Here is a 72089-nt window from a genome sequence, read left to right on the forward strand (position 1 = left end):
TTGTGAGTTTCATTTATATTTAAACCATTTCCACAATAAAGTAAAGTAAATGAGTAATTTAAATTTAAATTAAAATGCTGTAAACTGTAGTTAGTAGAAACAACGTAAGACCCACTCCTGCAAATTACCAAATGCTCTGCGTTTCTTACTCTAAGTATATATGAGCATACATACTTAGACTCCAACTGTCAATTTATCTAATTTTCCACTGAGGTAAACTAAAGGAAATAGGCTAAAGCTAAAAGCATTCACCAAGCAGCTTCTAAGCTTCTGCACAGAGTTATACAAAGTACTGTAAATATAAGGGTATATAACTCTGGTGTGGGATTTAATGTTCCTCCAATGCAAACACATCTGTTTGAATCTGAGATGATCTGATCATCTGCACAATGTGACAAAGTGAGAAAGTCCCACAGCTGGATAGATAGATAAGCACGACAAAGGCTCTGTGGCAGGAAGGCTCTGCATGTCAGCCACAGATAGCAGATGCACACGGACATGACAAACTGTCTGTATGTGATGAGCTGGGATGAGAGCGTGTTGGTAAAATGAGACTAATTACTATGTAGCAAGGTAAAGGTTCAATTTCTAAAAGGTAACTGGTGAATCTGCAAGCCGCTTGAGTGCTCCTTAATGGTGTTTTTGTTTTCTTACTTGCCATAATTTTTGCATAAAACACTCAGTGCTCATATTTTAAGTAACAAGGAGGGCAGAGTAAAGCACGCACTGGGGATACCTGAAGACATATACTGTAGCTCGAACTTTAATGTGACTTAATAATGCTTCTATATGATACAAGTCCAAATGATTGCTTCTAAGGCCAATTAATATGAACTCTATATAAGCACACAAACTTATGCCACAGCTTGTTATTTCGCTTAGTTAAACTTGAAAACTGATCAATTTTAATGTTTTTTCAAGAGATACCAGTTCACCGTATGTTCCTTTGACTCACACATTATTTAGGAATGCTGAGGCGACATTTTGCGCTTTAGGGAGTTGATGATGGAATAATTAAGCTTCATGTCAGGCTGTGATATAACAACAATATATCACAGCCTGGAGCAAGCTGCTGCATTTATAAACAGTTCCCAAGCATGGCAGTTATATGGCATGATATTAACGTAAGCTTTCAGATTTAAACTGTCTTATTAACATGTTCACAAAGCATTAAGCGTCGTCCTCCTGGCTGCATGCAGAGAGTGGAAGGCAGCTGCTGTGCACTGTGTTCACAACACTGTGTTCACTACAGAAGCTGAGATAAAACACAGAGAGGCTGTGACTCAGTGTTGTCTGCCGTGCTGAACTGCGCAACAACCGAGACCCTCACAGCCAACACCCACAGGCAGCTGAGAGGTCTCACTTCTCTCTCTCTTATGAACATTCAGTTGTACAAACACATAGACTGAGACAGATGTCATCAGAGGGTCTCACAGCTGATTCAACAGGGCTTACAGCACACTGGCAACACTACATAGTTACATATGGTAAATATATACACTGTGTCTGCAAGAAAAAAAATACACAAAAAAATCATGACAGCCCACTAAGTAGAATTTTTTGGCTTGTTATCCAAAATTGTGAGATTCTTCATGAAAACAAGGCTTCACTTGGAAATAAAATTAAAATCTTCCTCCAGTCAAAATAGTGTTTTGATGTTTGAGCTTCACTGTGTAGAATGATGTATGTGCAGGGCATGACATCATGAGACTTCTGATTCACTGCTGAAAGGTGGTGACGATGAGCATGATTTGTGACGCCACAAATAGTTTGGATGCCAATCCTGATATTCAGCACTAGTAAGATGTGGAACCCTTAAGTCTCCAGCACACATACACTGAGGATGGACTTCACAGTTAATAGGAGACATATTTTGTGTCCAGCAGTTAAAATTAAATAACGAATAAAATATTTTTTTAAAAATAGCATTTTGAGATATTCTTGAATTTTTAATGAGGCAGAAGGAGTGGGTGCCATTGTAAGGACTTAAATGTGGTAATTATACTATATATAATTATATTTTGCACCTCGTAGCAAGAGGGTTCCAGGTTCAAATCCCGGGTCGAATCTTGAATCTGGGCCCTTCTATGTGGAGTTTGCATGTCCTCCCTGTGCCTGTGTGGGTTTTCTGGCTTCCTCCCACAGTCCCAAAGACATGCACATTAGGTTAACTGGCTACTCTGCATTGTCCCTAGGTGTGAGTGTGTGTGGTTGTCTGTCTTTGTGTGTCAGCCCTGCGATTGACTGGCGACCGGTCCAGGGTGAACTGAGCCTCTCGCCCGTAGTCAGCTGGGATAGGCTGCGACCCTGACAGATAAGCAGTATAAACATGTATATGGATGATTTATTGAGCCAGAAGTTTGCCTGTACTATCTCTGAATTCTGATGTAATGTCTCTGAATTTTGTCTAATCTTTGGATGTATTTGTTTTTGTGATGCATTTTTCCTGATGAAAATGGGACCTGGGAATGTGAAACATTTTGGGCTTATTACTATGGTAAGTCATATTGAATTCAGAGCTTATATATTTTAGTTAGAAAGGGAAATGGAAAAAAAATGTAAGTCCTTTTTGGTTCAATTACAGGTACATCAAAAAAAAAAAAAAAAACTAGCTGTGGAAGACAGTGTTTTCCATTTTCCAGGAAGTGAAAAAATATGCTCCCATGCCAGATAAAATAAACAACAACAACAAAAAAAGCATTCTTCCAATCCTGGTATTTTTAGATTACATCTTATATCACTTATACCAATAGTGTTGCCACTAATTGCACTCACTATGTTATCAGTAAGGCTAAAACCATTTTAGCTTGTCACAATTCCAGGTGAAGAGTACAAGCCTGCTGAGAGTTAACAGGCACTTTGAAGATTATCTCATTGATAATTTGACAAGGATGTGGGTGATGCGTGGGTTAGAAGTAATAAAACAGCTAATAGTTTAATATGCAATACTAAGAGATAGAGGTGCTTCAGGAGTTTTATCTGCATAGACTGTATCGTAGGAGGAGGCAACCCTGTGTGTAAAAGACTGTCTTTGGGTTTTGAACCCCTGTCTGGTGTGCACATTCAAACACTGGATCCAAGAGCCATTTCAAAGGTTTTATTAGGACAGAGGGTGAGTGGACAAAGGTTTGGATGATTGGATGATTTTCTAAAATAAAGGAAAAAATATATAAACATACACTGCCATGCATGCCACATCTTCTTAGATAAACAAAGGAAAATAATTTTCTTACTTAATTATGCATCCATCAGAGGATGAGGGGAGTGCTGCTCTATATCACTCCATCTACTTAAAGAAACAATTAATACACAACCAAGTTACTTAATAGCACTGAACTGTGTAAAATAAACTCAAATACAAGCAGCATCATACAGAACACATAGAACATACATAGAACAACTTACTGGTGTGGCAGCATAAGTAAGCAAGCATAAGTATTTCCTGGTCTCCTCCCCTGCCCATGTGAGCACCACCGCCCACTTCCTGTCTCATCTCCACCTGAGATTCTTTAACACTGTGAGTTTTTAACAGAGACTGCGGTCACATTTAAGGCTTTCTGCTGTCTACGTATTGAACAGAGATAGAAATAATGTGACAGAACGGTAACATAATGTCTTCTTTCCATAACACTTTTGTTTGACTTCACTGGAAAATATCAAGAGGTGAAAGGAAGACAGGCTGAAGTCGTAAGCCATTATTAAACCAAGGCTAATGCAGGAGGTAGAAGTGCCATGAAGCGCTGCCTTCCACACCTGGCTCCCAAGCTACAGTGATAAAACAGAGATGGGATGCTAAAATGCGTAAAATGTAAATTTAAACAAACACACAAAAAAAAAAATGCAAATCATGTGCAAATGAACTCTGTTTATGTCAGAGTCCATATCCTTTATACTATCACTTATTTGACAAAGTGGTGAAGCTCGGCACATCCTTGCTTTTGAACGATGAGGCTTTCGAGGATGATACCCCGTCATGATACTATCACCTGTCACCAGTGAACCTGTTTTATCTGGGTTTTTTTTGTTTTTTTTACACCCATCCCAACCTTTTTTTTTTTTTAAATAAACTGGGGTTTTCCATAATCCATTATCCATAGATTTTTCTGTCCCTGTCTCCACTGTTCTTCTGGTTTCAATTTAACTTTCTTCAACACATGTGATGAAATATTAAAATCTGTTTGTGATTGTGCTTTTTAAATCATGTACTTATTCCACATATTCTTCTGTAACGTCTAAACAGAGTGAGGATCAGACGCACAGGCACTGCCAAGGGAGAAGCCCCACCCTGCAGATTGTGCTCCTTTTAACTTGCTTCTTGCAGACAAAGTGATGCTCTGTTTATCTGGGAACACATATAAAGCTTTGCTTATTCATGAGATTATTATCAGCTCAGCGCATGACTAGAAAAGAGCAGAGGAGCACAACTGACCGGCGCAGAGAAATGTGTTTCTGGTGTGAATGGCTATCACTTGTGCAATAACTGACTTATCATAGCACTTCTGCCTCTTGTGTATCCCTGTTGTTCAGGAGCTGCTTATACTAACATGGTGATGTGTGTAAGCTATAATATTTACAATCAAGATCACCATCTTAGTTTAGTGTGTTAGCACGCTGACAGGTGCTAATTTGCACTGAAGACAAGTTAAACTGAGACTGATCGGAATGTCATTCATTTTGAAGATTTTGGTCATAAATCTAAGTACATTACAAGTTCGTGAGCTACCTTTTAACCTTTATAAGAAAAGGATTACCACTAAAAGGATTACCGTATATGTGTCTGAAGTTAAAGGAAACAAGAAGGGAAGGATCAAAAGTCCTGTCCTTAGCTTTCCTAACATACAAATGATATTGATTTCTCTGCTTGGAAACCGAAAGGCATTAATAATATAAATAATTTGTATATTAGGAGAAATTTTGCCTCGTTCACACAGTTACAAGCCAAATATGGAATACCTGCCTCAAGTTTTTTCAGGTATTTATAGTTTAGAGATTTTGTTTAAAAAAAATGTACCAGTCTAGAGCAGCAAAGTTTTGAATTAACATAGTACTCTTGAGACTATTAACAGTTTTGACCTGGGCGCCCATGGGGTAATCTCATTTTTTAACAAATGCTTCAGGATGGAGCTTCGGTGAACATGGAGGGCACAGTACCCAATCCTTTGGTTGCCATCCTGGGAGCCACAAATGTCCTTTATTCCTTTAATAACCTTGAAAGAAGAGCAATTCTATTTGGGATGGTGACTGCAAAAAAGCTGATTTTACATGTGTGGAAAATGGACACTGTGCCTACATATAATTCATGGTTGGGAGAATTGTCAAACACTTTACATCTGGAGAAACTGAGATTCTATAATGAAGATAGAGGAGAAAAATTTGATAAAACTTGGGACCCCGTAATGAATTACCTTAAGAATGTGAGCTCATAGGCACTGGCTATTGTATAAAACCTCATAGTGCAAACGAGTATTTGATTTTGTATATGTCTACCTACTTCACTTTTGTTTTCTGCTTTAATATGTTTTTGTTTATAATACTCATCTTATAATGACCATGGAATACCATAATGTCAGATGTGCTGTGCTCTGCACATCATGTGATGTTTCCTTTTTCTATTTATCTTTTTGTCTTTATTTTATCTTTCTCTTGAAAATCAATAAAAAATATATTAAAAAAAAAAAAAGCTTTGCTAACATAAAGTATTCTGCCAACAGGCCACTGTAAGACTGTATCAGAAAGTGGTGCAATCTTTCAGGGTTTAGTTCAGCCTGAAGAGCCTGTTAGCTAAGCTAATCAGCACACAACTACTTGTCAAAGAAGTTGGCTATGCAATAGTAAATGTGAATTAAACAATTTTTATACAGGCTAAATTAATTTACAGCTTTTCACTTACAAATTGCACAAGCCAATTAGAAATTAAATTAAAGGTTAATGCAGTGCAGTGGTAGGTGAACTTCCTGTAATTGATATGTCATTGTGAGGGACCAGGATGGTCTCCCTGTTTAAAGGGATCTAGGCGAGTTTGGATTCAGGTGAAAGTGGTTGGAAACAGGAGGCAGCAAAGCTTCAGGTGCCAAGGAATTTTTTATTTATTCCAATGAGCTGCAACTCTGGTTGCCTCTCATGCCACTCCTTTAGAAGATTGACATGAAAGGTTTGCCTTGGTTTTCTCTTCCCAGAAAGGTCAATCTTGTAGGTGGCTGGACCCCATCTTCCGCACCACCTCGTAGGGCCCCTGCCACCTGGCAAGCAGCTTGTTCTTGGTGATGGGCAGAAGAAACAGAACCTTCCGACCTGGTTGAAGGCTCCTCTGTCTGGCTGCTTTGTCATACCAAGACTTCTGCTGAGTCTGGGCCTACTCCAGGTTCGTCCATACAGAACAGATCTCACAGTAATTTAGCACGTCACCATAGAGCCCTGGCCAATTAAACCTGGCCTGCAATCCTCTCGTGGCTCTTGGTGTTGCTCAGATGACCTGCCCAAGGAATTTTGTGACCCATAGCTAGCACCTGTTCTCTGAGCTGTTTGGGCACCACTAGCTGCTCAGTCTTGCCTTTCCCTGGCTGATGATATAGCCATCCATCTCTCACTACATAACTCTCCCTAGACAAAGCAGGAGGAACTTCTGTCTGGACATCATCAATGTGGATGACCTTGTCAAAAGCTTTCTGCAGAGTCTTCCTGCACCTCACTCTGGCAGGAGGAGTGATGTCCTCCTTGGCAAATGGCAGCTCTGACAGGCTAGTGAACTCAGGCTCATCAGCAGGTTCTTCAGGCCCCCGTGCTCGGCTCTGGGCCCTTGTTACTACCATGCTGACTGGTTGGCTTGTTTGCACTAGCTCGGGCAGGACAGGGAGGTCCTTGGCCAATGACCACAGAATGGCTCAGTCTCTCGACTACCCCCACCATCATTTGGTCCGGTCTGACCTCTAGGTAGACTTCAGCTACTGGGGATTCATGCTCATCACCATTCACACACAAGACCCTCAGTTTCCCATCTGGTACATAGTCCCTCTTCTCCACTACATGGGGTTGCATGAACATCTGGGTGCTTGCAGTGTCCAGCAGGGCAATAGTCCTCTTCTCATTACCCACAACCAGTCCAGTCTGTAGCCTCCCCACAAACCCTGTGTCATCTTCTTCTAATCTTGGGAAACAGCAATGGCTGGAGTGCTTGGGCTTCCCGTTAGGACACTTGGGCTTAATGTGGCCCTCTCGATGGCAGTAATAACAAACCACAGATGTAATACGTTTCTGTTCGGCATCTCTGGACCTAACTGCTGGCAACAGACTTTGGGCAGGCTGTCTACTGGGCTCACTAGTCTTTGAACCACTCCCATGACCAAACTCCTCAGACCAATCTCAAGCTGCTGGTCTTGGTGGTGCCGTCATCCAGAAGTTCTTGTGGCCCCGCCAAGCTGCCATGAATTTCTCCACCAGCTCTGCCGCCCTCTGGTCATTCTGGGGATTGTGCTCCTTCACCCAGACTCTGATGTCGGGGTTCAGGGTATGCAGGAACTGGTCCAAGATGAGGGTTTCTGTCACCTCGTCGATTGTCTTCGTTGCTGGCCGAATCCACTTGCTGAAGAGATCCTTGAGGCGGGTGTACAGCTCCCGAGGCGTTTCCCCCTGGCCTGACCTCCTCCAGTACACCTCCTTGTTGATCTTTTATTCAGGATGGCCTCTTTCACATGATCATAGTTCATAGCATGATTTATGTCCATTGTCACATATGCAATACATGCTTTGCCAGAGAGGTAGGGCACCAGGATCACTGCCCAGTCCTCCCTTGGTGCTGCTGCTACTGCTGGAGACACTACTGCTACTGGTGCTCCTGCTGCTGGAGATGGTGGTGGTGGTGCTGCTGCTGCTACTGGTGGAGTTACTGCTGGAGATACTGGTGGTGGTGCTGCTGCTGGTACTGTTGATGGAGATGCTGGTGGTGGTGCTGGAGATACTGGTGGTACTGCTGGTGCTGGAGATACTGCTACTCTTGGTGCTGCTGGTGTTACTGGAGCTGCTGCTACTGGAGATACTGCTGCTGCTACTGGAGATACTGCTGCTGCTGGAGAACCGCCCAGTGGGGAATGGAGACCTCCTGGCTGAAGCACAGGCAGTGACAGAGGTGAACGCCTACTGTCAGCATCGACGTCATGCCTGAGTTGATTCAGCTGGAGTTGGACACGCCTCCATCTCTGTTCCTGCTTCAATGCCTCCCTCTCCTGGGCTCACAGGGTCCTGACCAGGAGCTGATGCAGGGTGGCTAGGTCGCACACACTGGGCTGTTCTCCGCCCAATGCCTGGGCTCCGGCCTCACTGTCTGTACCTCCTCTTCCTCCTCTGTTTCATCTGGGGTCTGCCTGGGGCAATCCATTCTCACCCCGGCTCGGCCGTCTTGTGCCCCAAGGCCTCGCATCTCTGCTTGTTCTCTTGTGGTGGTGCTCTTGCTGCTGCTACTGGTGGTGGTGGTGGTGCTGCTGCTGCTGCTGCTTGTGCTGCTGCTGGAGATGCTGCTACTTGTGGTGGTGGTGCTGCTGCTGCTTGTGCTGCTGGAGATGCAGTTGCTAGTGGTGCTGCTGCTGCTTGTGCTGCTGGAGATGCAGTTGCTAGTGGTGCTGCTGCTGCTTGTGCTGCTGGAGATGCAGTTGCTAGTGGTGCTGCTGCTGCTTGTGCTGCTGGAGATGCAGTTGCTAGTGGTGCTGCTGCTGCTTGTGCTGCTGGAGATGCAGTTGCTAGTGGTGCTGCTGCTGCTGCTTGTGCTGCTGGAGATGCAGTTGCTAGTGGTGCTGCTGCTGCTTGTGCTGCTGGAGATGCTGCTGCTAGTGGTGCTGCTGCTGCTTCTTGTGCTGCTGGAGATGCTGCTACTGGTGGTGGTGGTGCTGCTGCTGCTGCTTGTGCTGCTGGAGATGCTGGTGCTGGAGATGCTGCTACTGGTGGTGGTGGTGCTGCTGCTGCTGCTGCTGCTTGTGCTGCTGGAGATGCTGGTGCTGGAGATGCTGCTACTGGTGGTGGTGGTGCTGCTGCTGCTGCTGCTGCTTGTGCTGCTGGAGATGCTGGTGCTGGAGATGCTGCTACTGGTGGTGGTGGTGCTGCTGCTGCTTGTGCTGCTGGAGATGCTGCTGCTGCAGATACTGCTGGTGGAGCTACTGCTGGAGATACTGGTGGTGCTGGTGCTGCTGGTACTTGTGATGGAGATACTGGTGGTGCTGGAGATACTGCTGGTGCTGCTGCTGTTACTGGAGATGCTGCTACTCTTGCTGCTGCTGGAGATACTGCTGCAGGTACTGCTACTGGTGGTGGTGCTGCTACTGCTGCTGGAGATACTGCTGCTGCTGTAGATGCTGGTGCTGGTGCTGGAGATACTGCTGCAGATACTGCTGCTGTTGCTGCTGCTGGAGAACCGCCCAGTGGGGAATGGAGACCTCCTGGCTGAAGCACAGGCAGTGACAGAGGTGAACGCCTACTGTCAGCATCGACGTCATCTCTGAGTTGATTCAGCTGGAGTTGGACACGCCTCCATCTCTGTTCCTGCTTCAATGCCTCCCTCTCCTGGGCTCACAGGGTCCTGACCAGGAGCTGATGCAAGGTGGCTAGGTCGCACACACTGAGCTGTTCTCCGCCCAATGCCTGGGCTCCGGCCTCACTGTCTGTACCTCCTCTTCCTTCTCTGTTTCATCTGGGGTCTGCCTGGGGCAATCCATTCTCACCCCGGCTCGGCAGTCTTGCGCCCCAAGGCCTCGCTTCTCTGCTTGTTCTCTTGTGGTGGTGCTCTTGCTGCTGCTACTGGTGGTGCTGCTGCTGCTACTGGAGATACTGCTGGTGCTGCTGCTGCTGCTGCTACTACTGCTGCCACGAGAGGTGCTGCTGCCGCTACTGGAGATACTGGTGGTGGTGTTGCAGATACTGGTGATGGTGGTGCTGCTGCTTGTGCTGTTAGAGATGCTGGTGCTGGAGATGCTGCCACTGGTGGTGGTGCTGCTGCTGCTGCTTGTGCTGCTGGAGATGCTGGTGCTGGAGATGCTGCTACTGGTGCTGGTGGTGCTGCTGCTGCTTGTGCTGCTGGAGATGCTGCTGCTGCAGATACTGCTGGTGGTGGTGCTGCTGCTGCTACTGCTGGAGATACTGCTGCTGCTACTGGAGCTACTGCTGGAGATACTGGTGGTGCTGCTGGTACTTGTGATGGAGATACTGGTGGTGCTGGAGATACTGGTGGTGCTGCTGCTGTTACTGGAGATGCTGCTACTCTTGCTGCTGCTGGAGATACTGCTGCTGCTGCTGCTGGAGATACTGCTGCAGATACTGCTACTGGTGGTGGTGCTGCTACTGCTGCTGGAGATACTGCTGCTGCTGTAGATGCTGGTGCTGGTGCTGGAGATACTGCTGCTGCTGCTGGAGAACCGCCCAGTGGGGAATGGAGACCTCCTAGCTGAAGCACAGGCAGTGACAGAGGTGAACGCCTACTGTCAGCATCGACGTCATGCCTGAGTTGATTCAGCTGGAGTTGGACACGCCTCCATCTCTGTTCCTGCTTCAATGCCTCCCTCTCCTGGGCTCACAGGGTCCTGACCAGGAGCTGATGCAGGGTGGCTAGGTCGCACACACCAGGCTGTTCTCCGCCCAATGCCTGGGCTCCGGCCTCACTGTCTGTACCTCCTCTGTTTCATCTGGGGTCTGCCTGGGGCAATCCATTCTCACCCCGGCTCGGCCGTCTTGTGCCCCAAGGCCTCGCATCTCTGCTTGTTCTCTTGTGGTGGTGCTCTTGCTGCTGCTACTGGTGGTGGTGGTGCTGCTGCTGCTGCTTGTGCTGCTGGAGATGCTGCTACTGGTGGTGGTGGTGCTGCTGCTGCTTGTGCTGCTGGAGATGCTGCTACTGGTGGTGGTGGTGCTGCTGCTGCTTGTGCTGCTGGAGATGCTGCTGCTAGTGGTGCTGCTGCTGCTGCTTCTTGTGCTGCTGGAGATGCTACTACTGGTGGTGGTGGTGCTGCTGCTGCTGCTTGTGCTGCTGGAGATGCTGGTGCTGGAGATGCTGCTACTGGTGGTGGTGCTGCTGCTGCTGCTGCTTGTGCTGCTGGAGATGCTGCTGCTGCAGATACTGCTGGTGGAGATACTGCTGCTGCTGCTGGAGATACTGGTGGTGCTGGTGCTGCTGATACTTGTGATGGAGATACTGGTGGTGCTGGAGATACTGCTGCTACTGCTGCTGTAGATGCTGGTGCTGGTGCTGGAGATACTGCTGCAGATACTGCTGCTGCTGCTGCTGGAGAACCGCCCAGTGGGGAATGGAGACCTCCTGGCTGAAGCACAGGCAGTGACAGAGGTGAACGCCTACTGTCAGCATCGACGTCATCCCTGAGTTGATTCAGCTGGAGTTGGACACGCCTCCATCTCTGTTCCTGCTTCAATGCCTTCCTCTCCTGGGCTCACAGGGTCCTGACCAGGAGTTGATGCAGGGTGGCTAGGTCGCACACACTGGGCTGTTCTCTGCCTAATGCCTGGGCTCCGGCCTCACTGTCTGTACCTCCTCTTCCTCCTCTGTTTCATCTGGGGTCTGCCTGGGGCAATCCATTCTCACCCCGGCTCGGCAGTCTTGCGCCCCAAGGCCTCGCTTCTCTGCTTGTTCTCTTGTGGTGGTGCTCTTGCTGCTGCTACTGGTGCTGCTGCTACTGGAGATACTGCTGGTGCTGCTGGTGTTACTGGAGATGCTGCTACTCTTGCTGCTGCTGGAGATACTGCTGCTGCTACTGGAGATACTGCTGCAGATACTGCTACTGGTGGTGGTGCTGCTACTGCTGCTGGAGATACTGCTGCTGCTGCTGCTGGAGATGCTGGTGGTGGTACTGGTGGTGGTGCTGGAGATACTGCTGCAGATACTGCTGCTGCTGGAGATACTGCTGCTGCTGCTGGAGAACCGCCCAGTGGGGAATGGAGACCTCCTGGCTGAAGCACAGGCAGTGACAGAGGTGAACGCCTACTGTCAGCATCGACGTCATCCCTGAGTTGATTCAGCTGGAGTTGGACACGCCTCCATCTCTGTTCCTGCTTCAATGCCTCCCTCTCCTGGGCTCACAGGGTCCTGACCAGGAGTTGATGCAGGGTGGCTAGGTCGCACACACCAGGCTGTTCTCCGCCCAATGCCTGGGCTCCGACCTCACTGTCTGTACCTCCTCTGTTTCATCTGGGGTCTGCCTGGGGCAATCCATTCTCACCCCGGCTCGGCCGTCTTGTGCCCCAAGGCCTCGCTTCTCTGCTTGTTCTCTTGTGGTGGTGCTCTTGCTGCTGCTACTGGTGGTGGTGGTGGTGGTGCTGCTGCTGCTGCTTGTGCTGCTGGAGATGCTGGTGCTGCTGGAGATGCTGCTACTGGTGGTGGTGGTGCTGCTGCTGCTGCTTGTGCTGCTGGAGATGCTGCTACTGGTGGTGGTGGTGCTGCTGCTGCAGATACTGCTGGTGGAGATACTGCTGGTGCTGCTACTGGAGCTACTGCTGGAGATACTGGTGGTGCTGGTGCTGCTGGTACTTGTGATGGAGATACTGGTGGTGCTGGAGATACTGCTGGTGCTGCTGCTGTTACTGGAGATGCTGCTACTCTTGCTGCTGCTGGAGATACTGCTGCTGCTACTGGAGATACTGCTGCAGATACTGCTACTGGTGGTGGTGCTGCTACTGCTGCTGGAGATACTGCTGCTGCTGTAGATGCTGGTGCGGTGCTGGAGATACTGCTGCAGATACTGCTGCTGCTGGAGATACTGCTGCTGCTGCTGCTGCTGCTGCTGGAGAACCGCCCAGTGGGGAATGGAGACCTCCTGGCTGAAGCACAGGCAGTGACAGAGGTGAATGCCTACTGTCAGCATCGACGTCATCCCCGAGTTGATTCAGCTGGAGTTGGACACGCCTCCATCTCTGTTCCTGCTTCAATGCCTCCCTCTCCTGGGCTCACAGGGTCCTGACCAGGAGTTGATGCAGGGTGGCTAGGTCGCACACACCAGGCTGTTCTCCGCCCAATGCCTGGGCTCCGGCCTCACTGTCTGTACCTCCTCTTCCTCCTCTGTTTCATCTGGGGTCTGCCTGGGGCAATCCATTCTCACCCCGGCTCGGCAGTCTTGCGCCCCAAGGCCTCGCTTCTCTGCTCGTTCTCTTGTGGTGGTGCTCTTGCTGCTGCTACTGGTGGTGCTGCTGCTGCTACTGTAGATACTGCTGGTGCTGCTGGTGTTACTGCTGCCACTGGAGGTGCTGCTGCCGCTACTGGAGATACTGGTGGTGGTGTTGCAGATACTGGTGATGGTGGTGCTGCTGGTGATGCTGCTGTTGCTTCAGATACTTCTGCTGGAGATACTGCTGCTGCAGCAGATGCTGCTCTTGTTGCTGCTGCTGGAGATACTGCTACTGGTGGTGCTGCTAATGGTGCTCTTGCTGCTCCTGCTGCTACTCTTGCTGCTGCTGGTGGTGCTGCTACTGGAGATACTGCTGCTACTGGAGATGCTGCTACTGGTGGAGATGCTGCTACTGCAGATACTGCTGGTGGTGCTGGTGCTGCTGCCGCTACTGGAGATGCTGGTGCTGGTGATACTGGTGCAGATACTGCTACTGGTAGTGGTGGTGCTGCTGGTGCTACTGCTGATGGTGGTGCTGCTGCTGCTGGAGATACTGGTGGTGGTGCTACTGGTGCTGCTGCTGCTGCTGGAGATACTGCTGCTGCTGCTGCTGCAGATACTGCTGCTGCTGCAGATACTGCTGCTGCTGCTGCTGGAGAACCACCCAGTGGGGAATGGAGACCTCCTGGCTGAAGCACAGGCAGTGACAGAGGTGAACGCCTACTGTCAGCATCGACGTCATCCCTGAGTTGATTCAGCTGGAGTTGGACACACCTCCATCTCTGTTCCTGCTTCAATGCCTCCCTCTCCTGGGCTCACAGGGTCCTGACCAGGAGTTGATGCAGGGTGGCTAGGTCGCACACACCAGGCTGTTCTCCGCCCAATGCCTGGGCTCCGGCCTCACTGTCTGTACCTCCTCTTCCTCCTCTGTTTCATCTGGGGTCTGCCTGGGGCAATCCATTCTCACCCCGGCTCGGCAGTCTTGCGCCCCAAGGCCTCGCTTCTCTGCTCGTTCTCTTGTGGTGGTGCTCTTGCTGCTGCTACTGGTGGTGCTGCTGCTGCTACTGTAGATACTGCTGGTGCTGCTGGTGTTACTGCTGCCACTGGAGGTGCTGCTGCCGCTACTGGAGATACTGGTGGTGGTGTTGCAGATACTGGTGATGGTGGTGCTGCTGGTGATGCTGCTGTTGCTTCAGATACTTCTGCTGGAGATACTGCTGCTGCAGCAGATGCTGCTCTTGTTGCTGCTGCTGGAGATACTGCTACTGGTGGTGCTGCTAATGGTGCTCTTGCTGCTCCTGCTGCTACTCTTGCTGCTGCTGGTGGTGCTGCTACTGGAGATACTGCTGCTACTGGAGATGCTGCTACTGGTGGAGATGCTGCTACTGCAGATACTGCTGGTGGTGCTGGTGCTGCTGCCGCTACTGGAGATGCTGGTGCTGGTGATACTGGTGCAGATACTGCTACTGGTAGTGGTGGTGCTGCTGGTGCTACTGCTGATGGTGCTGCTGCTGCTGCTGGAGATACTGCTGCTGCTGCTGCTGCAGATACTGCTGCTGCTGCAGATACTGCTGCTGCTGCTGCTGCTGGAGAACCACCCAGTGGGGAATGGAGACCTCCTGGCTGAAGCACAGGCAGTGACAGAGGTGAACGCCTACTGTCAGCATCGACGTCATCCCTGAGTTGATTCAGCTGGAGTTGGACACACCTCCATCTCTGTTCCTGCTTCAATGCCTCCCTCTCCTGGGCTCACAGGGTCCTGACCAGGAGTTGATGCAGGGTGGCTAGGTCGCACACACCGGGCTGTTCTCCGCCCAATGCCTGGGCTCCGGCCTCACTGTCTGTACCTCCTCTTCCTCCTCTGTTTCATCTGGGGTCTGCCTGGGGCAATCCATTCTCACCCCGGCTCAGCCGTCTTGTGCCCCAAGGCCTCGCTTCTCTGCTCGTTCTCTTGTGGTGGTGCTCTTGCTGCGGTTTCTGGTGGTGGTGCTGCTGCTGTGTTGCTGCTACTGGAGATGCTGCTACTGGTGGTGGTGGTGCTGCTGCTGCTACTGGTGGTGGCGGTGGTGGTGCTGTTGCTGCTGCTACTGGTGGTGGTGGTGGTGCTGCTGCCGCTGCTGCTGGAGATACTGCCGCTGCTGCTGGAGATACTGCTGCACCGCCCAGTGGGGAATGGAGACCTCCTGGCTGAAGCACAGGCAGTGACAGAGGGGAACGCTACCGTCAGCATGGACGTCATCCCTGAGTTGATTCAGCTGGAGTTGGACACCCCTCCATCTCTGTTCCTGCTTCAATGCCTCCCTCTCCTGGGCTCACAGGGTCCCAGGCCCCAAGGCCTCGCTTCTCTGCACGCCCTCTTGTTCCACCTCCTCTCTCCAGCTTCTCCGATGGCCACAGATCCCACCACTGCCATCAAATGTGAGGGACCAGAACAGTCTCCCTGAAGAAAGGGATCTAGGCGAGTTTGGATTCAGATGAAAGAGGTTGGAAATAGGAGGCAGCGAAGCTTCAGGTGCCAGGAATAAAAAGGCCTTTATTTTTCTGTAACACAAATACTCTAAACACAGTCTGAGAGTAGCCAAAACTCAAGAACAAACTGTCACTAGCATAGCCTCACAGTAGCTTATAGTACTTCACTCCAAGCCTTTCAGAAGCAGAATGAGGCTCCCTTAAATAGGGCTGCTGGTTGAGCCCAATTGGTTCAAACCATTATCAAGGGAATCACCCAAAATCATAATGGTCCATACAATATTATTAATCATAATAAATCAACGCCAAAATAAACAATCCACCATATCATTTACCCACACACCATATATTCACATGTCACACAATAACTTTGTACAAATACTCCATAACCAAAACAATAAAGAAACACAAACACCCCTGAGTGCAGTGGGACGCGCCCCCTTGCCCCGCGCTCAATAAAGACCGTCCATGCAGCGGCGCGCGCTTCCGCAGAGGAGCAGTGGAGCCGGACCGGGAGTGCAGGTGAGTACGTGTATGTGAGTGTATGAAGGACCAGAGTCTTTACAAACGGACAGATAAAGAGTGGGACGAGTAGTGGCTACCTCACTACACGCCTGGATGCTAGACCGGGGAGAAAGCTGTCACGGGTGAGTGAGGGACGCGGCGGGCCGTGTTTCCGGCGCCGAAGCGTCCATGGCGCACGCCACGCCAAACATGTCACCAAGCACTTAAAATATGTACACGCTGTTAAAGAGTCCATCTCTCCTTATGTGTGTGTATGCGCACCCGCGTGTACATTTGCCACAAAGTCCAAACAGTCATTTTCTCCCGACGCTGCCTCGCAGGCCACGTCATCACAAAGTGTCCGTCGCGGGAGACAGTGAGAAGGGGGGTGCTCACCTTCTCACAGGCATGTCATCATATGTTATAATAAAGAGTGTGGTCTAGACCTGCTCTAATTGCAAAGTGTCATGAGATAACTTTTGTTGTGAATTGGTGCTACATAAATAAACTGAATTGAATTGAATGTCCATTTTCCACTCTGTACTGAGCAGCTGGGCTGAGTGGAATAATAAAGTATAATTATGGTGCATTAAAACATTCGTCTTATTTTGAAAGCTCTGACCATAATTTCTGTGTGAATGATTTTGAGCTGACACTGTACCCAACAAAGCTAATAAGCTAAAATTTTAGCCTGATTATAAAGCTAACAGCTCAGCCATTTACTGAGACAACAGTCTAGCCAGATTATCTAATACTGAGTATGACCTCAGATCACTTGATGATAAAAACTATGAAAATATGAATCAAGTTGTAATGGACCACACACTACACACCACATTTTGCATAAAAACAATTAAAAGAAATATAAAATTCCACAAGATTTGTGTCTGGCAGACAGAAAAATGCTGAATGATGGAAATACTTAGCTTAATTTGAAGAGTCATCATTTGAGCAACTTCAAGACATTAATTATACCCCCACAGTGCAAAAGCTACAAATCAAGAAATCTGTGTTGAGTGGAGGTTCTACTGAGCTCAGTGTTGCTTGGAGGGACTGCATCAGGTATCATGAAATGTGCTGTGGAGTGCAAACAGTGTGCAGGTTTTATTCAAAGCTCCACCACTCACTGAATAGCATTAAATAGCAGACTCACAAATAACTTTGGTCTTAATTATGAAAAAAGAAGAAAAGCAGAAATTTTGCAAAACCTCGCTTTGATGTGGAACTCTTTTCTCTAAGCAAAGCCTCAACTTGGTGTTCAGTATCTTTTATGAGTCAAAAGCACATGCTCTTAAGACTAAGCTCAAATGTATGTCTGAAAACATTTAATAAAAAACAGAAACAGGTGATGGCTCTGACGGTTGTCCAACCTTGGACTACAATGATCACCTCCACCTTCAACATGCATGCTCATGCATAAGGCAGACTTTATCTGATTCCTGATGAGTTCGACCACTGAATGATCAGTGATCATCACCCTCTGCCCAGTTTTCTCTTTGTTTTCAGCTGTTTCATTCAAAGAAAGGCCATAAGCTGACAAAAGGCATCCATGTTTGTTTGGGTTTCAGGCGCGTCACAGTCTTTTACTGAAACTGATATGTGGTATCATTACATTCCACAGGATCAAAGGGAAAATTACACGCTTGTGCTACTTCGTTACTTCACTTATGTTGTGTTAATGTGTTGATGTTAAAAAGAACCTCTCCTTTGGTGTATGAGGCAGTTCCTTCAGCTTCTTCTCCAGAGGAAACCTAAAGTCTCAGTCACACAGAGAAACAAGAATATTTACACATCTGTTTACCCCTCAGTGAGTTTAGCATATTTTTTGTTTGCTTCATGTGGGCTCCTTGAGGACTGAAAACGCAACAAAGCTTTGCTAATTAGTATAGATTGCCAGGCATGCAGTGGCAGTCCTCTAATCGCACCACAGTTAGCATCACGCTCAGATCCTTCATGCATTTCCCTTGGCATTTTAAAGTGGGGGGCCTTTACTAAAGCTAAAATGCAGGCGTTTGTCACACACAGGGGCTCATGGGTAAAGAGGTTTGCGAAGAAAGGTAATCAAAAAATATGAGCATAAAGTTGGAGGCTGTGCTATGAAAAACTTGGCCGGAATGAAGCAGATGAAAGGAGTCGTTTTTGCATTTCTTTGTGCTATGGGGTAACAAAGCGCTCTCTGCCTAATAACACAGCAAATAGGTTGTCAGTGGAAATCCATTTAGTTTGGAGGCAGCGCTGCCCTTATAGAGACAGGCTCTATATAAACATTCAAGCTTTCAGTGCTTCAGCCCTCATTTCACTGCTTCATTTCTGGCTTTGCTTTGCTATAGCTATTCAATCTTACTGACCCCACTGCTTTTCTCTTTTTCTGTGCAGCTCCCATTTCTTCTTTAAAAGTCATTTTTCAAAAGAGCTCTCAGTGCAAAGGGCTCTGATTCAATCTGATGCAGGAAGGATGCGAATTTCCAGCAGCCAGATAAAAGCTGAGGCAAATGGAAGTCTCAAAATGGAGATCCCATGTGTGATAGAAGATCTGGAGCCACATTTATAAAAATGATTTCAGATTTATTCTTGGACTTAGTGTTAAGATCGTTCCTGATCGCGTGCTTAAGTTTGATTCATAAAAGATGCTGAGCATGTGATGCAGTGTGTCCAAAATGATGATCTGTCAGTTCCTCACACGTTTAACTGATATTTCCCACCACACTTGTCAGAAATACAAAGTTCACTACGAGGCTTGGACGCTTGTGTCTGAAACTGCATCACACCTACATCACCAACAGGAAAAGCACTTACATCAAGTCTGGACTTTGCTTAGAGATAAAATAATTTCCACATGAAAGTAAGTAAGAAGTTTGAATAACTACTTATACATGGTTTTCTGCTTAAGTCATACTTGAGATCAAAAATGATCATCAGGTCCTTTTAATGGTTTAGAGTGGCTGCACAGAAAATAATGATGATGATGATAATAATAATAACAATAAGCTTCCAACATTGATATGTATGATTTCAGCCACTGCTAATTTCTTTTTTATTAAAAGCAAAGGATATTTTTAGTGACTGGCTTAATCCCTACATTCAGTTTAATGTGTAATGAGGCTTTAACTGTGAGGAAAATTACAAAGAGAATGAATCAGAGTCACTGAGGATGAAATCTGTTATCCAAGGGGGGAACCTCAGCATTCACATACACACACATACACACATATGACTCTTTGGTCATATGACTCGTGTGCAACCCTGTCCCCACATTTCAGTTGTTGAACAAAACTGCAGGTTATAACTCATTTTCAGTGAAATTAAAAAGCTACAGATATTGTGCAAAATTAAAAAGGCAATAGGTTTTAGTCAGTTCTTGTCAATATCAGTGTCAGTCAGTGAATCACCACTAACACTATAAAAATGATACATCAGTAGAGATTAAATTACCCTGCGATAGCTTGGAGTGGAATAGAAAAGCAGCTTAATCCACCTCAGCTAGCTAGAATGTTAAACTGCTCCTTACATGATGCATCAGTCATTTAACATAACAATATAACACTGACAGGTTACTTTTTTATTGATAATACATTTGCCTACATTTATTTTCATTTTTTTCCACAAGCTGTGAACACAACACTGTTATTTACGTTGACATGGAGAACATGTTAGCAAAACGATTCAAAGCTTTTAGTCAGAATTTGTGTCCACCTGGCAAATATTGCAAATTGTAAAATATTCTTTAAGCTTTGTTTGTTGAGGGAAACATCTGGTTTAGCTGCTAAATGCCCCACTATGTCCCCAAGCTAGTTACTAATTGTGTCTACCTGTTTGGCACTGAGCAGGTGGGTTTTTAGACGTTTTTCTCTGACAGTTGCTTGCTTCAGGCAGAAATAATGCTATGCAAGCAGTGACTGTGAACCGCAAGAAAGACAGCAAATTTGCAGACTGGAAAGCTGTTCAGAACGCACAGTGTATGTACATTAAGTCCAAAGGAAGCAGGTAAATAAATTACCATAAAATCAGTCTAGTTTGATTCCAAGGAAGTTGGAATGGTGCCTTTGAAGGGTCTAATGCAGCATTTTTCACCCTGAGTTTCTTATAAATTACATTCTAGTGGCAGATGTTAAGAAAACCATCTACCTGGGGAACAATGGACTCTTACTGAGGAGAACATTGTTCTAAATTGCTGTGTTTTCTTCACTTTCAGTGCACTATTCATTGTCTTCCTCCATCTACCTTTCACTGCAAACCATCTCATCATCTGAAGAGCTAGTCGTCAAAGGCCATGCAGCATCCGCGTCCGTGGGCATCACAGTTTGCAAGCACCAATCACCCCCATTGAGCCGTCCCCAATTCAACCTCGCAACAACAAAAACTGGCAGCAGGCTTTGTTTTATTCACTAAATGTGATAACAGTCTTACATCCGTGACCCTCATCCTATAGCATTTCCCCCAGGAGACTCCTGGGGCTCTATAATAACAAGCATCTTTTACAGTCCATTTCATGCTGTTTCAAATACAGCTTTCTTTTAGGCTCCTGTACGTACAGCAACATCTTCATTTGTGCTTTGTCAGCAGCAGTGGGAGGAAGGAGACAGGAAGGATTTGGTTTTGCTGTAATAACTTGGGATTTGACTATTAGGACTCTTAAATTGACATGACTATCACATGGAAGCCAATTAACCTCCTCCATGTTAAAAATCCAAAACCTTGCATTGCACAGTTATCAGTTATCATGACTAGATGATATTGAAGTATTAATGTGCTGCAATATTGTGGTTAGCTTATGAATTGGGCCTAATTGAGACTTGTTATCTAAATGCTGCTGCCTGCCACTTAAACTCACTGCATCGATTAGTCCCCAAAGACAAATTGGACATAAAATTTTCATCGACTCACTGCAGTCATAAATATTCAATGCTCATAGCCAAGATGAAGTCGAGTTCAGTTCACAGTTTCTTTATTTTTTTTTCTGCAAGAACACAATAACTCATGGATAAACACGGTTGCTGTCAACATTTGGAATTCATAGCTAATTATACTTTCATGCAGGGCTGCTTACTGAGAACACAAGTACTGATTCTGATTTTGTTTTTCTTCTGTAATTTATGAGGTTTATGCAGAAAGGAGTAAAATGAAGCTACTTTTATTTTGTATCTCATTACTCTGATATTTCTTTTGTTTTTGAGGTTTATTTGCCTTCCTGGTGCAAAATTAAGAAATCATTTACTGTCAAAAATGAAATTAATTATTCATGTATTCATTAAAACTTGCAGTGTCTGTGTATTTATCAGAGGGGAAAGGTGACAGAGAGGGCAGTGTACAGGATTTTAAAATACAGAGATCCTAAAACCAAGCGTATAAGGATGTATGCCCCCTGGAATAATTTTGATTTTTCTCGTCTAAAGATGTCTGTTTTAAGACATTTGGAGAGCAAAAATTGGATGACAGCCACATCATAAATGATTTGGCAAGCAGTAATACATGATAATCAGGTTAAATGTTGCAGTAAATGATTCAGCTAGAGCCTGGAAATACTGAAGAGGCTGAAATGAACATGGCATCTCAAAATGAATGTTGACTGGGTCTCTCTGCTTTTAAAATGACATTTTTCTTTTCATTTCTCCCTCCGTCCTCTACTCTTTGTTCTCTCTATCCACTGGCTGTCTCTTCCTCTGTGACATCTCACTTGTTTATCCTGTCAGTGTATTAGAATAATTCAGTAAAATTATATACACCTTCTGTGATCTGTGTTTGAGTTTGAATTGTTTTGTACTTGAATTCCAGAACAAGCACAAAATGTTATATTACAACATAGTGTATTATGTATGTATATTAATATCAGTATTGTTTGTGTTACACAGCACAGGGACACACTGTTAATCCAGCACCTGCTCTTCCTCTCATGTCATTTTCTCTCTCTTCACCTTCTCCTGAATCTCTTCCTTTCCCACAGCTGAGATTTGACTGATTAGCTTACTCTTCAATATTTCAATATTCGATCTTTTTTAAAGAGTAGCAAGGGATCACATTTGTAAATAAATGGAAACTATTAATCATGGAACTCATGCTCACCATGCGCATGGTAAAAATCTACTGAAGCTGCTCTGATATATATGATGGATGAGTGGCTCAATGCCCTTGATCAAGACTATCTTGTATCCTTATTCAATCTGATAAGACAACTTGATTCTACTTAATACATTAATTCATTATGGCCTCAGTAGTAAAGCAGGATACTGCTGTTCTTCTCTGGCTGCTATAATCTACTGGCTAAGATATCAGCAGCTCTAATTAGTTCCACACATATTGGACATTGCAAACAATTTGACAGTAGAAAAGCTAGTGAATTCAATTTTGAAATGAGATCTTCTGATCTCTTGAGAAGGACCTATGTGCATTGGAGTTGATGAGCTTACAGGATTTATTTACACCTCCCTGTGAAGGTCAGAGGCACCTCATCAGCCCCACAGACTGACCTGGTATGGTTTGCTTTCATTCAGGCACACAGAAACACCTGATTCAAGATGGAGAATGATTCAAGTGGAGGATGTGTAATGGAGGAGATGACTGCTGCTGATGAGGAAGAAAGTGAACCAAATGAGGCCTTATGGGGTTGCATTCTATCATTACTGCTGGTTTGACACTATTACTAATGATTACTGACAGTGGGATTCAATATGTAGGACTCCATGCTTTATCGAGTTAGCACACACAGTTAGTACTTTTAGTATTAATATACTGAAACACACCTATTCTTACATTGTGGAATTAAAGAAACTCATTCAGTTCTTTTGAGTTTCATTCCTGAGATAATCCAAATTGTTGATAAAGTTCATGTGAAAAGGTCAAAAGCTCTACAACAGTTTCTAACAGTCAAATTATGAAAATGTTTAACCTTTAAAGTCTGTCTTGGAGCAATACTCACAACATGTATGTACACTCTGACAGTCTTTGCCTGGTGTAATCATTCCTCCAGTTTATACTGGATATCAACAATGAATAAACAAATGTAAAATCTCCCCTCTTTAATATACAGTATGTGAAACTTTTTATCATTAAAATGTCTAAAAACAAGGAGACCATTGTTATATATTTTGCTGAGTTGTGTACAGATGAGTACAACAGTGCAACGCGCATGTCGCATGAACAATTTTATTATTTGTAGCTCAGTCAAGGCTGCACAAGTGACAGGTTTGCCCATACATTTCAAGTTTAAAAATGTTGTAATATTAGGTTGTTTTTCCTCCTAGTGTTGGGTTGCATTGCTTTTTAGGTCTGTCTTTTTCTGTTTATTTGTTAAAGTATATTTAATGATGATTAGTCAACTGAATTACAAACTTTAGTAGCTGAAAGGCTACATCCTTGTTGTTTTACATCTGAGGATACCAGAACATTCTATAGGATTAAAGGTGTATCTGCCTGATGCATTAGTTTGTCTGAACATTAACACCCAGCTGTCCGACTCCATGTCGATTTGCTGCTAATTAACATCATGCAAGAGGTTACGCCTGGTTTCTTTAAAGACATGTCAGTTGCACTTATTCTTCTGTTTGAGACTTAAGAACCACACAGGTCCACATTCCCTTGAGAGAGGACACGAGTCAAACAGAGGATGTCTTTGTCTTTGACCACATTATTACACTTAAGCCCCAGTGACTGGTTTGTGTGAATTTGTAGAACACTGCCCTCATCTGGTTATCAATCATCAAGATTTCAAAATATACTTATTTATATAGATTTATTTCTCTGGCAGAGAGAAGGACACAAGAATAATCACATCACACATAGTGACATGAAAAAAATCAGGTTATTTTAATTTCTGAGTGGATTGTTCATTTATACAGTGTGGTTTGCAAAAACATGTTAAAGATCATGTATCAAAAAAAGAAAAAAGAAAAAGAGCAAATGTGCCATTAATAGTTGGAAATAACATTTGAGAAATATTTAACAAATAAAACATGTCAGCATTACTGTGGATGTACAATATATAAAGTCAATCAAATCTACATAACTGATCTATACAATTGCAGCCAACTGAGGACTTGCATGTATGAAGTACCATAAAATAGCCAGGAAAATAAAAATATGTACATTTTCCTGCTTGAATAATTCAATTATAAACAGAATTATAGGCTGAAACCTTTTCTACACACCCAGTTCATGAACATAAGGTGCCTTATTAGAAAATAATCTAGTAATATGTGCTCCATGAGAATCACTTAAATGTCAACAAAATACAGTAAAATACACATTTTCTGATATTAGGTTGGGATCAGCGCTCTGAGGGTCTACACACAGAGCTCAAAGTGTTGATTTAAATACAGCTAAAACTGAGTTTTAAATAAGAACGCCGTTGTATGCAAGTCTTTCACATTCTGTCTGAACCTCGACGTGTGTGAGATCGTGTGAAGAGTAAGGCTGGTACAACCTTTGGGTAGTAATGAACCTAGAAACAGCACAGGTCCAGATTAGTTTGTGTTAATAGGAACTACATAAATGTCTTTATGTGCATAGTCTTCCTGTTCTGCAAGGAGGAGAGAAAACATTTAGTGAAGGCAGTTAAAGGCATGGTGAGAGTGGTTTCCCCTAAACAAGACAGTGTGATAACCCTTCAGTAGCTCTGAGCCCCCATTAGATGGGGGGGTTTCCTCGCCCTTTAGTGTTGGCACCAGGTGCCTCCAACATGGATGCACTGACAAACTCCTCCTGTCCTGAATTCCATAGTCTAAGAACTGGAGTATGTCTGAAAACCACTCGGGGTTCGACTGATTTGTGGCTTCTTTCACTTATGCTTCTAGTCGTCAGCGTCAGCAGCATCTTGAGCTGTAACAGGTTAGCAGGCAGTCGGTAAAAACAGACCAAACGGGCCACATGTTCAGTTCCTTGTGGAGAGAGGGACTCCTCGCTACTCCCAGTCTGTGTGCTTTACTGGTCAGCATGGACAACTAAGGCCGATGGAACCTGGTGGAAAGAGAGGAAGAGGGTCAAAAGGTTACTTTTCATGGCTGTCTTCAGGGAAAAAAAGGGAAAATCCTCCAAAGGAAAAACAGAATTGAAAAAGTATTGATGATGCTGCTGAATAAACTTGAGAACAGTTGACATGAATTATTGATGGGCATTGTACACGAGCCTGACCGGGTATAAATCCTGCTTTCTTCATGAACCTCCATCTCTGAACTCTTGAATTCATTGAGCTCTTTGCGGATGGCAGCCTGACAGGAAACATGAAAGAAACAACACTTCAGAGTGGGTTCATATGCAAGGTACAAAAGAAGAAAAAAGGCGTGTGATCAAAGCTAGGTTATTTTTGATGGCTAATGTTACAACCACCCCCGCCCCCAAAAAAGTACAAATTAAACACATGCTTAAAAATCAGTCTTCCAATATACATATAATTTCTGTTCCTGCATATTCTCTGAGCTTCACTGGACCAGGTAATAGTCAGTGTCTGTAGTACATTCCTGGAATTCCTCCTCGATACTGAATCTACTTGGAATGCAAATCCTCTCAGAGATGGCCAAAGTAGAAGAGACTGCTGTTAAAAATCGCACAGAGCTTATCCTTTCTCTTTGTTAAGAAGCAAGAGGTGTCAACTTTGTGCGCATATGCGTCTACTTGAGGATGTATTGAACCTCACCTTGTCAGCAGGGGTGAGCTTGGTCCATGGTTTATCTGCTCTCCGGTCGTAGTCGTGGGCGTGGGTGGACTCGACGTACTCATGGAAACGCAGAATCTTCCTCGCCTGGAGTTCAGCCACTGTGGGTCTCTGTGACAGCTGAGGGCACAATCACAGGCAGCATGTTAAGTCACACATGTCTTTGGTGTCATCATAAATCCTAAAAAGTGTCCATCATACAGTTCTTAGGCTGCATCCTGACCTTTCTCGTGAGCCTCCGTTTGATCTCGCTTCTCTCTAATCGTCGATCCGCTTCATTCTTGGCTGCAGGAAGAAAAGACATTCCATAAGAAACACTGCAGCCTGTCAGGTGGATTTCACCTGAGCTGCCATCGGCACGCCGCCGTAAAGGGGCTCTTTAACCGGCGCCCTGCTCAGCACAAGGCACAGCATTGTCTGAGCGTGGATGCGAATCGTCGTCTTGCTCGAGTCATTCGAGGACAGACCAAAACGCACAGTGGTGCTATGAATCTTGAATCAAAACGTGTTGACAGATTCTGACAAGCTTTAAGTTCATACTTGCTTCCGGGATCTAAGTTGGAATGACGGTGATGCTACGCTGATGTTTCCCTGCAGTAGGCTGATTTTCACTACATGCAGTCTTCTGATTGCTTTAACAATACACCACAGGGGGTTGTTGATTTTCTATGCCTGAAGCCAGATGCTTCAAACACTGTGTAGATTCATTCTAGAGCCAAGAGGGCATGTGTGTATTTCAGCATATCTGTGTACCATGCATATAAATTAGGTACTCTGTGAACGCCTATAAGAAAATTAAATATTTGAGTGAGTGTCGCACCTTACTTATTTATTTATCCTCCTCTCCATTACCATCCATTCCATTATTATGATTTGAACTCCCTTGAGAAAAATATGCGCAAATGTGGTCTCAAGTATACATGAGCCATTCACATTCTTCTTCATAAATAACAATTTATGCATGGGAAGTTTGGTAAGTGATGTATACATCTGGCCCCTGGAGTGGCACTATTTTTCAAATCAGAAACAATATGCTGAAAAAAATCTAATCACCTCCGACATTGTACAAACTGCTGTGGGTTTTGCTAGCATCAGTATGCCTGAGGTGAGTGAGGGGGATGAAAAAAACTACGTTAGCAAGGGGATAAATGACAAATTCAGCTTATTGATTTCAGTAAAGATGAGAAAAATGATAAAGATGTTTTTTGACCTTGTGGTGCAAAGGAATCCAATGCACACGATCACACCTGAATGAAGAAGGGAGGGGCTTTCTTACCTTGAAGGATGTTTCTTTGCTCCAGTTCCTCTGCTGTCGGCCTCTGACTCAGCCGCCTGAGGACACAAACACAGTCGACTGCTCATTTTTAAAGTCTTTTACAGATCATTCTAAAAGGAACATACTCTGGAAATGACCACTTGACAAACTACAGGTGTGAGCATGTGTGGATGTACAGCCTCTCAATCAAAATGAATTACATTATAAATGATGTATGTAACCAATCAAACCGTGATGGTTGGATTTATCCATCAACATCCAGTTTGACGATGGGATACTTTACCGGTTCAGGGTGGTGCCAATCCTATTCTTCAGCTCCACCCACTGCTCCTGGCTGTTCCAACTCTTGCCATCATGGTTCTGAGCGTTCCTTTCCTCTTTCTCCAGCTTCAGGGCTAACGTGTCCTTCCTTTTCACACGGCTCGCCAGCCCACCTGTAAACAAACACACATGGCCTTAAGGAATTTTCAACCCAGAACAATTTCATCGGTCATAACTTAGCCCTGAACTAATGATTCATATCTTCTCTTAAAAAAAAATAAATAAATAAATAAAATAAATAAATCACATAATCCAATAATGCAAATTGCTAGTTCTTGCTTGAGTGACCAAGCGAGTGAGAGAAACCCAAAGATACTTAATTTGCAGTCATAATGACAAAGAAAATGCACCAAAAATTTTACGGATATATTAGGGACGTGCACAACTAGCTGTTTAAACCTCTTGGTAACCTCGTCGGTAATTAGACTAATTATTGTTATTCTATTGGTGTACATGTTGGAGCCATTTCCAGAGCTAAACATGTGCAGGACATCACATTAGTCCAGTAGGTGTCACCTTTGTGCTTTGGCTCACTTAGAGTGTAAGTAAGACAGCACTATTAGCTTTTTGAGTGCTATGCTAGGCAAATGCTGCACTGCTGTATTGGTGAAATGTCTGGCTGTTATGGTTATGGATTATTGCATATTAACACAATGAAGAACATAAACTGCGAGCAGCAAATATTCCACCTAACACAAAAAGCAGAAGTCAGACTGTGCTGTTCTACTAGACACTGCTAAGAGGTGCTAGTGCGAGTACGTCAGCTGTTAGCCTGTCTGAGCAGGTCCTCAGTGGCTTTAAGTTTGGGCTTAGCTGCTACACATTTAAATTACATACTGACACCATTTATGACGAATGGTGACGAATTCAGTGTGTGTATGTTAAAATATATATACTGTCAATAAAGCTGATTCTTCTTCTTCTTCTTCTTTATACTGAAACGTTATAGATAGATAGATAGATAGATAGATAGATATACTTTATTGATCTCAGGCTGGGAAATTACAGTGCAGCAGCAATACACACAATAAGCTATACAAAATATGTTAAAAATAGCAACATACAAAGCAATATAAAAAAGTGTATATACAACAAATAAACAGTGTAATGTTGTGCAAAATAAAGTAGAATGTAAAGTGCAGTGAACCGAGTGTGTAAAACATATAAAGTGCATAGTGACTGTATGTTATGACCGGAGTTTAGCTGTTACTGTACAGAGTGATGGCATGTGGCAGGAAAGACTTCCTGTATCTGTCCCTTGGACAGCAGAGCTGTAGCAGCCTGTGGGAGAAGGTTCTCTGCTGTCTGTCTACTGTGTGATGGAGAGGGTGCTGATCATTGTCCATGATGGATAACAGTATGTCTTCAGAGTCACATGTTGCTTTACTGAAAATGAGTTTCTCAGATGTTACTGAAGAACGTGATTAATGATTTCAAAGTATACCCTATTCAACTGTGCTGAATTTTGACTAGTCTACATTTAAAACATTTACTCAACGTAGAGGTCTAATAACCAAGTTGGTCTTATGTGAAATAGGACAGATGTAAGTGGACTGGTCATTTACAATACAGAGTATGAGACGTAAGTGTAGTGAAGTAATGATACAAACAACTTACTCGGTGGGGCTTCTTCATCATCATCATCGTCGTCGTCGTCGTCTCTGTATAGGATGGGGCCGTCAGAGTCAGACTCTTCCTCACTGTCCCCGGGGCCCCCACTCTCATGGATGACGCTCACTCTAGGGTCTTCGACTAGACCACGCCTGCTGCGGGGCTCCAGGTCAGGCTGGCGAAGAAGCTTCTGAGGCTGAATCTTTCGCAGTTCCTCCTCAATGTCGAAGTCATCGTCTTCCGGCCTGCAAGCAACTAAAGCTGTGAGAGCGTTCGACATGCTCGCATGCAGTCAGTGTGAGAATAAACTAGGATACTTTAAGACTTCTTTCAGTCCCTATCTCACCTGATAATCCCAGTGCTCTTATGTCAAGTTGCAGGCAGTTAGCAAAAAATTGCTATATGAACCCAGCTTTCATGTTGTTGATGCTGCTTATCCTCCATTATGTTTTTTTAGATTAACTCGTTCTCTTTGCTTGAAATTCTAGGTCAGTTTCAAGTAAACTGCAACATGGTTTATTAGGTGTGAGGATATAGTGCAACTAACAAACAGGAACCAGGCGGTTAAAAACTAAAACTAAAACTAAATCAACCTCAACATGTTCATGTGCTCTGAACAGATATGAACTGGCTTTAGAGTCATAACTAAAATTACTTTGGGGTTTGTGGTTGGGGCACTGAACATAAATTTGCCTTCAATCTGATGTTCTATGGGTGTGTCGATGGCTATCTACTGGTACTCAATGGGAATACAAGTAACTACGAGTGACAAGCCATGAGTTAACTCAGTAAAACTTAAAAGATTTTAACCAAATAAAAACCCAAAGGGAAATTTCTCAACGATAGGTTCAATTGAAAAAGTGAAACTGCCCTCCTTCATTCTGAGCTTTCAAAGCAGTGATGTTTTGTTCTGTTAAAATATGTTAATGTGCCTTATGTGGCCACTTACAGCCTGAGAGGTTCGATGGTGATGGGGAGAGAGTGCCTTATGTTACCGCCCACTTCCACCATGAAATCTGGAGGAGACTCAAATAGAAGCGAGTGTGCCCTTTGGGAGCCATCTGGGTTAGGCTGAGCTGGGCCGGGGCTGGCCAGGGCTCTCTGGATGAGGATATGCAGGGGGATGGCCGGAGGCTGGCTGGGCGGCTCAGTGGTTGGGCTCGGAGGATCAGGTTGCACGGTGGGCACAGGACCAGAGAAGGAGGAAGAGGTGCTGGGGGGCTGGAGCGACTGAACTCTGGGTACCCTGGGAGGGGATGGAGGTATGTGGGGTGGCGGTGAAGGCAGAGACTCGGGTGAGGTCTGAGGGGCTTCTGCATTTCTCTTGTCCTCGCCATTCTCTCCTTTTAGGACAGCAGGGGGCGTTGGTACTGGTGCAGAGGCCGGGTCAGTGGTGGGAGACTCTGGGGCCTGAACGGGAGGAGAAGGGTCCACAGAATGGCGCTTGGTTACAGGGGTCATCCTCTTTGGTGGTGTCGGTGGAGAGCGCCTAGCAGGTGCTGGCACTATGATGACACCACTGCCAGGCTGCGAAAGCTCTGCTGTTTAAAAAAAAAAAAAAAAAAGAACAGCCAACAACAGTAATCAGTGCTCATATAGAGTAATACCCACAAACATAATGCACAGTCAGAACATGAAGACACCGCAGGTGATGTTAGTTTCATTAACAAAAACGAGCAAAAAAACACACGCCGTTATCTGTCAAAAAGAGCTTTACAGGATGCTCTTGTTATTGCCGAGCTGGTTGCTGGGTCAGTGGAGAGTAACACAAATATGATCACGCAACACTGTGTAAGAACATCCACGCTCAATGCTCTCCAGCACAAAACACATCCACTGAAATTCCATGCAGGGTTTTCTTGGCAACATTTCGTGTGACGTTAGTTGAGCCGAAAAACAGCTACAACGGCTACAACACACACATGCAATGGTGTTAAAAGGTGGGGGGGGGTGAGCTATTCCATTTGATATGCGGGTTGGTGAATCAACACAACCAATCTGCAGGCTCTGAGATGTGGCGCTCCTCTGGGTACCTGAGAAAGTCTGGGCAGCCCTGTGCCGCAGGTATACTGGTAGAGAAAGGTACAGGCCAAGCTCACTCTGGCGTTTCCAGCTGGTCCAGTGACAAGGCTGCCTGACCTTACAGCCCCTGTTCAATGAGGAGGCTGGCAAAAATGAGTGGAGATGTCAGGGATAGGGCTGGGTTTACATTCCAAGCTGGGAGAGAAATAAAGAGGGTGGTTTTTGGATAATGTTTGTCCTGGTTTTAAACTACCCAGAAATAAGAAAGTGCATATCCATCCCTGGACAACGGTTTTCTCACATTGCTCAGTCTTTCTGTTAAAATAGTTCTTTTTCCAGGGAATTAGTGAGAGGGAAATACCAGTTTTCCTTGGCTCTTATAGGGTTGTTCCTTCATGACCATGAGAGCTAGACTGATGCATCAGCAGATGCCAGCTTAGTGCATATATTTTGTACAGATAATCAACAATTAATTAATATACATGTTAAGCACATGTACAGACATGCCAAAATAGGTTAAAAGTAATTTAAAAACAGTGTTGCCTTCCTCCACCAGGGAGCAGTGACAAGTTGATGCTTTGTTTTTTGTTTTTTTTACACTGTGAAATGTCCCACTCAACAACAAATTTATTGAGTCCATATCAAGATTGCGGTGTGTTAAGGTTAAAAAAAAAAATAATACCGGTCAATATGTCATGATTAAATTTTTGAAACTCCCAAATACCTCTCAGTATTGGCCTTTTAAAAGAAAATCCAACACTGGTATGGCTACAATCCTTGAAATGTATTCAACATGAAAACCTTTCACTGACAATATGTAACATTAATTTTGTATCTAACACATTGGAAAAAAGGGTGAAAAAATAGAAAAGAGAAGATGGGATCATACAGTGACTGTCTACATTAGGTATGTGTGTGCACACATGTGCAACATCTCAACCATTCCAACACACTGAAACAAACACTTTCCAATGCCAAAGTCCATTTCCAGTTTAATTAGTCTTGGCAATAAGGCAAGTTCCTCTGAATGTAACTGTGTGAAATGAACAGAAGTAGATGTATGAATAAGAAAAGCAGGTAGATGGAATGTGTCCCTGCCACAGACAATGTATCAAAGAGACAGAACTGGGATGGGCTGTAAACAAGAGCAGCTGTGGCATGCTGAAACAAAAGATATGAAACATTAAAAGCCAAATTAACTTCTATCTAACCTCCGGAGAAGTGCTGGCACTGCAGAAATGGTGCAAGGGCAAGCCAGTGCATGTCCTCTCCTCAGGGACTGGTGGCTGTACAAACTGAAACTGCACACTAGCAACATACTGGAAAACACCTACACAGCAACGAGCCGCAGCCTAACTGTGAGACTCAGCTCAGAGTCAAATTCTTGAATAGTAATGTCCTCCGTCAAATGTGCAGTTTTTGACAGCCCCAATACAAGAGGTGCGGGTGTGGTGTGATGTGAGGCTTTCAATCCCAATTTCGACTTCATCCTTTGTGGGACTGCTCTTGAGAAAAGGTTTGTGGGAAAAAATACTCAACTACATGGAAGACGGAAGACAATTATAGGTTGGACCTTAGATAATGCTGGATTCCCTCATTTTGAAACTGGTTGATTTATCAGGTAGAACAGGGGTTCCCAAACCGGTTTGTGAGAGGGCTCCCAGCTAAACCAACAGCAGAGGATGAGTCTTCCAAGTCAAAGCACAACTTCCAAGGCAAACACAAGAAAATATGACGAGCCATATATCGCCCTGGGCTTCACCAGTACAACGGTGGATAACGAGGTGAAACCACAGTGTGTTGTGTATCTGTTTGAAACCAAACAAGTTGAGACACCCCCTGAAGACAACACTTTGGGAGTACAAAGACAAGCCAAGTGATTTCTTTCACTTCTTTCTTTCACTTTACTGAAACTGCATCTGTATCTTCAAATGCTCAACTCACCTCGTATAAAGTTGCCTACGCATTTGCACAGTGTAAAAAGCGGCACACTGTAGCCAAGAAATGAATACTTCCCTCTACTATCAAAATGGTTTCAACTATGAGGGATAAAGAAATAGCCAGTGAGGCAAGATTCCTTGATTGACTGATTGAGTAATGAATTATTACAATGTTTAAAATAAATTCCAGTGGAGTTTGGATGTAAAAGACCTGTGTGTCAGGGAGGGAGGTTTAAAAAAATATTCTTATTATTCATTTTTATCTAGCAAGGTCTAATTTTATGTAATTGTGATCTTGGTTTCCTATTTAAAATGAATTGGAGAGAAAGAGTAAGAATAATGCATACTATTCAGTGTCATCTAGCATAACATCACAGGACACATGTTTGACATGAACAAATAATCAAAATAATAAAACAAAGTCACAAGTCTCTAGAATTTTTTCTAAAAAAAACAACAACTTTGACTTGTTTCATTAGTCTCTTCCATCTATTCTTCATCTTTTTCAACACAAGGGAAGCAACAATATTTTGTGTTGGCCAAGTCCATATCTATCTATAGTGTCGACTGTTTAAAGCCAGCACATGAAATGCAATTTGATACGCTTGTTTCTCAAACATTCATTATACAGTTCCACTTATTAAAATCTTTTTGAGAGCTGTTTCGCTTAAAGTATAAAGAAAACACACACAAAGCAGCTGTTTATAGAGACAGGCCAATTTTATGTGTCCTATAAAACTGCAGAAGCAGAAGCAAACAAACTCACCAAGCAGTGCAGGGTTGCTGTTGCGGTTGGTGGGTTTAGGTGGAGGGACGGGAGGCTGCTTGGCATGGGGAGGGACAGGGGGTGGCGTGTCAGAGTCAGCTGAGGAAGGAACAATGAGGGACAGGGGACGGTGTGGGTCTTCAGCTATTAGGGAGACTGTCCTTGGTGGCTTGGCAACAGCGACAGCAGCAGAGGAGGAAGAGGAGGAGGAGGAGGAGGATGAGGAACAGGAGGAAGATGAAGAAGGGGTTGGACTCCTGCCGGACTCAGTGGAGGAAGCAGTGAGAAATTTAGGGGGAAGCAGAGCCTGTTTGGGTGGTGGAGGTTCCTGCTGAGGATCTTTTGCTGGATGAGGGTCAGGGGCGAAGCGGACACCAGCAGACTCTACAGGGGGGTACATATAAACAAACAAACATTAAAGGAGAGGTCACAACAACAAAGTTTCTACTAATGCTCTATTCTATATGAAGGCATGTCATCGCATACAGTAAAAGGCTGACGGAAAAGCCAAGGTGTTTGTAAAATGCTTGTAAAATGGTTCAGACATAACCCAGAGGGCATCTTTGATCAAGGCCCGACAGTTTGTAGAGGATCAGACATAACATGAATCAGATGAGCTGATGTCCACACATAGCAGACATGGAGAGAGATCAAAGTACCAAAGAGGGCTCCTAATGATTTCTTCTTCCCTTTTTTCATGTTCTCCTAAACCCACATATCAAAGCTTGATGTTTACCGTTTCAGTTTGTTGAGGCTTGCAGATTGGACCCGTTAGCTTCACAACACTTGGCTTTCAGCATTAGTTCAATCATTTACCTAAATGCCTGTGCAGCCCAATCAGGAGACTTTGGTTTGCATACATACATGTCCCTGACTGATTATTTACCTGGAAAATGGTGTGCAGTTCTCAAGAGAGAACATATGCATGGCAACCTGACATTAACACAAGTACAAAGAGTACATAACAGTATCATATACACTGATGAAATAGCAATATAACACATCAAAATCTTACAGTTAAGGGACAACAGTATATTTTTGGTTGATGCCCATTATACAAATAAGTATGGCACATGTTATGGAAAACCAGCCAAAGAAAGAAGTTGTCAAAAAACCACAGACTAATCCATGTCCCAAATTGTGCTCCACTGAATCACAAACCCTTAACTGATATTTCTGAATTTATTTTAATCAAGCAAAAACGTCTCATCTTTTGTACTGGTTGACTCAGAGTTGGTCAAATCGCTGCTTTTTATCTTGCTATTGTAGTACTTGAAACATAAAAGTCACTTCAGTGAGACAGGCCTGTCACCCAGAGTTTCATAGCCCTGCAGATCTGATTCCTTTTGAGACTGTGACACTTCTGTCACTATACCATCACTTTAATAAATGTTTGACCCATCTTATAACAATACTCAGATGCATATATGCATATAAAAACAGGCTTTGTTTGGTGTAATCATTCTTCCTGTTTATCCTGGTTATCTTAAAGTCTAAGTGATGGGGGACAAAATGTCACCAGTCAGATTAATCAAATCAAGTGGGTATCTTCCAGTACTAACAATAATTCTAATACATTTTCACAAAATGAGGCATATATCCTCAACCATTCTTTCATTCACTTTATGATACAAGGTTATGATGGGAAGGTTTGTACCAGATAAGGCATTGCTATATAGATAGGAAAGCACAAATGTGTTAAGCTCCTAGAAAGGAGACAACTGCCATACCATTTTTTTTTTTAACCATGAGTTGGTAATGTGTCCATTCTTTTACTGACTGTGAGAAATTGATTGTCATGGGAAAGTTTGTACTGACACAGAGCCTAGTTGTTTTCACTGTCAACAGTATCACCATCAATAAACACAACCATACTTCTAGTAATCTACAAATGATATCCATGTAACTAACGTGTATTAACACTTTTGTGGCAGGTTAAAATGCGAAAAGCATAAGCTATGTTTGCTAGTGGAATTCAACAGCAGAGAGAGATTTTACCTGAGCGTTCTCTGAACTCTGCAGCTGGGATGTATCTGGGCAAGGTACTCCTTTTATCAGCTTCTGAGGCTGGACGAATCCTCTTGTTGTCCTCTGACGAGCTCTTCTGTAGAGGAGGCCGCAAGTCCATCTCAGAGACAGGCCTGACTATTGGCCGTGAGTCATCCATTGGGCGCTGAGGCTCCAGCTTTTCTCTCCTGTCCTTTCCCTCCCTCTTTTCCTGTTCATCTCGTCGCTCTCTTTCATTTCTCTCATCCCATTTGTCTCTATCCTCTCTCCTATCCCCAACATCTCTTCGTCCTTGCATGTCTTTCCTCTCCCTGTCTTCTTTTTCTCTCTCATCCTTTCTATCATCTTTGTTGTCTTTCCGTTCCTTCTCAAGCCGCCAATCCCTATCGTCTCCCCTGTCCCTTCTCTCTCTCTCATCGCGATCCCTGCGTTCCCTTTCATCCCTGTCTCTCCTTTCTCTCTCGTCGCGATCTCTCCTCTCTCTCTCATCGCGATCTCTCCTCTCTCTCTCGTCGCGATCTCTCCTCTCCCTCTCATCGCGATCTCTCCTCTCCCTCTCGTCGCGATCTCTCCTTTCTCTCTCATCACGATCTCTCCTTTCTCTCTCATCACGATCTTTCCTTTCTCTCTCATCACGATCTCTCCTTTCTCTCTCATCACGATCTTTCCTTTCTCTCTCATCACGATCTCTCCTTTCTCTCTCATCGGGATCTCTCCTGTCTCTCTCGTCGCGATCTCTTCTCTCCCTCTCATCGCGATCTCTCCTCTCCCTCTCATCGCGATCTCTTCGTTCCCTGTAGTCTCTGTCTATTCTTTCATCTCTCCTCTCTCTGTCATCTCTCCATTCTCTCCTTTCTCTGAAGTCTCTGTCTTCCCTCCGGTCAACTCCCCCATCCCTTTCCCGTTCCTCTCGCCAGTCCCTTCTTTCCATGTCTTCCCTGCTTTTCTTTCCTCTGTCCTCTCTGTCGTCTCTGCCATCTCTCCTCTCTTCTCTGCGGTATCTATCATCTTGTAGAGGTCCTCGGGGTAAAGATCCACTTCTCTTATCAACATCTGATGGCAGACGGCTTCGTCTGTCTACGTCCACAGCAAGTCGTGCGTGAGAGTCCACATCCAGAGGTGCCCGGTTACTTCTGGAGGCATCAGATGGCACTCTGCTTCGACGTTCATCTGCTTGAGGTTGCCTTAGGGGGTTCGCCTTCATGTCAGATTCTCCTCGAGACACTCGTACCCCTGCCTCTGACACCCTGTCCACATCTATTGGCACAGAGTGTCCATTTTTCACTGGAGGAGCTTTGGTGTGGTTTACATCATTGCTCTCTATTCCACAAAGACACAAGTAGTGAAATATCGTAAGCATCATCAGAGATGGAGCCAATTCATCATTACAATATTCTTGATCAAAACATAAGCTCTACCAACCATTCTCTGGGACATCCTTCAGAAGCCCCTTCGCAATTAGTTCGTCACGACTTTTTCTAACAGAAATCTTTCTTTCCAAAGCTGAGAAAGGGAAAAATAGACCAATTAATTAAGTATAAAGTAAAGCATGGAACAGGTGAAATAATAAGCCCTTGTACCCAGCATACCTTTCGATGTTTCAGTGAATTTCTCACTTGGCTTCTTCTTTTTCCATTTCCAGGGCTTGAAGATCTTTCCCACTTTGGAGAGCTTTCCTTTGTGTTTTGCTGGAGGTGTTCCCCTACCAGAGTTTCCATCTTCAGCCTGCGTTGTGCTTTGCTGCAGGTCGACCTCATCATCTGCATGAACAAGACATAGTAACAAACAACAGAAGACTCAAGATTGACTCATGGAAACAGTTTCTTGATTGAAGTCTATATAGCTGAGAATTAAAAACTGATGTGGTAGTTGTGTTCAGAATTTTATTGCTGGTAAAATCCTTTTTAACAGCAGTGGGCTTCAATAAACTGAAATTAAAGAAGAATGTCACTTGTTTTGCCAGAGTTGAGTTGGTGTCTGTGTTCCCAGAAGAGCAAAGCAATATCCAACAACTTAACAGATAACAAAATCAATGCACACACCACTTTTAAAGCGGTGGCTGAACAACATTTTAACAATACTGCACTGCATTTATTGCACCTGTACATACACATTTTTCTTTTTTTGCTCTGCTTTTACTGTTTTCATGTCCTTGCTGTGTTGTATTGACAAACTCACTTTCTTGAGGCATGTCAGAGTTCTCGGCAAGCCTCTATTACAAACTGGGTTCAATGGAATTTAATCTTCAGTCTTACTAAATGCCCTTATCCAGGTGACAACTGTTCATGACCTGTAACTATAGCAAACACTGCAGTTCATGAACCCTCTGTTTCAGTGCTTGAACACTAGTAGTCATGATTGCAAAAAAAATACCAATTGAGCAGGATATAAAGAGAGTACTTTGTATCCAACACATCAACTGGATATAATGTCATCATGGCTGCCCGATATACAGGCTAATATAAACCTATAATAATCTCAGGTAAAAGCAAAAAAAAAAAAAAAAAAAAAAAAGTCCCTCTTTTCTGGTTGCAGCACAAGGTTAGATTGCTGATCCAGTTGGAGGCCAGTGCACAGGCCAGAACTCCAGCTCTGACTTCCTGTTTCAGTCACAATAAAGGAGCAAATCTTAAAACAAGGCCTGTCCAAATATGATTCTTACTGCTTTTGAGTAATCTCAGCTGTCATATGAGAGCGAGACAGTGAATGATGGGTAAAACTTCTTCTGGTATCGTGTAGAGCAAATTATTGTCATTTTTACCATTTCAGTGCTAGGTATCCTATCATATAACATCTTCTGCACATGTTAGGTTTGCCATCGATAGCAAAAAGTTCAGATAGTGTTTTAAACCAGACCACTGTGACTAAAATTACAATGTGGATTCAACTGAGAGAAAAAAAACTACACAATAAAGCAAACAACAGTGACAGAAACCATGACTCAAAATTCCCACATAGGCCTTATGCTATTGAAAACCCCAAGACAGCAACGACTGGGTGTGAAACCACAATTATAATTCTTAGGTGATGACTCGAATGGCAGCAGTTACACAATAGGCAGCATAAAGTCATGTGAAGGAGTGTGGAGTAAGTGTAGTGTACAGTAAGACAGGTAAGCTCATTTTCTCATTAGAGAAGTTACAGTGAGCATTATATGACCGCGGCAGATTCATCAGGAGAATAAGAACCCGTTATAAGGAACAAAGAATGTGTGCAATAAAGATAGCGTGATGGGCAATTTAGTCGTGTGCACTTCAGTCTTAAGGAATGATTTCATTTGATTATTGGCAGTTACTGACTACATATGCATAGTTGAGGTGATATGACACAAAGTTGTCCATTTTAGGAGATGAACAATACATAAATAAACACTAAATCTGTATAAAATGTGTTTGGCAGCTCCAATATATTTGTCATTTAATATATCAAAGAACTCTCTTGTCTTGTTGTGGATACGAGGATGAGGATAGGAAAAAAACAACACAAACAGCAGAAGGAAGAGAGCACACAAGAGAAATGCTTAAAAACAGGTTGAGAAGATGGGATTGCTGGTTTCCACACAACAACGCCATAACTGATTGACTTCAGCTGAACAACGTCTGACAGACGAGGGGGTAACCCTTCTCACTCTGTGAATTGTTACGTTTTACAAATCACTAAAACCTGTGTCCTGATGAGTTTCCCAAGGTTACAGTTAAATGTATCCTGCACCATGAGTTAGAAATGAAAGCTCAGTCTCATCTTAGAAGAAAGTAAATATTTTCATGTATTGAGTAGAGGGCAGCACAGTAGTGCAGTGGTCTCCTCACAGCAAGAGTGTACCTCGCCTCTCGCCCGCTGTCATCTGGGAAGGCTTCCAGCATCAATGGTTAATGCATAATCTATTAATCACCCACTTGAATTTAATCAATCAGAAATATATGAGCTGACAGCAAAGCTTCCGCTAGGCTGATTGGTTTTAGGGGGAGCAGAGCTCCGGTCAGAGAGCCCCGAGTTATCGGTTGGATTTAGCTCTTTACTTCTGTAATGTTAACAGTACAAGTAGTACAAAAGGTATGGCAAAGTGGTTCAGGAAAACGGGGCTAGCTAGCTAGGCTAACCAGTTATGTTAGCACTTAACAAGGCTACTGAACAAACTGATTACTGAAACCAACATTACAGCAGTAGAATAAATACACTTAGCATCAACAACACAGTGCTACATCATGAAGTACATAGAGAGACTCAAGCTGTTGTGCTGCATTAAGAAGCGAAGTAAGAATTAACATCGCCAGTGACTTCTGCACTTGCGACATATAACACATCATGTGTGTGGGCCTTGCGTAACCATAATAAGATAAGATAAGATGAAGATAAGATTAACTTTTATGACCCCACAGCAGAGAAATTCACTTGTCATCGCAGCTCACAAGAACAGAATAGAGTGCAAAAAGCAAAAGTGTGCAAAATAGTTTCAAAAATAAAAAGAGTTATAAATTAAATTAGTTAGTTTGACTTAAGTTTGCCATGAGCTCTTTTTAGTTTTCAACACACTAATCAACTGGTGGATTAATTACAACTCATGATACAAACATGACATGCAAAAATTTCCAAATTATTGAGATGCTTCAGTGTACATCACACGGCAGGATGGAAAGATGTTAATTCTTTAGCCTTGACATGCTTTATAATTGTACCTTTATCAACACACTTGGTTTCATTTACCTCTACTAGGAGTAGGTGCAAAAGTGCTTGACAAAGGAAGGTCAGATTTGGCCAGTTCCTTACTTTGCATGACACCCTGTTACCTTTAATGTGTGAACACCACCTTTCTGTGTCTATGCACTTTGTACACTAATGAGTTGAAATAAGTGTACAAGTATTGAGATTTCTTAATCTCAATGCTTCAGCATGCCAAGACATTTTGGACAATGCTATGCTTCCAGCTTTGCGGCAACCTTTGGGCAAGGCCTATGTCCTAATACTTTTGTCTCTATAGTGTATTTTGCTAAACCACTGTATGGACTAAAGCAAGCTGTTGCATCCAGCCATCCATTTTATCCATCAGGGTGGCGACTGACTACAAGAGTTGGTACACCCTGGACTGGTCGTCAGTCAATCGCAGGTCGGACACACAAAGAAAGACAACCACACATGCACAAACTCACACCTAGTGACAATATAGAGTAGTCAGTTAACCTAATGTGCATGTTTTTTGGGACTGTGGGAGGAAGCCAGAGTACCTGGAGAAAACCCATGCAGGCACAGGAAAAACATGCAAACATGGGCACAGAAGGGCCCAGATCGGGATTCAAACCAGAACCCTCTCTTGCTGAGAGGCAGTAGTGCTAACCACTGGCTGTTGCATGAATGTGTGAAATCCCATGCTGAAATGCAGGCATTCAGAGGTCAGTGAACTCATAGCTATTCCTGACACATAACTGGCACCAGTTGGTGCTAAACTGGGAGGTGTGGGCTGGTAGTGACCTGGGAGAACACCCACGTGACTTGGCTATAACAGTGGCAAAGTGAGATGCGGTGACCTTTTGTTACGGTGCAGCAAGACAATCTGAGATAGCTGCTTTTCACAAAACATCCACAGAACTGAAGGCACCCACCCATGAGAGATGAGGTGAAGACAGTCAAGAAGAAAACAGTATTACAATGCTCTGACTAAACACTAACACCCAGGCATCAGGTATGCATTGATTAACTGCCTCTTAACGAGAGAGCTTGTGTAAACTTGAGCCCGACCGATTTATTCGTTTGGCAATTTCTCTACACTGATAAGACTTTTACAAACTATCATTAGAGATGGAACTTGGCTCTACGGAGACAAGTTCACAAGCAGCACTACAACATGAGGCAGTGTGACAATACACAAAAAGAAAAAGTTATGCACACTGAGCCAGTTTGTTAGTCCTGTATGTTGTCCTTTGTTGTCTGACACAATCTGTTTTATTCCAGCGGTTCACCGACAGGGTCACTTATGTTAGCCTGTAACAGGAGCAGTCCAGTTCCTGAAGAGAGAAGTCATAGCATAGGCAGTTCACTAATTACTCTCCAGCAAAAGTCAAAAATCAGCTATAAGCAGTCCATACAGTACACCCACTCCCACCAGTATGTAAGGCTAGGTACTCTTAGCATTAACTAAAGTGAATTAAAACCACTTTTAGGCTGTGGGTAAAGCAAAAGCATGATAACCTCTTCAACTGTGTCATTTAGTCAACTTTAATGTGCACACAAATGTGACACATCACCTACTCTTGCTGTTTAACCATCAGTCATATTGAAAACAAACATATTTTTTTCATGTGGGTAGCTATTGCCTTGTAACCCCTTCAAACTATCATTATGACATCAGCCTATAAAAATCCACTATCGGTCTATTTTAAACAAAACCTAAGCCAGTAGTAACAACATAGGTTTCTGTGTGTTCCACCATTCAGCTCAAGGGGTCTAATAAAACGCAAGAAACCTGCACTAACCAAGTGATGGCACTGATGCAATAACCTGCACTCTGGTCAAGCTGTCCATATGACTCATGCCAATCACATGACATGCTGACACCAGCTACACGGAATAACACACCAGAGGCAAAAATAGATTTTGCATGAAGAGCAAATATGACAAATAACAAAGAGGATGTTCTCGCAAGAGCGTTGAAATGTGTCAGAACAGAAATCCTACGATAAAATATTAAACATGTAAAACTTTGCAGGCAACAGCATGCCATGACCTAAACCTTAGTGCTGAGATGTTGTGCAGAGAAGTGACGGACAGGGGGTGGCCTGTAGTACATAGATGCTGGATTCCAACAGCTGTGAGCTGTATGATTAAGAGGAATTGTCCAGAAAAAACAGGTTCTCAATGTTTGAACTGTTATTAGCTTAACAAGAGCGACAGAGGCTTTGGAGTTCATCTGTGCACTACAACATGCCTTAAGAAGCAAAGATGTTTAACAAAAACTAAACAAAAAACAGATCCACATCAGGAGAGTTGGTGTCAGCTGGTGCCATGTACCCCAAAATCTTGTTTTTCAGAAACACTTCCACAGGGAGTTGGAGCACTGTGTGCACACAGAGAGAAGTTTGTGTGGGTTGTACATTTCACAATCACCACATTCCATCTACATGCATTCTTCTTCACCTGTCTGTGCCTGTTGCCTTCCAGTTTCTCTCTGTTTGCAAAACACTTGCTCATATACACTGTATCCTCTTGTAGGCTTTCTACAGAAACGCAATTAAAAAAAGGAGATGATGCTGTTCCCCCTAATCAACAATTAGTCAAAACGTTCAAAGCAACCTTTTAATGCTGAGCCTCTGGTCTTGGACTCACCCGTGTTGTGTTGGACTGGTTGCTGGGCCACTGTCTCACTGCTAGCACTGTGTCCCATGCTACGGCTCCTGTGCCCGTTGGCCTGCCGGGTCCTGCCTCTCCTGAGGCCCACGGCAGGAGAGCAAAACCTAAAGCCGCCTCACTCTTCTCCAAATAGACATTGAGATCCTGTAACTCAAGACTCTTGACTGCTCACTTGTGTCGTTTAGTCTCTCTTGACTCTGTAGACTTGCCCTACCCCTCCCTACAGCCTGTGTGATTTGGTCTCTCCCTCCCTCCTTCATTCGCTTTAAAACACAAACACACTCACCCACTAAGGCCTTAGGTCCCTCCCTCTCTGGCACTCTGACTTCATAAATAAGGTACACCAATAAGGTAATCCTGCAGTCTTAGATGCCTTTCATTCCTGAGAGCAGATTTTTCAGGGGCAAAGTTCACAGCAGGCAAGCTTTGAGGTTTGGCCAGTCCACTCATCAGTCTTTCTTAGATTTGCAATACACTGCGGGCCCCCTGCTAGCACCATTTCAGACTGACAAAACACTACTCCCTGAAGGGCAAGGGGCGGGATCTGCAGGGTGAAGTAACTTGAGAAGTGGAAGGTGAGCCAGGCCAAGGTGGAGCTCAGAGCGAGCGAAGAGGAAGTGACACGGAGGAGGTGTCCAATGACTCACCAGGGATTGTCCTTTTAAACTCTGAAATGCATGTGCAAACTGATAACACATACATTTAATAGACATTAGCAGCTCTATTTTACAACTACACCTCAAACAATTCCTTAACTACATCTCCCTCAGGCTGCTAAATGTTTTAATTTCACTATTTTATTTATTTATTTGGATTTTAGAATTTAAAATTTGGAATTGTGTTCATAAAATTTATATATCCTTTACTGTAGACACCCATTCCTTACTTTTACATTCTGTCACCCTCTCTTTTTTGTAACAGTGGAAAAAAAGCACAAAAGCATAGTAGAGCAAAGCACAACATCTGAACAGACAGACCAAAGTTTCTCCAGAGGCCTTAGTCTCGCAAACTGTACATCCCCATGCAGGACAGGAAGAGAGTAGCCAGGCTGTCTGTGTCTGAACATTCCTATCACAGCACTGAGTGATTAGCCTGTAATCAGTGTGTGGGAGTTACAGGAGCACCTCCATGCATGTAAGAGATAGATGTAACTGGAAAAAGGATGTTGATCATGTTTTCTGCTGCTAATCAGACATAATGTGGTTCATATAAAGTAGAGCCCGACTGATACACTTTATTATCACACATCTGTATCTGTGGGTATCTGCATATATGTCGTCCCATACACAGATATGAAACCTTTTACATAATATAATGAGTGGTGCAATTAAGAAATGTTGTCAGCTGATATGTAAATAGTACAATTGTTTACTTCCTAATGCTCCCTAATGGGAAGATTAGACATTAATAGCTTCCATTAATTGTGTTTGATCAAAAAAGTTTCATCACGTCATAGAAAGTTCATTTCATAATATGCTACATCACTGTCACTCCCCCTGCAGGCCAAATAAAGCTACACCCACAACATGGGAACAGAAATCTGACTCAGGAACGTGTGGAATGCAAGACCACAAGTCAGTCTTTGGTACAAGGAAGGTAATTAGGACAAAAATCCTGGAAGTCACTGATAAACAGACAGGGATCACAACCTGTGACATCGTCTAACTTATGACTCATGGCAACAGACTGTTTTTCACTGCTTCCAAAGAGCAGCAGCAGATGGAGACAACAAGCATTTTCCCAGGCCTGAAAACAAACCACTCCCAACCTGAGAACATGAAGTCCAGCTGAACAAAAACTTGATGAGTCACCACTATGTCATTATGACAAAACACAAAAAAAATGATGCAATGTAACACGAGCCAACGTGGTGGCTGACATTGTCCTTTCTCATCAAAAGACAAGGACATGTCAAATGTTCTAGCTGCTCTAACAGTCATGCCTTCATGTCAGAAACACATTACTTTTAGAAGATGAGGAAGTCCTGTTTATTTTTACTGCTGTGCCACAGGAGCAGGCAGGGATAAATAGATCAAGCTTCCTTAATCTGTTCCTGCCATGGCCCAGTAGCCTAGAAAGTGATGATGGAGCCATGTCAACATCCTGTTTTGGCATTTCAATGAACCAAAGCGATAACCAATCATTTGCTTTTAATAGTGTCTCAGTAATGTTGCTATTATCAGTAATGTTATTAATTATATTAATAAAGTAAAATAAAACAGTTTAAAAGGAACTTAAAGGAAATGCAAATCTTCACCCAACAACAGAAAGAAAGGCAGGTTACTCACAACAATATTCAGACTGAACAGCCATCCCTGGTATTTTTCCACAGATCAGCGTAAGAACAAAGATCCTCTGAAATACGTGAGAGTGTACGAGGTATGCTGAGGTTGTCAGTGATTGAGGTCGATGGAGAAACAGACACAAGGCCACGAGAGGAAGTGAGAGAAACACCTCTGATAACCTACAGGTGTGTCCTCTGGGCAAGGGCCAATCAGAATCAGATACCTGCAGTGTCAACAGCACAATGCGTCACAGGGCCAACCCCTTATGACCTGCTCCATAGCCTAACACATGTTGTTACAACATATGTTGACTCACCAGTTTCATTGTGATACTGTGGTTGAGGTAACAATAGTTTCACTACAGCCACTTTTAATTCAGGTGGTATGTTTTTAAAGGATGGTTTTACGCTCTTTTGCACAAAAAAAAAACAAAAAACAACAACCCACAAATGTTTGAGTTTAGTTTTTAGATTATGATGTTTTTTTAAAATTTACTAATATATTTATTCAACACAGCGGAATCAAAAAAATAAATGATAAACAATAATGACTTTAAACATTCAAAATACTATTTTAATTTCAATATTAACTGCAAAGGGAGCTGTTCTTACCAGGTTTTTCCATCACAGCGTGCAAAACTCAGCAGTTAGCAGCTCCTGAAACAAATGTGATCATTACAAAAATGTACAAAACAAAAAAAAAAAAATCAATTACACAAACACAATACAACAGAGGAAACATCACTTCACTGTGTCTAAGTTCTTTGACACAGTATAAAAGACGGTTTTGCTTCCTGATTCAAAACAATTTAGCCTTCAAAGCTGTAAAAAGAAAATAACTGAAACAACATTATTTCATTTTTTTGGGGGAACTATATTATCCTGGAGCTGATAATGAACTTGAACTTTACAGAAACTTACAAAAGTTACTGCAATCAATGAAGACCCTGGCTGTTCATTATCACCCAGTAAAATCAATGAATGACTCTCAGGATACTTCCAACAGATTGAATGTTTTCTGTACCTAATTAGAAGGAGGGAGGGCGTAAAAGTCAACAAAAGCTCTGATGTGTTAGCAATAGTGCATTAATTAGCCCACACACCAACTGGAAATTCATTCTGAACCCTGCTAGACTAAAAGCCAAATCAACTAATTCAGACATGAAACGGCTGTCCTGATTAAACCCTTACAACTAATCATATGTTTTAATATTTTAAAAAATATTGGCATGGCAAAAAAAATGAAATGCACAACAAACATTAGGGATGTAATGGCACACCAAATTCATCATTATGAAAAACACAAACCTTCAACAGAGGCAAACAGTCCATAATTTAAAAAACATGCGGTGCAATGCCAAAACATTCCAGGTGTTCTCAAATTTCTGTTCCGTATCTGTAGGTCTGTAAACTTAAATACAATATTTTGGTTGCAAATCTGCTGATTTTTGATAAACTGTATGGTCTATTAACAAAAAAAAAATTCAATCAACAACATTCTGAATTAAACACAGTATTGTTTTTCTCCACTGAACGAGTGCTGCTGACATGGAGGTCAGTGACACTGTTACTATTTGACATCTTTTACTTCGGTCCCTCTTTCAAACTCAGCACTAACTGAAAGACGATTTGCGCATTGTTTAAACAGAGACAGCATAGCTGCCCAATAGCTGATAGCTGATCAATCACATTACATTTAATCACGTTAAAGTTGACGGCAACTGAAGTGCGATAATTTTCTCAATACCTCAAAATCAAGTGCTTTTAAAGAAAGAAAGAAAGAAATGATGGCGCACAACAGGGGAGCAATTTATTGCTTACAAGGGACTGATGGCAACAGCACCAACATTATTTAGTTACAAATTCACAATTTTGGAATGTCCTGTAGGTAAGACTGAGCAGCTGAGCAGTGGGAATGATCATAGTGTCAAGAGCAGGATCACAAGCACAGATAAGCAGTTGACATTAACAAACAGAAAGATAAGTTGTGTTGTCTCTCCCATCGAGCTTCACTAAACATTCAAATGATGACCCGGCAGCTAATTGGTCAGAATCGGTAGGTGCAGCTACAACATGACGCTGTTGTGGGAGGGTATGAACAGCAGTATCAGGCTGCACTTTGGAATGTTAAAAGATCTTTGACAGCAAACGGGTAAAACCCAGCCTGTGTTACTGAATAGTCTGCACAATGTGTACAGTGCAGTACAAAAGGGAGAGTGTATCCTGGCAGGCCAGAATTTGACCTTGTTATTAGGTGCACTGGAACAAGTTCTCATGGTGTTTTGATAAGGCACAGGATAACAGTGAATTCAGTCTACAAATGTAGCCGTGATGAAAGAAAAGTACAGTAAGACAGTATCAGTTACTTTATTCAGCTACAAAGTGTCTTGGTTGGCCAACTTACCTCTATTGAAGATCATTGATGAAATCTTTCCCACAAGCACTTTCAATGCACTGTGCAATTAGGCTGTGACTTATGGCTCCAGTGGAAGAACTTAACAGAAATGATTCTGGTGACTCCTGTAACAAATACATAAAACAAACAAAGTTAACTTTCTTCTTCTTGGTAATTATTTTTTTCCTCTCCAAACTTTCAGACCTTTGCTGCGCAAGCTCAGTTTATCAGAGGTTTTCTTGTACTGTAGAACAGATACTCAGTCATTGCCACTGATTTAAAATGCCACCAAGGCGTTAGCTCATTATCTCACACGCAAAAACACAGAAGCGACTCTATGCACTTTTAACTTATGAAGAGTGGACAACCCTCCGCCCGATCAGCATTAGTTCAGTCCAACTGGTTTGACGAGTCTCGGGCTATAACACACACACACACAACACATGCTCAACAGCTGCAGGCAGGACTACATGTCCTTACTGTCCAACACATCAAATGGTCCATTTAAAAAGACTAATATCCACCACTCTAGTGTGTACGTTGCTGCTACAGATCACACTCTGACTGTCCACCGGAATAATTAGTGCAGAGGACTTACTTAACAGTCAATCAAACGAGTGAACACATGTTAAATGATTAAATGTTCCCCAGTGAGCAGTTGTTTCGTAAAATGCTGTTAAATCCATAGAAAGAGGAGCTGAGGTCCTAATACAACAACAGCAGAAAAAAAATCTGTTAATTAGGGCTGTACCAAATGTCTTTATTCAACATTCATAACTTCCACTGAGGTTTTCAAAAGAAGCTTTGAATGTCTCATATTCTTTGATGTCAATCAAATTTCATTAAAAGTAATTCATTAGATTAAATGAAGCACAAAATGACAACAATGACTTGTGACGGATTTACTGTAACAGTATGAGAGTCATGTTATCAGAGCAGTCGTAGCTCTTTTAAACAATAGAGCAGTGTGTAATGTATGTGCCTGGGCAGCGTGTGGTGAAGGCGAGCAGCAAGCCGCTGTCAGTCATTCATTCTGACAATTCATGGTACAGACAAAAATGAATTTCACAAGCTATAAACAGCCATTAACTGTTAGTATTAGTGATGTTTGCAGGTGGTTATATGGCCGAAAGTCTGGTTTTTCATGCACCAAAAAGAGTGAATGAAGTGGACAAGGAGGAGTGAAGGAGGAGTGAGCGCCAAGTTGTCAGATCGGCAGTAAACTTCCAGTGCAGATTACAGTTTGCCAATAAGTAAAAGCTGCACCTTCTCAAGTCAAGACCAAAGTGAATTGCCAGTGTGTACTCAATTGCTGTAAAAGTTAAAGGGGTTAGCCCTGAAGCAAACGCCGACTTCGGTCAAGGAGGAAAAGAAACATTTCCACTGCTCCCCCACTATGGTTTGGTAACTAAGCAGGAAAAGCTAACAGACGTAATGGATTTTTTTGTCACTCTTGTTACATAAATGTGATGTATGGCACTGTTAGACTGCTAGAGTAAACGATTTGACCATTATGGGTAAGTTGTTCTTCAAAGACTTGGATTTAAGAAAGTTGCTGAAAATGTTTGGCTCACACAAGTCAGAAAATGTCCTCAACTCAAAATTTAATCGTCATATAATTTACACTGTATTTCCATTTTTTAGAGATGCACAGAGCTGACATGACAGCACACTACACTACAATGTGATGTTCCCATCAGCCAATAAGCCTTCAGCTATTGGTTTTATCTTGGAATCACAAACACTGGTGCAAACAAAGGGCAAACTACTGAAAAATATACACGTCTTTAGTCCAGGTCATGAGGAAAAGGAAACACTAAGGGAGCCACATAATTGCAAGTTGAACATAATTACTGCTGGACATCTATGGCACATATTAAATATATATCAAATTTGAGATGATTAACAAAAATAACCCTATTCAGTTTTTATTTTTCTTACCATTCAAAAAAGGCTTAATCCGTTTATTAGTCAAAGTTTCCAACCTGCCCCCCCACACACACAGAGAGAGAGAGAGACAGAGAAGTTGATACGCATTTGAACTCACAAATAATTCACTAGATAAAGTTCAGCACCACTGCAACCCAATTCTGTTCTCACATATCCTGCTGGTGCACTGGCCCAGAGAGCTCTGCCTCTGAAATGCAACAACTAGCTGGCTGCAAAGCAAACACAGAGCTAAGCTAATGTGCACTGCATTGTGAGCTTACAAATCACTAAACTAGAGCAGCTGGGCCAGCAGACTCAGTCCCCGCATTGTAACGCTGACGCCCTGAGGGCATCACGTGAGCATGTGCAAACGCGTACAAATGCATACAGGTTCACACCCAGTCCTGTCCCTAACTGGCAGAGCATCCAAAGGTTGATGAGGAAACAGTCAGGCCTATAGATTACTGTACCTCATGTTCGGTGAAGTCATTGCTTCCATGGTGTCTTTGGAACTCAAGCGAACATTAACTATCTCAGCATAAGTAAGCACTGAATACACTTTAAAAAACAATAAGCAAAATGGCAGCCAGATTTTCAGGTTTTGTAACAGGATCCGACAGCAGTATTTCAGTACTTTCACATTAGTGCAAGTGTGTGTCTCTTTGTCTTTTTATTTTCTTTTTTTTTTTGTTGAGCTGAGTCTTCCTTCTCTCTTTTTACACAACCAGGTTGCAATTCTTTGACTAGTATATAAATGATCAAGGACAGCTTCAGATTAACATTTAAGTATGAATAAACTACATGTATTGCACAGTATAGCAACGATGCCAATGCAATGTACCATGTCAAATATACATGGATGACAAAAAAACCAGATGAGACTGATACTGAACAAGAGCATGCAATGCAGTGACAGCTGGATTCCACTCATGATAATACCAGTGCACAATACTCATTAATGATATTCACTTAGTAACACACACTAGTAATTGTGCAAGAACAGAAGCAATCTGAATCAGAGCTGATGATGTGTTATCTGTATTTCATGCTTAAGACTTCCTCTTCGAAATAAAGCCATTACTAACCTGGGTGTAATTCACTCGCTTAACTAAAACCATACAGAGTACAGCCACAGAAAGATTTGCAAACCACTGCAGTCACCTAGTATCGACTGGTGTTGGATAAGCTTGCTGCCTGGCTTGTTGCTTATCATCAATATAAAAACACACTGAAAATGCACCTGATCCACCCACCACATCCTCTGGTTTCACAGTGTTGACCCAATTACATATAAAACCAATTCAAACTGTAAACAGACAACACTTAATTCAGACAAAACTGAAATGAACACTTGTTGATTTTACTCATTTCACTCAACAGAAGGTGTTTTTTTATAATAAAAGGTTGTGTTGCATTAACAAAGCAATAATAACTTCTGAGATTACCACTTTACCACATGTTGCTACACTGTAAGAAATATATTTTCATATTCTACCTGACATGCTTAATATGTAGGATTTATTTTGCTCTGTTTGCATTACACTGGCAGTTCATAAATTTCACATACCACCACCATGAGCACCCAATTAGCTCATTAAGAACTCCCAGTTCATTAGATAAAAAGACAGAGCTCTGCAGGGCTCAGTGCAGTACAATGAGCCATATTCATTCTGCAGACTTGGCAATCACTAAATTAAGATCCAGGCTGGATTTTGTTTGGCAGCAAGCTGCATGGCTCTCAATGAGCTACTGTCAACAGCAAGCTGATAATGACACACACATCTGATTATATAAGTCCCACACAGACCAACAATATTCAGACGCTCAAACAACTTTAACTGAAAACGTTAGCTCTCTATGCTCTATTTGTTATTATACAAACCACAGTAGCTTGTTTTAACATATTAAGCTACTTTTACGGTTTGCATTCAATCTCAAATTTGACTAGACAGCACAGAGCATACCTCTACCAAGGCTGCACAATGCTGTTTGTTATGGTTTAACAAGATGAATGTTTTAGACATGTTTCATTTGTGTATTTTTCTTCATGTGCTGTGGTACAAGAGAAAAAAGCACGATGTTAAAAAAAATAATTTGATCTAATTTGATTTCAAAATGTTAACAAGTTTTTGAGACATACTCTGAACTATCAGCCAAATTACACCAAAAATGATGTCTTTGTCAGAGGCAATTACCTACAGACAACAGTTAGATGTGAGTCAGAGAGGGTGTTATTGGGAACAGAATTACAATCACGAGCCACAGTAGGCATCCATTTCCCACCTTTTGAATCCTCTGTAAATGAGTGCCAATCTCTCTGCCTTATCAAACTGTCAACCACATTCAGAATTGCTGCTCGCTTTTATGGGTTCAGATTGAATTGATGTTTACCAACAAGCGAAGTATAATCCCTGCAACAATCCACAGCTATCTGTATACAAAGCACAATAACACGACTGACCTGATTACAATACTGCCTATCCTGACCAAATACAATAAACTGCAGCTCCTTTTGTCTTCTCTTTTTCTAAGAGCCTGTGTTGTCCTGTAGGGCGTATTACAGCTTCAGTCAGTACTAAAAGCACTGGGTGCTTGTTGGAACAAGTAGACAGGCCTGTGAATGGAATGTAGTGGAATGCCTCAGTGACAAGCCTGAAGCCTCTCTCCAGTCAATATAATGTAATATAATGCTACAGCTGCCTTGCAAAGGTCCGAGGGCTCAAATGGAAATTAAACCTACTGAATTCGAACAATTAAAAGACAATAACGATGCAAAATCAATTAACGTTTTAACATTTTCGCAGTGGTCAAGCGTCCGGAAAACAACAGACCACGACAATAAGTGAATATTTCTATAACGTTAGTGATCATATAAGCAAGTCAGAGAGGTACAAGTAGCTCTGTGCAATTCTTCTTTCTAATTAGAGCATTCAATACTTGAGAGGTTAAGACAGAAACGCATTACAAAAAGTACTGGCATAATGCTAATCCTGCTAGCTAAAGTTAGAGTCAGCAACAGGTGGCTACTGTCCCTGTGCTGTAGCATTAGCTTGGTTAGCAAAGGTAAATTAGCTCATACTTGTCGTTCTAGCTCAAAAAGACCATTATAGCCGTGCACCAACTCTACTCACCTTTCCTAGTAACGGTTAACCTGTGTGTAAATGTATTCAAAAGGACGGAGACGTGTTTATCCTGTATCTCGTAGACCCCTGATTACTTTTGACACTTGTCGCTGCTGTCCATCACAGGGAGAAAGCAAGGCGGAACTAGCTTTACTAACTACCTTTTGACCCAAATAAATTCACAAGTAACTTTCAAAACCGAACGATGAAAAGTAAAGCATACAAGCATCCCTTAAATTTTACACCGAATGCCAAGAGAGTCGCTGAATGGTATATTTCAAATTTCTTTGTCAACACTGTGCTGTCATAAGGTGTTTCACGTTAACTCGGTAGGAAGATTAAATACTGTTGCGCATGCGCACCTCTAAGCAGTGTGGCTGCTCCCCCACCTGGAGGTTAATAAAAGCCACAAGCCAGCCGCAGGCACCACGTGACCAACCAGGCTCTCTGAACGCCATAGCAAATCACATGTCTTTGGTCATGGTGCGGTTAAGGTTTGGCAGCCAAACATTTCGGTTAGCGGCAGATAAATGACCTACAGTCATTCGGCTCCATAAAGTTTGTCCCCTCTTAACTTTTTGTATATGAAATAATGACTTCAAAACAAATATATTTTGTTAGGATAGAGGAAAATGTTTGGTGAATTGAGTTTTGAAATACTAAATTATATATTTTCAACAATATCAGCAGTTATTTCCTTGTTTTTCTCAATAACCGTCTAGTCCAGTATACATTTCACTAATATGATACTTTACTCATCCGTAGTGGCTCATGAATATTCAATGCAAAAAGTCCATGCTACAAAAGAGATCTTTAAAAGGTATATTTGTTGAACAGCTGGTCGGTTTTATTACCATATAATTCTTTTCTTTCTAAATTTGAATCAACTGTACTAACTGTCCTTAAACCAAATAATTCCTAAAAATAATTCAAATTTACCTGACATTTCTGAAAAATTCCGCAGCCATTGAGCTCAGTTTAATTTTATTTGAACATAGCGAATCCACAGTGGACGGGTATTATGAATAGAAATACTCAGTGTTATAAAGGTCAGTGTAACCTTGATAATAAGTAAGTAAGGTCGCTTCCTTTGAGCGTTGTGTACTGAATATATCTGAAAGATGAAGAAATATTTTTATTGATGTGTCACATTGTTAAAGTAGAAAGACTGTGCAAGCAATTCATCCATTTTTCTTTTACAAACACTGATATGGGGTAGATTTTGCCTCCTTTATACAGTTGTTATATTCAATGTAATTTTCATATTCACTGCTATTCTGAGCTGCAGTCTAATGTAATTGCTCTAATTAAACTTTTTTTGTGTGTGTTTTGTTTTGTGTTTTGTCTCTTTTTTTTTTTTTTTTTTTTGAAAAGCCATAACAATCAAAAGTTTGAATACTGTGGACTCTTCTGGTCATTTGTTGAATTACACAGCATGAGTACAGTGGATAATTTTGTAGACCATGCAGATCAGTGGCAGAGATTTGTCTGCCATCTGCTGGCCTGGCAAAGACTGTCACAGTGTGGACATGTGGTAGCCCGGCTGGTGTGTTCAAGAATCACTGGAACAAAGTCACTCATCTAATACCAGGACTTAATACAACCAGATGTGTTTAATTTTTTTTTTTTTTTTACTTTGTTGCCTGTGCTGTTGACATTTTGTAATCAAAGTCAAACAAAGATGATTCACATATTAGTCCAGGCACTCCTCTAAATGCTTGATGATAGAGCTGATACTGAAGTTGTTCACTTCATATCAAATTTGTGTGCCTTTTGTTTTCCTAGTATTAAGGAAGTAAACACACCATAGCTCTGCCTGCTGTGAAAATAGCTTCCCATTGTGAAGCTGTTGTGTCTCAATACTCAGCTGAACAACTCTCCATGAGAAGAACTGTTGGGTATGAAGAAAAAGTCACACAAAAATAAGGTTTCCAGTGACCTTTAGGTGGACCCAGTCTGGTCTTACAGCCCCAGAAAGGGTTTCCTGGTTTACTGTATTTCATTATTGTTCTCTTTTATGATTTAATCATGTGTTTGCTGGGTCACTAGTCAAGAACTATGGTGGTTTATGACACTGGGACAGATCTCTTTTTGTTCAAGTGCTGGGATATTAAGACTATTAAGGCTAAGAGGAAGTTGTAAAGTTTTAGTTGTCGATAGCAACACACTAAACAACCTTTATTGAAGTAAATTATTAGGATTGTGCATTTATTGCAAATGTAACAAATGTATGCAGCATTTTGTGTCAGATATTGCACAACCTCCGACATATGAGTTCTGATTTTAAGATTCTGCTCATGAAGTGTGCACTATTTTGGTGGAACTATTAGGTCTTTATATACCAGACTGAACATTCAATTTCATTCATTTCATATATATATATATATATATATACAGGTCAAAACAATTTGAAACAACAAAAAACATACATAAACAAACAATTCAACATGAAACCCAAATATCAACATAAAACAATAACCGCTATATCATCAAGCATAACTCAACATAATTACAAGTGAACAAGACAGGGAATGGTATTCCATTGTGTAATCAACTGAATGGCGTGATGAAATATAAACCTGACTGACTCCACCTCTGAACAGCTTGCTGGATGAAAAAATATTAAATGAAGGCAGAGGGTGATGACCCCTAATGTTGACTGCTTGCATTAAATCCATTTATCTTACACAATGTTGCAATATAATTAAATGTACAACTCTTATCAACTTAATATATCCACATCACAGTCACATGTGAACTCACTGCTGTTCAGAGAGGCATATTAAATGCATATTCTTATTTCATCTTGGCCTGAATGAGGGATTGTCATGTTTGATCACAGTTCAGGGATTCAACACTTGTAGTTCTCTGTATCTTTCTGACTTCATCAGCTTCATCAGTAAAACACATGTGGCTCAAAACAATAGTCTGATAATCAGATAGGGTTGTTGTTGACGTGTTTTTACGTTATTATCGATCATCACATCAGAAATCAGAGATGAGAGATTCAGGGATCTGGAAACAGACTGCGAAAGCACTGGTGCACTGCAAAGATTTATTGTTTAACCATTTAAGAATTATGTTCATGGTCCCATTACATCTGGATGACCTTACAGTGTATTTCCCTATACAGCAGACATGGTACTCACAGAAACACTTTGTCCGTGCGCATGTTGTATATGCATCCCTTTTTCTAGTGTTTTTCCACAAAGCACATTCAGTTTCATCATGTAGAACATTTCCTCTTTAAAGAATCATTTGTGAGTAAGCATTGTGATCTTGCACGGAACACCCACATATTAAACTTGGAAACAGTGAACAAACAGAGGAAACCTGCGGCTCTGAACCCTGCCACGCTTCACTATAAATATGCTAGATAGTCTGAACATTTCACGGTGAATAGAATCTGCACAATATGCGCTGTTTGATTAGCTACACCCACGTCTTCAAATCTAAAATTAGCCCACAGAATTATATTAAAGCTTTTGTCATGTCTCTTTTTTTAGACATTCACTTTCTGTGACGAATTTGGATGAGCTGAATGTAAATTCTATGGATGAATAAGAGGAAAAGGTTATTCTTATTTGCAAAGCAACCGGTCAGATATCGGAACATTATCAGCTGATGAATATCTGGTCCTCCAATAAGATAATAAGATTTCTTTGAGGTAAGACACCAATGCCCAGGATTGTTTTTTGTTTTTGTCAAGAGACATTTTTTGCCCATGCAAAAACAAGTTGTTGTTGTCTGTTTTTATTGAATAAAATAAAAAATATTCATCAAATATTTTATATTCTCATATAGCTTTTTTTTTTACTTTAAAACATTAAAGATTTTATGAAATTCTAGAGGAATAAATGGACTAATTTCAACAAGTTGTATATATGTTCTCCCTCCTGAACTGAAGACTCTCAAGTTCTCACACATGTAAGCATGAATGGGTTAAAACAGCCCTATCATGAATGCCTTTCCCTACCTTTAGCCTTTCAGATATGCTTCTTGAAAAATAGATAGCAGTGAACACATGGTCTGCAGTGTGGACTGTGTGGATAATGGCATAAAGGAAAACACAGCAGTAAAGTTTCCTCATCTGATATTTTGATTTGAAGGATCATTACACATTTATGACTCTCAGACTTTACTGGACTGTAGCATGTTATAGAAGGAAAAACAACTGTCCAAACACAAAAACGTATGTATTGACTAGATGGTAATAACCTTTCACTGGTACACCAGATCTTCAAAACTGATCTAGTTAGCTACAGTAATTAGTTTCCTTAAATAGCTGTAGATTTCTTTTTTTCAATAGGATGAAGTGACAGAGGAGGCGGTTAAAAATTGCCAAGGTTAGTGTCAGGGTTTGCTTGCTAGTTAACATGGTTAAACAACACTGACTGACATTATTTCACAGTGGAAAGGCAGGTGACGTTCAGCAGCAAGCAGGTTTTAATTTGAATGAACTTGGGTAGTCAGTTACAGATATGATATGAGACATTTGTGCATTAAAATGTCCGAAAACAACAAGATCTCTGTTATATATTTTGCTGAGTTGTGTACTTACATTATCCCAAATGTTTCCAACAATGCTCAAACCCAAAGTCAAAGAGTGAGGAAAGAAGCCTTGAATGCAACTCTGAATGAAGCTGCAGACAAATGAGGAAAAGGAGTAAGAAATCTGAAAGACTAAATCTTCAGCCATGCTTCAGGTATGGACTGGCAGCCAAGATATTTCACTGTTGTCAACACACTGATCATCGCTCAAGTCTTCCGTGTCTAGCAGTTGACTTTTTAAATATCAAATTTGCAAATGACATGAGCCTTCAAGTCCTGTATCTTTCAGCCAATCAAATGCTAACATTTGATTGAGGGCACACCTTATTATATGACTTAACTCCAAAGATAATGTATTCAGACCAAAACGTTTTTTCTTGTTGTACATTAGTATTTCCATCCATATAACTAACCACTCATAATACTCAAATAAATGTTGAAAAAGTGAAACAGAAAAAAAAGAAAGAAAAAAAGTGACTGAGAACCTTCACCAACACATTATATCTGGTAACGGGTGAAACCACTGACCTGATAACAGCTGCCTACACATTCCTTGTGCCACCCTGCAGGAAACAGACAGGAAAACAATAAGCTCATCACTGTGGACACAGAAACTGACTGTGTGCTGCTGTATTGTGTGTTCGCTCAAACATGACATATTCCAATGCCAAGCAGTCCTGAAAATGAGATTATGGGTGACTCATGATTAGTACCATCAAGACTTTTGACTTTTAGAAACTAATGACATTAATCAATGACAGTTGGCACTGAACACCACTTTCCTATCAGACACCTAGGAGGTTGGACCAAATTAAATAGTAGTGTTATTATCAAATAAAGCAAATGAAAAAAAAATTCAGTGCAAATTAGGCAACAATACAATATATTCCTAATGTTACTGCATAAATGGTATATTAAATAACCATAAATGAAAATAGGTGATGTCATGGTAAACTTTGGTTACACAGCAACTGTGAGTTTTGAAAAGTGCTATATAAATAAAGTTATCATATTATTATTATCACTCCTCCAAACTGGAAGGTTCCTATTCAGAAGCGTCAACAGTAAGCGAAATCAGTGAAATCTGTAGTACACACTGTTTATTGGCACTTCTCTGTCCTCTATCTATGGACATGTTGCTACAGTGTATGCACATAACGTAGTGTAATTTGTTCTTACCGTTATCGCTAACAATGGCTAACCACCACGGTCAACTTGGGCGTGACATCACTGCCAGCTCCAACTTCTGACTTCCAAAATATAACGAATCAGGGGGCATCAGGGGGAACCCTGGATGTGATCAATTAGTGTCATGATCACATCCCAGTTAGGGAGGACAGTACGAGCACTCCTCAGGTTCAGTCACTTGCTCCAGACAGGAGGCTATGCCTTCCTCCCTTTGTTTCTTGTTTAATCTCAGCCATGTGTATGTCAACTCCCTTATTAAATATTTGATTTGATTTTACTATTGTGCACAATTTCTGCTGAGATATTTGATGTTATATTACCCATTTTGTTCCTCCTGAGTTCATTGCAGAGTTCAATCCACACATACACATACCCAGACTTATAAAAAAATCTATAAAAAGAAATGAAAGGAAAAGAAAACCACTCTGCATTTTGAACCTTGGACTCCGGACTTAGTGCTCTCAATCGACTAGCTGTAACAGAGAGCGATACAGATAAACAGCATGAAATATATGCCATCATTACTGAATAGGCAGTCTATACAAATGAAAAGAGTGAAGTGGAAACAAGTGAGTTATTCAGATGTTATTCAGTGAAACGATAAATCTGACACCTAATCTTTTAGCATCAGCTCAACAGAAACCTTGCTGACAGAAAACAAACAAGGTATTATGTCTGGTTTCAACACAACATTTGGAACTCCAGCTTTCATTCCCCCTGTTGGTGGAATAAGAAGATTTTATCCCAGAATAGAGCACGGAGGTATGAAGTCTGAGTGTGAGCACTGGAAATCACGTGGGTGCAATTGTTGGACAGTAGGACCCCTACACTGAAACTTTGCTGTTCTGTGCATCTCTCCTTGCATCTTTATGCAACTCAGCGAAAAAGAAAGTGGAACCAGACACACTGTTTGGTGCTCAGATGACAACACTGAAAGACTCTAAAGAAGTAGGGATGACTTGAGATGTTTTGATGTGTCTTACATAGATAGAAGAAAGTGAAATTTGAATTGTCTTGATGAATTTCTGCTGTCAGAACATTGGAGCAGATGGATTGCTGTTTTACAGAGGACACTAATGTCGTGACTAACAGGATCATTTGGCAGCAAAAGTGATGTCTAACTGAGAGACGAAATAGGACCATGGAGCATCAACATCAGATCTGGAAAGGATCCCTCGCAATCAGGTGAAAATGCATCACTTATGTAAAACAGTTCCATTACAGCAATTGTAAAACCATGACAGCATGTTTATCAGGCTTTTTATTATCTGGCTGCTCAAACAGAAGATTATACAGAAAGACACAAAATGAGGAATGTTTTTTAGGGGAAAAACATACCTTGTAAAAGAGTCTCGGAAAAGTACAAAAACCCCCTCTGAACAAATTGAACAGAAAGGTCACATCCTTTCTGTCTGTCTGTCCTGATATCTGGCCAGCGATTCACAAACACAAGAGACAACAATGTGACTGCTGAACTGACAGTTTCAAGATGGCCAGACAGATGGATAAAAGATCTAAGCATTATAGCAGCAGTCTGTATTGGTGGCACACTGTCTAGTCATAACATTCAGGTAATAGTGTGGTCTCTATGTAGAATATGTGGGCATATGGGCTTAAGTGTTGTAATGCCAGACAAGGCGACAAAGACTAAGAAAAGTTCCCATCTTCACTGTCAATTGGAGAATAGCATGAGAAAGCAGCTAGTGATGCAGGGCTAAAGAATACATTTTAATACTGCCTACAGTCTTAATAGCTTTATAGCAGGTTGATATAACTGACCAAATTGTTTACTGATTCATTGATTAACTTTTCTCCCCAGGTTCCTGTCTCTACGTTGACAAGAGGAATCTGGTCAGGGAGACTCCCCGCTCACATTCCCAGTCCAGCAATGAACTGACCACAAATCACTATGAATATTATTATTGTCAAAAAGACACTATGATTGGTAGATATATGAATGGTTCAAACTGGTGATTTTTGGTGTATTTTGCTGCTGCCGTCAGATTCTTTCTTTCAAATCTCGCTATTTAGTCCACTGAATAATATGTGCTGACCGGATTCAATCAATTCACAAAACAGAATTTGTAGTCACGAGAGAGAAGTCAATGGTGCAGCATCTTTTCAGTAAACTGAAGTTACTATCACATTAGCAACAGAGCTAAGCTAGCTTTATTTCTCATTGCAAGTAGCTTCTTATTGAACAAAAATAGTTTTAAAACAAAATGCAAGAGGAGTAAACAGTTAAGTTGAGCCAAATGACATATTTTGACTTGCTTTGACTGATCCAGCGTCAGTCAAAATTTCCAACTCGTCAACTCGATCGTCTGCAGAGGACACAGAGTTCGCAAAGCAAGGAGTGCCCAGTGCACTGACTGTAAACAGAAGCTGTGGTTTTGCATGTTTTTAGTGCTGTTGTCTTTTATGTGTCCAATTCAGTAAGCCATATACACAATACTGTCTCGCTGCTGCCCACAGGCATACAGCTATGGTCTTGTAATGTGTTGTTTATCAACTGGTGCTGCTTGTAAATGGACAATGTTGGACAAACCCCGGATTCGTAGCAGCAAGTTAGCTGTTAGCTCACCAGCCACAGCAATTCACAAACTACCGCAGCCAGTGCTGTCACTGCAGCACAAAAAAAATACTTTCTCAAAGGCATGTAGATTAACCTTGTTTTGTGGTGTGAGTGGGCCTTAACACCGTGACGTATTGTGTGGCACAGTGATGTTATCCACAGCTGGATCCACTCATCTTACTTCCACCACCTTTCTTGTCATCACAACTAAAGGCATTGCTGGGTGTCCCAGTTTGATAAAGCTAAAGATTGGAGCACACCCAGAGGAGCTGGAACATCACGGAAACTTGATAAAAAAGCAAGGGTCTTTGTTTTAAGGGGAGATTCCTGAGACTATAATTAGTTACCCGAAGATCTGCAGAGTGTCAGTTATATTTAGGCTAGAAAATAAAACAAAGGTGTCTGAAGTTATGGAATTTGTGAGAGCACGGATTGATAAGATCAAGGATTGAGCCAGTATCTGTAATGTTTAAAACAGGATAAACATTGTCAGTAGGGCATTAGATCAGTTTCCACCCCATCTGTACAACGATGACTTGTTAGTGTCTAGGGCACTAACATGTCCTAGACACTAAGATGGAATTTACCCAGTGGAATCTGCATTCCTGTGTGAACAAGGTCATTGTGATGGTTTTACCTCCCACATTTTCAGATCAACAGTGCATTAAAACTGGAAAAATCCAACCAGAGGGGGAAAAAAGAAGAATACTAGTCATATTGAAGGAAGATTAGACGATAATGTGTGAGACATTAGCTGTGTTCATGCCGAGGATCATAGCCCTATGCTACCTGGAGGCAGTGCTAATGTTTGAAGATTAGCTGCTTAATTGTTTCTACTGTGGTTTGAGCAGGCAGCACAAATGAAGGGTGTCATTGCCATGCAAATCGCACTTATCCTCTGATCTTCAATGAGCCATAGCATGTTTGCTGCAAGATGAGCAGATGGCCTGAGGCTGAGGAAATAGTTTTGGTTGGATGAGCTGAGATATGGGTCAGGGTGACTTGAGTTTTGCAAGAAGAAATAGGCAAGGTGAGCTTTGGTGAAAAGAGGAGAACGAGGCCCTAGATGAAAGATTTGACAAAAGGAGGATTTTCTATCTTTATTTATCCAGTAAACCCAACAACCCAGGACTATCCCAGTGTTTACCTCTACGCTTGGTGACTCACGTGGGCGTTTAGTGTTGTGCTTGAGGGCACCTCTCAAGTAGGTATATTAATAAAATACTTCAACATCTTGTGTAATATTCATATTTGCTTAATGAAAGTGAGATGAGAACACTGATATCTTTGTGGTAAGGAGCTAGGTCTGAACATGAACCCAGCTTAGCAGACTGGAAGCAGGAGGTGAGCAGCTATTCAGGCTTTAAAGTAAAAATTCTCATTTTTCTGCATGTCTAAAGCTCTCTCATTAACATGTTGTGTCTATTTTATTTTAACCAACACAGACAGAAATATAAAATCACATTTTTGTCAACCCAGTATCGCAGCAGTTCATGTAATAGTGACAAAATGTAACCTATAGGCTTCATGTACATGGGAAGATATGCAGGAAATGAGACACAACCTCCATCATGTGCAGACTTTTTCTTTGTCATTCTGACTTTTTTCTTTTGCTATGACACTCATGAATGTAATGACTCAAGAGAAGTTTAGGTGGACATTGTTAAAATCTGTAGCAACAACACAAAAAAATGAACTAAAATATTGCCAGGTTATTCATATTCCACTTGGTGGGACCAAGCTGACAGCCCTGGACTTTGTACTCTTGGCATGAACTCCAACCACATCTCTGACCCCAGCACAGTGCATTAATGTGCATGCATTTAACACGCTGCACTTACCATGCTGAGAAATATTTAAAAAAAAAAAATGTGTCTCTGCAGAATCCTATAATTTAGATTTTGTGACAGTTTCATGATAATTAAATGAATAATTCTGAATAATATAGGCCTGCAACCAATGTGCTAACCAGTGTTGCCTCACTGAAATGTGGGATGAACTATAGCTCCAACACATAACAAACCTTAACATTACAAATAAGTGATTTTAGATTTCTGCTTATGTACTGATTATCAATCTCCTTATCTCAATCTAGAAAAGAAAGCAAGTAAGTATATTTCAAAATATTGAAAAGCAGCCATAAAAAGAGTGACAGCACAACATTTTTGTTTTAGCTTGACAGTAGCCACGACATCATGTCTTGTCTTTATGTTTTGTCTCGGCTTTGCTGCCTTCCTGGATATGTGAATGAAAATGAAACTGTGGTAAGAAGTATATCTATTTTGAGAGTCAGACAGTGATGATGCAGTTTTGCAAAATGCAGCTGTCCTCCTTATTCAGTAGTGATGCCTTATTATAACAAGGAGGCTGAGGTGTTTGTATAACTGCTCCAATGGGCAGCAACAAAAACAAAACAAGGAAAAAGAGAATAACTTCTCCTTTTCCTTCTCATTGTCATTTAAAGGACATTAACAGGTGTAACTGATATCACTAACGATGGCTGCATTCCATTCGGGTGAACCAGTTCCATGGAGCTCCTACAGCTCAAGCCAACTCATTGTATCGGTTTACTGAGAGACCTGCTGAAACAATGCCATCAAAAAGGCCTATGATCCTTATTAACACAAAGATATAGTCAGTAATTTGTTCCTTTATAAGAATCTTGCTCCTCCCTTTTGACCTACACCATCGTGCTGCTGGAAATATTTTCTTGAGCATCAAATGCTTATTGACCCACTGCTGAAAATAGCTCAAATTTACTATTGTTCCCTGTTTGAGAAACATTTACTAAAAGCTCTTCAAGGAAATAAAAACAAATAATTAATAATTAAAAAGATGTGGTTTGGTGTATAAACAACATTTTGTGCATTTGAAGCTTTTCATGCCTCATCAAACTTCATTATTTCATGCACAGGTTACTTGCTGTAAGTCAACTCAAGTTTCCATAGCCACGTGCCCTACAGCTGCACTTTGGTTAGGTTTAAGGAAAGATCATGGTTTGGGTTAAAATGTTGACTTTCAGGAAAAAGTTACAAAAGTTATTTTGTACATGTAAGTTAAAATAAGCCTGTGATGACTTTTAGTTCCACACAGGACACAGACATTGATCTCCTGGGTGAAAGTCCTCTGTTTGTGTGACCCATCTACCATTCTAACCTTCCTCCATAAGTGGACTTTCTCACTCTTTATACTACATCACCTGACACACATTTTAATCTCTATGACATTCACAACTGAAATGGTACACCCAAAGCTTAATGCATATGGCAAAAATAGCAAAAGCAAAAACCTGGGTGTGATAACACATGAAATTACTTAAGACCTTGGTGCATCGTTCATACACTATTTGGGACTGAATGCTGCTGACAAGATAGAGAATTTACTGAGAAAATGACTGAGAGAGTATTGCATTTTTTTGTTTTGGTTTTTGATGAAAATAAGGAAAATATAGAGTAATGCTTTTGAGAAAAAGCAAACTTTCAAATGAGTTCCAATCACCAGAGAGAAAAATATGTAACGGTACATGGCACATCAGAATCAGAATTCCCTTATTTATCCCCGAAGGGAAATTCTTCATGACATGCTCTTCTGTCAGATATGATGTCACTATGACATCCAGGTACATCACCATCTAAACAACATTCCAGGCATGGTGATAACTCAGTTAAAAGCAGGTTATATAAACATGGAAAACACCATTCTTACTTGACTACACCTTTAGAGACTCTGTTGGGATGATATGAATCAATGTGCAAAACCTTTTCCTGAAGCAAAAAGAATTCCTGTCAAGCGTCATGTATGACCATCACTTCTATTTTTAAGTTTGACCTTATGAGAAGATGACGCTCTGTTATTTATCAGATGAAGAAGTGCGTGCAGCAATGTCCGAGGAGGGTTAGGTTCATTAGTGTGTGAACTTCTCCAGAAAATCAAACAAGCTCGGCATGCCTGTTGCTTCAGTATGATTCAGCAGTTTCAGTATGATTAAAGGACAGATACGCCGCATGTATTGATCCACTTCTCACTTGCTAATGCTCTATCTTTAGCTGGAAGTTGTGGGAGGGGGGCAGAAGATTTATGGCACTCATAATGGCACGAATAGGTGAAGAAGCACTTAATAAACAACTGAGCGGATACCCCACGTAGAGAGGAATGGAGGGAGAAATTCTTATTGCATGACTTCCTCCATGAGCAGGTGGAAATGCTAACTACGTGTTTCCTTTTTTGGAGATTGTCTGTGTTGTTGTTAGTAATGTCAGTACTGATGGTTCAAGCAATGCCCTATTGTTTTGGATTCCAAACGCAAAGGTATGACGTTGCTTGTGTGGACCAAATGAATCCAACTTCTACACCTCTTTATTGTCTTAAATTCAGAGATGAGTTTTTTGTCCCTGGTAAACAGGAAGGCAGGATACTGTCTAACTCAAGTCACCTTTGGTCTGTAGTGTACCGACAGACGTTGTGGTCTTGCGTGACTGTGAAGACTGTTCTTGGAGTGAATTTCAATGCTCTCTGAGTTATCCAAAGAAAGAAATAGCCGTCACATTGTTCTCCTCACTGCCTTTATCATGAAGGCTGGGGAAGCTACAAATCAGTGTGAGCTGTCACGGCTTTCCGAAACTCACATTCAGTCATGCATATAATAGGTGTTCAGCACAGACCACTGAAAGCCATTAAAGTGAGACAGTTCAGTGTGCTGTTATTTTTCTGCATGACTAAAATATATATCACTTTTCAGTATTAGCCCTTGTCACTCTCCTCTGTCAGCTGTTTGAGAGAAGCAGAATAAAAGTTAACAACTTGTTGTTGAACTCAAACATGTACGAAAAGTATGTGGAATAAAAAGACAACATCCCTGGTTTGGCTGTATCGATTTATACTCTGAATGATTTTACAGGAATAAAAGCATAAATGGATGGAGTATCCTTTTAAAGGTACAGCCCCTAATAATGCACTGTGTTACATAGCACTGTTCCTTTAAAGGGGGCCGAGTAAATGCATGACTTCCTTATAAATCATTTTTGAGGCATTTTTAAATAATTAAAACCTGCATTGTTTGCAGTTGGCAAACCATCCATCCATGCTTTGCTGCAGGGGAGCCTGTCACACGCTCACAGGGGCAATGTACAGTAGCCAGTTAAATTAATGTGCATGTTTTTGGGATTGTGGGAGGAAGCTCAGACCTCAACTCGGACCTGCAACGAGCTTGCTGTGAGGTGAGAGTGCTAACCACTGCACCACTGTGGCGTCGCAGTCGAAAAATGATATTCTGACAATGTTAGATAACTGTTAAGTAACTTCTCTATTCACAAGCAGATGGTTTCTGCTTCTCAACCTCCACTTGCTCTTCACTGAGTTAAACTCGCTTTTTAATTCTTTTGCACTTACAAACAAGAAAATAGCTTGTTAGAACATTAATAGAAATATATCATATATATAAGTTCTCTGTTGTGTTACATTATTTGCATATACTACATATTTGCAGTACAGTGCTCTTCCAGTAGCAGGTTTCCTTACTCACCTTTACTACACACAGTACTCAGTAAGGATGCAGCTGTGATTATAGATACGATCTGCATTCTGCAATCATGATAAGTTCAATCATCTGCAAGGTATTTGTCCATCTGGTCCTAGTGGACGTGCACGGACACTGTCACTGCCCTCATTCGCACCAATCTGCTGCAGTTCATCACGTATTCAACTGCTTCTATATAAATTTACCTGCCTGATAGCAGATGGATATCTCCAGTTGTCTGAATGGCAAATTAAGATTTCAATCTCCAGTGTCGCACAGAGGACAGTGGCTGTTTACAGAGCTGCACAGATTGTGTGCATACTGCTGCAACGCGAGGCACAGTTGCAGTGCGAACGACTATCACTGCATCTCGTGTACGTGTGCCTGGACACAGAAGAAGATGTGATGACAATCTAGACCATAATGTGAAGAATGCCATCCAGTACAAGCATGCCAGAAAGTTGTACTAAGAAATGCAGTTGTCTGTTTGAAGCAGGAAAAGGAATGTTTGGTCGTCTGGGGCCATTTGTGCAAGAAAAATTACAGACACATCATTTGCCAATGGAAACATTGACCACATACTGCATACTGTTAAATATACATACTGCAAACTGTTAAACATTTTTGTCTTTGAATGATTGGACTCTTGCTGCTGCTGAATGAACTTTAAACTCGGTGAGGAAGCATCCAGGCATGTCTGCTATTCAAAACAGCTATTCACCAGACTGTGAGAGATTTCTTTAAAGTCATGACATATGCTCTGAAATGCCCGGAAAGTTACCCATTTATGCACTGAAACAACTTCCTTCTCTCCTTGAGCAAGCCTGCTTCCTTCCTGCTGGTGCTGTCTGCTCAGTTATGGCTAGACTATGCATGTTTTAGTATCAGCAGGCATGTTTGGACCGGCGGTGCTGATAGGCCAGTCTGTCCCCAGTGCGTCCCCGAGCTGCTTTGGTCCCAGCAAACAAAACCAGGAAGAGGAGGAACGAGGAATGTACCAACAGCAGGTTTTACTGTAATCGTAGCCAGTTTGAACTGGGACTGCACAACAACAAGTGAAAACACAAAAACAGCTAATGTGTCACTAGGTTTAATAGTACACAAATAATTATCATTTATTTTATTTTAATTATCATTTATATATATATATACATATATACATATATATGTATATATATATTGTTGGGTTTTTGGTTTTTTTTTGGCATTTTTAGCAGGCGCACAAGACCTAATTCAAATAAGATGCCAGTGCCTTAATGCTGTTTTTAATAGATGTATACTTATGGGAGGTCGTTCAACTTCATTGACAAAGCGCAGAAAAAACTTTTAGATTTAAATTTCAACATTCCCTTGCAGGATCTAATCAAAACTGAATACTGAAACTGAATAGTTGCAACTGATGATTCTAATGCGCATGGGTTGTATATCCTGTGCTATAGAGGCTACAGAATATAACAATAATCTATTTCAGTTTCAGAAATTTATTTTTTCCCATCATGCTAAATGTCTCTATTGAACATCGTTTCCTCCCTCACTTTGCTGGCTTCTGTTATTATAATTCACCTTGTTTGCCATAATTTTTAAGATTACCAATTAAACCTCTAATTTACGCATTCACAGCCTTTATGATAATTATTATTCCATGACTAGATTGAGGTTTACATTGTATTGCACCAACTTGAACTGTTAATGCTTTGCTTTTTTTAGCCCTGCTGTTCTGGCTCTGAGAATGATGATACAGGTTGGCTGCTCCATAACTTCCATCACTGGGGACATTCATGCTCCCCAGACAATGGATCTGATGACTCTCTTTTAATAAAATGTCTTGACAACTATATGATAGCTGAGATAGATATAGCACAAGCATCAGGGCAAAATTTCAATGGCTCCAATACTTTGTTGTTGGATACCAACCCAACCGTTGGTTGGATACCCAACCACTGATCATTGAGCTTCAGCTGCACTAATGACAAAACCAGGTAAGCCAAAACATGATGTTTTCCTATAACCCTAAATGTTTTTTTTTCTTTTGTTCATAAACCGTCAAGCTGTTGGAACATAAATTTGAAGTTTCACCATATCTATGGTTTGTAAAAACATACCAACATTGGGTTTTTTAAATAGAAGGAACTACAAACAGGCATCTTGGGGATTTTAAAGCTTTACTATCAAGTGTTTGCTTGACTCTTGTAATAGTTTTTACTAGTTTTGTGTCCCTTGTGGTTGTTTGTCCTAATTCTTGTTTTTGTATGCTGATTGTGTGGTTGTATAATTATGACTGTTTTCTTGTTCTCAGGCTTGTCTCAAAAAAAGATCTCAACTAGACAAAATTTATAAAATGTAAACTTAAATTTTCTTACAGTGATACTAAGTCAAGTAATTTAACTGCTAAATGTACAGGAGCAGTAAAACACAAGTTACTGCGATCTAATCCTAAATATGTGTATCCAAAAACAACAAGTAGGAGCCCAGGGACACTTTCACTAACAATTCTAATCGCATAATCATGATTTACCATCAGCCAGCAAGTCAGGGAGAAAATAAATCAAGGCAAAAGCAACTGATGCAAAGCAAAACAATGCACCTAGTGTTATGACAACGTCGTGATTAAGGTTGCAATCTCAACCCCCATCCAGCCCGTATCAGTTCCCTGCACAAACAGCAGACGTGCTCCTGTTTTTCCTTTGTTTCTTTTCCTCTCCTGATTCTCTCCTGTGCTAAAGGAATTTGGGAGGAATGCAGTAAAAGCATCCTGTTTTCATTCTGCACTCTTAGTCAGCTATTCACACTCTGTAGTACATGCCGGGGGGTCTGAGAGTTCTCACTGACGTCAGGGTAAATAACTAGGAAGTCACTGCTAACTAATGGAGACACAGGTGTGTAACATCACTGCATGGCCTAGTTTGTTTTCGCATCCAACTGTACCTCCACACCTGATTCTAAACAAATCCAAATTCAAAGGGGTTTCACTACACATAAAATACAAAATAAAGAAAACTATCATATTAAACTGTGATTGCTTTGAATAATTCCTCGCTAATTGTTATTATCTGACATTCCTTATACGCTTGACCTGTAACATAGGACATCCTGTAGATAACTGAAAGCCAAAAGTCTCCAACATCCTCTATAATAAACACTTCTGAACTCACGTCCCTCTTGTAGAACAGCCTATCTAAAGTAAACATCAGCATAAGGGGCAAAGAGGGGACAGACACCCATCCATGAAGAGAGAACTCTAAGTATCTCTTCATGGATGGGGGTGGATGTACAAGAAACCTGCTGGTAGTAACCATAAACTCCTTTTAATTTTGTTCTCTCCTCTCTGCACCTCAGCAGGATCACTGTGTACCTGTTCTGTAGTTACACATTAAGTACAACTTCAACTTTGCCCCATCTTTTCTGTACAGTCGTGCAAGTGAAGGCTGAAAAAGGGTTCAACATTCAAGATAATACATCTTGAATTAATATAGGGTAATTCTGTATCTACAGTCCATAGATTTGGTTCTGATCCTCGTTTCATGCTGAAGTGGCAGTTTCATGCAGATTTCAGTAATATAATTTTTATATTATCAAGTTCATCTACAAGTAAATACACTGATTGTCGTGGATCAGCGGTTAGGGTGTCGGACCCGTCACTAGTGGATTGCTGGTTCGATTCCCCGTACCGGTGTCCATGGCTGAGGTACCCTTGAGCAAGAGTACAAGTGTGTGTGTGGCACGTCACTTGGGTAGGTTAAATGCAGAGCACGAATTTCGTTGGAGTGAGTTCCCTCCAATGACAAAATATGTCACTTTCACTTTCTTTCTATACGCAGGTTTCTTTTCCGACTGATTTATTATCTTACACTGTAGTATCTCAAGAATGAAAAAACAAACTGGCAACACCCTTGGGTCTTACTAAATTAGGGGAATTATCAAAGAGCACTTGATCTCATCTGTGTTTGATTCATTTGGTCTAGTTTCTGTTCATAATGGGTCTTACAAAGACAGAATAAGAATGATGCCATACATACTTGCAGGTAACTGATTGATTGGACAGTTTTACCTCTGCTGTTTTGAGTTATGAGAGACAGTAAGACTTGCAGCACTTGTTTTTGGACAGAAAGTAAAGCAAATTTACACCTCTCATCATCTGGGTGAATTTGACCTCTCCAAACAACCAATGTATCAGCTGTACATTAGCTGTAAGCTAGCTAGCATTGGATGTGTCTGTCTTCCATTCAGCCTCTGACTGAGCTCAGAACTCACCAGAAACTCCACTTTAGTCCAGTTAATTTCTCAAAGTCTCTCTTTTTTGATCTTGTATCTGTGTGTTTATGAAACATTTTGATGAGGGATACATGCAAATTTGTCACTCATGTTGAAACGTTTTACAGCCTAGTCTCACCAAGTGACACGAGTAACGAGACAATGACTTAAGTCAATTCATTTGTCATAACAAATTAATTTTTGATTTTTACATATCATTTTAAGCATGAATTTCATAGAGATAAAATATCAGGTATAACGAGGGAAGAGGTCCAAATATGGAGGAGGCTGGGTTGGACAGATGGGTCAAACAGAGGACTTTCACCCAGGAGATCCATGTTTGTATGAAACCAAAGGTCAATGTCACGTACATAACATAACATTTTAACCCAAAACCTAACCAAGTAATTTTGGTGACTCAACCTAACCCTGTGCTTACTATTGTTAACATGGAGACAAAGGTTCCTACTAAGTTCTGACTATGATGACAAAAGACAAAGGCCAGGTCTTTGTCCTTTCCCTCATGTTTGAAACTCAAAAAAGTCCTTCAAAGAAGTGGCTTGTTGTTTGTGAGCCGTCCAATGAGATCACACTGAAGTCACACATCCTTCCAACAATTTGTGTCAACCTGAAAAAAAAATATATATACACTAAAAAAATTTAGCTTACACAGATCACTTTTTAGAAGACCGGTTCCTCACAGTCCTCAACAGATGGATTTAATAATAGGTTAGGTTTTGAATTTATGCTAAAATTGCAACTATCATATGCTGTGGTGGAGTTGTTTGACCTGCACCAGAGTTTGTTTTAACTGAAGCAAACAGCTAAGGTGCAACTAGTGTGGGGCTTTCTGGTGGCCATCTGGACTCTTTTGTTCCTAATTATTTATGCTATAAATGCATGATGATGATGATTAAGATTCTAAATGATTAAGATTGACTTCTAAAAATAGAAAATGACAGCAGTTCTAGTAATTCAAAGTATTTACCTGAACATTAGTGCTGGAACAACTGGTAACTGAAGATCCAGTGAGTGACACAGCAATTGCATATAAGTCAAATAATTAATACACCATTCTGATAAGGAATTTGTTTGCTGTTCTTTTTTTTGTTTTTGAACTTTTATTTTCTCATACGTACACAATTCAGTGCATTATTGATACAAATATAAATACATCTCTTAATAAGTTAAAGAATAAATAAATTCATCTATTTACATCACACTAATTGCTACTGTTTTCTGCATTTAACAGTAAACTTCTAAGCTGGTAAACTATCCATCATATACAGCATTG

The 72089-nt window shown here is 41.8% G+C and overlaps 2 protein-coding genes across 8 annotated transcripts; both read right to left on the minus strand.

Annotated features, from left to right (window-relative positions):
* Positions 1–10584: 10584 nt before the first annotated feature.
* Positions 10585–14046, minus strand: LOC124074930 (uncharacterized protein DDB_G0271670-like). The gene is made up of 4 exons (XM_046418279.1): positions 13973–14046; positions 13455–13668; positions 12269–12683; positions 10585–11261 (listed from the first exon to the last, which is right to left on the minus strand). The coding sequence occupies exons 1-4, from the start codon at positions 14044–14046 to the stop codon at positions 10585–10587; spliced, it is 1380 nt and encodes a 459-aa protein (XP_046274235.1).
* A 9721-nt stretch (positions 14047–23767) lies between these two features.
* phactr4a (phosphatase and actin regulator 4a) lies at positions 23768–53064 on the minus strand. 7 transcript variants are annotated; one of them, XM_046417130.1, is made up of 16 exons: positions 52725–53064; positions 47674–47789; positions 45882–45926; positions 37234–37404; positions 37067–37147; positions 35636–36964; positions 33638–34021; positions 30943–31074; positions 29859–30450; positions 28916–29154; positions 27261–27411; positions 26978–27033; positions 25925–25986; positions 25684–25821; positions 25182–25258; positions 23768–25007 (listed from the first exon to the last, which is right to left on the minus strand). In XM_046417130.1, the coding sequence occupies exons 3-16, from the start codon at positions 45892–45894 to the stop codon at positions 24992–24994; spliced, it is 3441 nt and encodes a 1146-aa protein (XP_046273086.1). In that variant the 5' UTR covers positions 45895–45926; positions 47674–47789; positions 52725–53064; the 3' UTR covers positions 23768–24991. The 7 variants fall into 7 exon arrangements, with proteins under 7 accessions (XP_046273086.1, XP_046273085.1, XP_046273084.1 ...); XM_046417129.1 differs by lacking the exon at positions 45882–45926; XM_046417128.1 differs by lacking the exons at positions 45882–45926; positions 47674–47789; positions 52725–53064 and adding an exon at positions 45274–45521.
* Between the last annotated feature and the right edge of the window lie 19025 nt (positions 53065–72089).

The sequence above is a fragment of the Scatophagus argus genome, chromosome 17 (genome assembly GCF_020382885.2).
Source record: "Scatophagus argus isolate fScaArg1 chromosome 17, fScaArg1.pri, whole genome shotgun sequence".
Taxonomy (NCBI): Eukaryota; Metazoa; Chordata; class Actinopteri; family Scatophagidae; genus Scatophagus; species Scatophagus argus.

Coding starts and splice junctions, on each gene's coding strand:
- LOC124074930 (XM_046418279.1), bottom strand. CDS start 14,046: ATGGATTGCCCCAGGCAGACCCCAGATGAAACAGAGGAGGAAGAGGAG. Junction 12,684..13,454: donor GCATCTCCAGTAGCAGCAGT/ATCTCCAGTAGC, acceptor ACCAGCATCTAC/AGCAGCAGCAGTATCTCCAG. Junction 11,262..12,268: donor CACCACCAGTAGCAGCAGCA/AGAGCACCACCA, acceptor CCACTGGGCGGT/TCTCCAGCAGCAGCAGCAGC.
- phactr4a (XM_046417126.1), bottom strand. CDS start 43,019: ATGGGACACAGTGCTAGCAGTGAGACAGTGGCCCAGCAACCAGTCCAA. Junction 34,022..35,635: donor AGAGTTCAGAGAACGCTCAG/GTAAAATCTCTC, acceptor ACCCCCCTGTAG/AGTCTGCTGGTGTCCGCTTC. Junction 25,822..25,924: donor AACGGAGGCTCACGAGAAAG/GTCAGGATGCAG, acceptor TTGTGCCCTCAG/CTGTCACAGAGACCCACAGT.